This window comes from Heptranchias perlo, chromosome 26, assembly GCF_035084215.1.
Source record: "Heptranchias perlo isolate sHepPer1 chromosome 26, sHepPer1.hap1, whole genome shotgun sequence".
Lineage (NCBI taxonomy): Eukaryota > Metazoa > Chordata > Chondrichthyes > Hexanchiformes > Hexanchidae > Heptranchias > Heptranchias perlo.
In genome coordinates, this window is record NC_090350.1 from 41,106,922 (window position 1) to 41,179,010 (window position 72,089).

The 72,089-nt window shown below is 42.7% G+C and overlaps 2 protein-coding genes across 3 annotated transcripts; both read right to left on the reverse strand.

Moving 5' to 3' along the window:
• Positions 1-11,388: 11,388 nt before the first annotated feature.
• On the reverse strand, positions 11,389-20,744 carry LOC137342730 (stathmin-like). The gene is made up of 5 exons (XM_068006886.1): positions 20,583-20,744; positions 19,312-19,390; positions 15,909-16,072; positions 15,393-15,584; positions 11,389-11,864 (listed from the first exon to the last, which is right to left on the reverse strand). Exons 2-5 carry the CDS (start codon positions 19,322-19,324, stop codon positions 11,802-11,804), a joined length of 432 nt encoding a protein of 143 aa, XP_067862987.1. The 5' UTR covers positions 19,325-19,390; positions 20,583-20,744; the 3' UTR covers positions 11,389-11,801.
• Positions 20,745-25,645: 4,901 nt separating this feature from the next.
• Positions 25,646-39,536, reverse strand: LOC137342731 (stathmin-like). Of its 2 annotated transcripts, none has more exons than XM_068006887.1 (5): positions 39,455-39,536; positions 30,724-30,807; positions 29,797-29,969; positions 26,545-26,736; positions 25,646-26,135 (listed from the first exon to the last, which is right to left on the reverse strand). In XM_068006887.1, exons 2-5 carry the CDS (start codon positions 30,740-30,742, stop codon positions 26,079-26,081), a joined length of 441 nt encoding a protein of 146 aa, XP_067862988.1. In that variant the 5' UTR covers positions 30,743-30,807; positions 39,455-39,536; the 3' UTR covers positions 25,646-26,078. The 2 variants fall into 2 exon arrangements, with proteins under 2 accessions (XP_067862988.1, XP_067862989.1); XM_068006888.1 differs by lacking the exon at positions 39,455-39,536 and adding an exon at positions 37,689-37,796.
• Between the last annotated feature and the right edge of the window lie 32,553 nt (positions 39,537-72,089).

Below are 72,089 nucleotides of genomic sequence, written 5' to 3' on the forward strand. Positions count from 1 at the left end.
ATGTTGCATATATGCAGACGTGAAATATAACTACAATTCAGTTCCTCTTCAACGTGACTGTGTATCTCCAGTGCAAGGGGCAACGTGCTGGAAAGACACTCAATCTGTGCCCAGGTTTCCCCAGCAAGATGTCACTGTGCTGGGGTAAACATTCCTTTATTTTTTACACAGCGAGTTGTTATGATCTGGAATGTGCTTCCTGAAAGGGCGGTGGAAGCAGATTCAATAGTAATTTTGAAAAGGGAATTGGATATGTACTTGAAAAGAAAACATTTGCAGCTCTATAGGAAACAGCGGGGCAGTAGGACTAATTGGATAGCTCTTTCAAAGAGCTGGCACAGGCACAATGGGCTGATTGGTCTCCTTCTGTGATTCTATGAAAAGAAGATGGCTGGGCTTTTTCTTGTTCAAGACGGTTATCACCTGACACTTACGTGGTGCAACTGTTGCCTGCCAACTGTCAGCCCAGGTCTTGATGTTACCCAGGTCCTGTTGTAGGCTGGAATGGGCTGCTTCATTATCAGAGGAGATGCGACTGGAGCTGAACGCTGTGGAATCATCAGCGAACAGCCCCACTCCTGACCTTATGATGAAGAGACAGTTATTAATGAAGCAGCTGAAGGTGGTTGGGCCAAGGACGCTGCCCTGAGGAACTCCTGCACTGATGTCCTGAAGCTGTGAGGACAGTCCACCAACAACCACAACCATCTTCCTTTGAGTTAGGTATAACTACAGCCATGAGAGGGTTTTCCTTTGAACCCCAGCTACTTCTGTTTTGCTTGGGCTCCTTGGTGCCGTACTCGGTCGAGTGCTGCCTTGATGTCAAGGGCAGCCACTCTCAACTCTCCTCTAGCTTTTAGCTCTTGCATCTACGTCTGGATCAAGGTTGTGATAAGGTCTTAAGCCTAGTGGTTCTGGTGGAACCCAAACTGACCATCAATGAGCAGGTTATTGGTGAGTAGATGTTGCTTGATACCACTATTGATGAGTCCTTCCATCATTTTACTGATGATTGGGAGGAGGCTGATAGGGCTGAGTTTGGCTGGGTTAGATTTGTCCTGTTTTTTGTGGGAAGGACACACCTGTGCTATCTTCCACAATCACACAGCAAGATCCCACAAACAGCAATGAGATAAATCTGTTTTCGTAACTAGATGATTTTTTAAACCAAGCTTCTAACACCAGCAGAAATCTTTGTATCATCTGTAAACTTACTGACAGTTCTCCCATCCAGAGGTTGATCCCGAGTGTCGGGGGTCTGAGTTACAAAGACTGGAGAGACTTGGGCTGTTCAGCCTGGAAAGAAGGTATCGAAGAGGTGATCCTATTGAGATAACTAAGAATCATAGAATCATAGAAGGAGGCCATTCGGCCCGTCGAGCCCGTGCCGGCTCTCTGCAAGAGCGATCCAGCTAGTCCCACTCCCTGCCCTTTCCCCGTAGCCCTGCAAATTGTTTTCTTTCAAGTACTTATCCAATTCCCTTTTGAAAGTCACGATTGAATCTGCCTCCAGCACCCTTTCAGGCAGCGCATTCCAGATAGTGAATGTCATGGAAAAAATTAATCTAGACTACTGCTTTAAATTAAACTGTGAGAGTAGGACAAGAGTATAGAAGTTCAAACTAGAAAAAGGTAACTTTAGGGCTGATAGCAGGTAGTCCTTCTTCATACAGAGGGTGATCCAGGCGGCATAGACGAGGCTTGTATTCCCTCGAGTATAGAAGATTAAGGGGTGATCTAATTGAGATGTTTAAGATGATTAAAGGATTTAATAGGGTAGATAGAGAGAAACTATTTCCTCTGGTGGGGGGAGTCCAGCACAAGGGGGCATAACCTTAAAATTAGAGCCAGGCCGTTCAGGGGTGATGTCAGGAAGCGTTTCTTCACACAAAGGGGAGTGGAAATCTGGAACTCTCTCCCCCAAAAAAAGCTGTTGAGGCTGGGGGTCAATTGAAAATTTCAAAACTGAGATTGATAGATTTTTGTTGGGTAAGGGTATTAAGGGTTACGGAACTGAGACGGGTAAATGGAGTTAAGATACAGATCGGCCATGATTTAATTGAATGGCGGAACAGGCTCGAGGGGCGGAATGGCCTCCTCCTGTTCTTAAGTTCAACGCTTAAAATGAACTACCAGGCAGATTGGTGGAGGCTAAAACTCTGGAATAATTGAAGAAACAATTAGATACTGCAATGGGGGAGGAGGCGAATGTCGGGGTTTTTCTGGATGAAATAAAATGATCCAAATGGCCTTCCTCATTTTTCTATTTGTTCATGGGATGTAGGCGTCGCTGGCGAGGCCGGCATTTATTGCCCATCTGCACGTAGCCCGTGGTGTTTCCTGTACTAAGGGCCTTGCTCCACCTAGATTTCTCAATAACTAAAAAATAACCTGAATACTGTATCAGCACCAGATGGCAGTGTGATGCCAGTAATAACATGCTGACAGGTGGGTTTGAAACATGGAATCACTTCACTGGACTTTCCATTCAAGCTGCTTAATTAGAAGTTTCCGCTGTCTAATTCCCAAAAAGTCTCATGCATTTTATTCCTAAGAGCAATATTTCAGGGTGTATTAGTTTGCTGAATTAACACAACAGATTATTTATTCTACCTATTGCATACCACAGCATCTTAAAATTACATTGCATCTATAATGTGGAAAATGCCCCAAAGCACTTAACAGAGGGGTGAGCAAAACAAACACTGACCCAAAGGAGAGAATAAGAAGGGCAACCTGAAGCTTAATCAAAGAAATGAGCTTTAAAGATGATCTTAAAGGAGGAGATGGGTTTAGGGAAGGAATACCAAAGATTGTAACCTAGGCAGCTGAAGGTATTGATACCTATGGTGGGGCAAAGGGAGGGGAGGAACAGAGTTTGGGGGTCGGAATGGGTCGAGGATGTTACCGTACAATAATGGTACATACTGAATTATTCATCTGCCACCCTCCCTATAAAAGCACGTACTGCTATAGTCTGTCCTGTAACTTCAGTGAACCTTCATCACTGTTGTTTTTTTCCTATAATTATCTCTTCTACATTGCCACACTCTCTGTGAGCTTGGTATTTAACAATAAGCAAAGTAGCCCCAATGGCCTAGTACTGAACCACACAGACCAGAAAGACCCCGGTTCGATCCCCAGACTGTGCTGAGTTATCTGATCGTAAAGCGGGGAGAGGATGGGTCTCAGCTGCGATGCCCATGTGGTCGAATAGCCAGCCGACAGTCACGGTTCAGGCTCACATCTGAAGAATGGCCACTTGGGTGAGCTGCTGTTGAGAACCATAACCTGATGAATCAGCGCCATCTGGAAAGGAGGGTTGTTGAATGTGGGGGGAGAGATTGGAAAACTAGTAAAAGTAAAAAGCAACACATGAAGGAAAACTTGTATTTATACGGTGCATTTCACATCCTCACTGCTTCAAAGGCAAATTAATTAATTTTGAAGTGTAGTCACTGTTGTTCCATAGGCAAACACAGCAGCCAATTTGCACACAGCAATGGCCCACAAATAACAGTGAGATGAATGGTCAGTTAATTTTATTTAGGTGATGTTGGTTGAGGGATAAATATTGGCCACGACACCGGGAAAAATTTGTGGGGTACAACCTCACTGCAGCTTGGGTCATGTACTGCACTTGTGATTCTGTTCTGTTCATCTGTTTTCCACAAAATAGTAAGTACTTTTTAACCTAGAAATTGCTGTTGGTGATATTAGTGGATGGAATGGTCGCACCTCTCACCTCTGAGCCAGAAGGTCGTGGGTTCAAGCCCCACTCCAGAGACTTGAGCACAAAATCTAGGTTGACACTCCAGTGCAGTACTGAGGGAGTGCTGCACTGTCGGAGGTGCCGTCTTTCAGATGAGATTTAAAATCAAGGCCCCATTTATTATCAAATCAACGTGGCAGTTTTCTTAAGAGCCCCGGAAAGGTTCACTCACTATCTGGGTTATCACAGGTACAGGGTGAGGGCAATAACATGTTATCTTACAGGTTCTAGCTCCGATATGGTTGCCCAGTTTGGTACCTGTTCTGAGTAGTGAGATACTGAATAAAAACATGTACAGGAAAGAAGAAAGAAAAGAAAGACTTGCATTTATATAGCGCCTTTCACGACCTCAGGACGTCCCAAAGCGTTTTACAGCCAATGACGTACCTTTGAATTAAGATCAGCTGGGAGTAGGACATTTTCCAATTGTAGCAATTCTCATTAGTTCCCAGCCCATCAACTTAAAAAAAGACTGGATTTCACCAACCAACTGGAAATACATCACAAAAAAATAGGTGTAGCACATATTGATTTTTTTCTTTGAAGATATACCTCGAGATTGATGATGTAATTGACGATTTCCATCACTCTGTAATCTGTGCGTGACATTTGCTCCCCGAATGTGGTGTTGAAAATTTGACCCTCACGAGAAGTGAGCTGCTTTCTATTCAGCACTTGATGCCAGCATTCCAGCTGATGATATAGCTTTTGCCCGAAGGACACAATACACTCACTGTATTCGCACAGAACAATGGCTTTCTAAATATGCCTTTCCCAGTTGCTCTTTTCTTTGGGAGTCATATGCTGCACTAAAGGGAACATCTTATTGAAAGATATTGCTCAATTTATGTGTAATCACTTATTCAATTCAATAATTCACCCATGATGCATGCACAGAACCCAAGACCCTGGATATTAAATTATTTAAAGCAGCCTTTTGCTTAATTAGAATCAAACTTTAGTTATTTGATGACTGGACCATGTCAGAATAGTAATTTAAAAGAAAAGTCCTATCGACCAGATCTGTCCCAATAATTGCTGTTGCCATTCTGGAATCAGTGTCCAGGTAAAGCTACACTAAATGCAATAACTACATCAACTCATAGTAATATATAGAGGATATATATAACCAGAGGACACAGATTTAAGATAATTGGCAAAAGAACCAGGGGGAGATGAGGAGAGATATTTTTACGCAGCGAGTTGTTATGATCCGGAATGCACTGCCTGAAAGGATGGTGGAAGCAGATTCAATAATAACTTTCAAAAGCAAACTGGATAAATACTTGAAAAGGGAAAATGTGCAGGGCTATGGGGAAAGAGCAGGGGAGTGGGACTAATTGGATAGCTCTTTGAAAGAACCGGCACAGGCATGATGGGACGAATGGCCTCCTTCTGCGCTGTAAGATTCTATGATTCTAGTATCCTTTAAAAGAAAAAAAAATTATTTACAAAGTTGCTGATTGTCTGGTACAGTCTCCCTTATTGCACATATCACCATACTCACCAAAGACAGCTCAGGCCCTTGCAGTGTATTTGTTGTAGCACACCCAATATCCTGGAGGATTTTGAAGTCAGTTTAATAGAGTAATTTGATAAATTAATGTGACTTAAAACCAACAAAATCCTCTGAGCCAGATGGTACATATTTTATGGTTCTGAAGGAGTTTGGGAGGGGGCATTTGTAGACACTGGCTATTATCATGGAGGCAACATCAGGTACTGGTGAGATTCAGGACAATTACAAGCCTATTAGCTGACCAATAATGAGTCAAATAATGGAACCTGTCCTAAGGATTGGAGTGGAATGCCTGTATGGTAATAACTCAATAAGAAACATTCAGCATGGTTTAAATGGGAACGATCTTGCCTGAAACACTTTCTTGATTAGAGGGCATAAAAGTAGAATTCCTTACGGTAGTTTGTTTGGATTTGCAGAACTGAGGAGGGCAAACAGTAATTGAAATTTAGCACTGATGAATGTAAAGTACTGTGCTTGGTTGAATAAATGTCCATTGTAAGTATATAATGAATGGGACTGGACAGTGAGGGTAGAATCTGCACTTTCAATATCTAGGCAATGTGGCAAAGCGATTAAAAAGGCTGAAAGAATACTGTGATGCAGAACCAGGATAGTAGAGTATAAATCTCCAGATAACATGTACACAAAAAAATGCGCATACACTGGAAAGGCTGCAGAGACGGCAACACGATAGATCCCAAGTGTAAAGGGGATGAGCTATGAGGAAGGATTAAAGAAGCTTAATCTCTACAGGAAAGGTGGTGGTCAAGGAATTGATAAGGAATATTGCTTTAAGTTGAGTTAGGAAAACAGGAATGGCAGACACAAGTTTAAATTGATGAGAAAGTTAAAACTGCTAAGGTAGGAAAAACTTAATTCCTGAAAAAGATAAAGTGTCTCAAATAATTTGTTAGGGAGGGGTTAGGGAGATTAAACAATTAGGGACATTCAAAATGCAGCTGGATGCTATGATGGGAGAGTTCAGGCAGTAGAAGGATAGGTGTCAATGGGCCAAACGATCTTTGCTGGGCTTTTCTTAGGTTCTTATGCTGGTAGAGCGGAGGCAGACTCTACTGGCCAAGCACAACCGCAGACGTTTGTGGCGGATGAACAGAAGTGAATCATCTGGCTGGAGAGTGCGAAACACAAAATGTTACTTTTAGTTAGAAAAGCCAAAAATTAAAGCATAAAACTCCTTTAAAGAGGAGGCTAACACAGTTTGTCAGACTATGAATATCCAGGATGTTCACATGCATCATTTTTGTCACAGTGAAATCACAGTCAAATACAATGACAATAAATCGATTTACTAAAATGTGAATTATAAACCGTAATGACAAAGGGGAAAAAATAAAATAACTTTTGCTGTTGACAATGTCCTTGAGGAGCACGGAAATATCCACCCAGGTTGCTCTAATGTGGCTTAGTAAACTTCAGATATTTGGAACACTGAATTGAAGCAATATTAAGTTCCAAAAATAAAAGATCTTAAGTGTTTTTAAAATAGTTTTTCTTCAGTGAAGTGCCTCCACCTTCTGCTCAAGCAGAGAACTGCACTTTAAAAGAGTCTTTAAACAGGCCCATTTGTTCCCATCCCCTAATTTTCTCCCTCCTCCCTAAAAAAAGGTGCCAAATCTTCCATAGGTGCCCTTCTGTAACTCACCCAAATGGTCATTAATCACATGGGACCCTCAACAGTCTATTTGGCCAGGGAGGGCTTCACACCCAAGCTAGATCCTGTCCTCATGTGATTTCCTGATACAAGCTCCAGACAACCGAGATGCCACACCAGGAGCCCACATTCAGAAAATTGTCTCTTTTACCCATCAGTCATTGGTATCTTTTCTCAAGGTTTATTCACAATCAGAATAAGTCATGGAAGGCACCTGTATATGGGAACTCTCCTGCTCAGGGGAGATGGTAACGAGCCCATCATAAATTACGCCACTAAAAAGCGGGCCTGGAAGAGTTCCGAGCAGGCTCAGTTGGTAAAGTCACTGCTGAATGCAGTCACAGGTTTGATTGCTAGTTTGCGCTGAGGTAGCTGGAGCAACCAGGGATGCTAGTTGGCCCAAATGTCCCTGGGCTATAGGGTGGAGGGGAAAAAAGGCCAGGGCTTATGCTACCACTTGTCATCCATAGAATCGAGAGACTTCTTCAGCGCAGAAGGCAGCCATTCGGCCCATTGTGCTGGTGCCTGTTTTGTATGAAAGAGCTGATCGCTTCACTTCATTCCCCCACCCCTTTAATTTTTTTTCTTTATCCTTTTCCCTTTTAAAAGCTATTATGGATTCTGATTCCACCATAGGATATGTGGAAAATTGCCCAGGTATATCCTGTCCACAAAAAGCAGGACAAATCCAATCCGGCCAATTACCGCCCCATCAGTCTACTCTCAATCATCAGCAAAGTGATGGAAGGTGTCGTCGACAGTGCTATCAAGCGGCACTTACTCACCAATAACCTGCTCACCGATGCTCAGTTTGGGTTCCGCCAGGACCACTCGGCTCCAGACCTCATTACAGCCTTGGTCCAAACATGGACAAAAGAGCTGAATTCCAGAGGTGAGGTGAGAGTGACTGCCCTTGACATCAAGGCAGCATTTGACCGAGTGTGGCACCAAGGAGCCCTAGTAAAATTGAAGTCAATGGGAATCAGGGGGAAAACTCTCCAGTGGCTGGAGTCATACCAAGCACAAAGGAAGATGGTAGTGGTTGTTGGAGGCCAATCATCTCAGCCCCAGGGCATTGCTGCAGGAGTTCCTCAGGGCAGTGTCCTAGGCCCAACCATCTTCAGCTGCTTCATCAATGACCTTCCCTCCATCATAAGGTCAGAAATGGGGATGTTCGCTGATGACTGCACAGTGTTCAGTTCCATTCGCAACCCCTCAGATAATGAAGCAGTCTGTGCCCGCATACAGCAAGACCTGGACAACATCCAGGCTTGGGCTTATCTGGCGCAAGTAACATTCACGCCAGATAAGTGCCAGGCAATGACCATCTCCAACAAGAGAGAGTCTAACCACCTCCCCTTGACATTCAACGGCATTACCATCGCCGAATCCCCCACCATCAACATCCTGGGGGTCACCATTGACCAGAAACTTAACTGGACCAGCCATATAAATACTGTGGCTACGAGAGCAGGTCAGAGGCTGGGTATTCTGCGGCGAGTGACTCACCTCCTGACTCCCCAAAGCCTTTCCACCATCTACAAGGCACAAGTCAGGAGTGTGATGGAATACTCTCCACTTGCCTGGATGAGTGCAGCTCCAACAACACTCAAGAAGCTCGACACCATCCAAGATAAAGCAGCCCGCTTGATTGGCACCCCATCCACCACCCTAAACATTCACTCCCTTCACCATCGGCGCACTGTGGCTGCAGTGTGCACCATCCACAGGATGCACTGCAGCAACTCGCCAAGGCTTCTTCGACAGCACCTCCCAAACCCGCGACCTCTACCACCTAGGAGGACAAGAGCAGCAGGCGCATGGGAACAACACCACCTGCACGTTCCCCTCCAAGTCACACACCATCCCGACTTGGAAATATATCATCGTTCCTTCATTGTCGCTGGGTCAAAATCCTGGAACTCCCTTCCTAACAGCACTGTGGGAGAACCGTCACCACACGGACTGCAGCGGTTCAAGAAGGCGGCTCACCACCACCTTCTCGAGGGCAATTAGGGATGGGCAATAAATGCCGGCCTTGCCAGCGACGCCCACATCCCGTGAACGAATAAAAAAAAAAATGCCCTGCCAGAACCAAACAACTCTCTGCATTTAAAAAGCCTCCCGAGCTTAAATTCATTCCCCCTAGTAACCGGCCAGTGGAAATAGTTTTCCTCCCTTTACTTTATCAGATCTTCCATTTTGACCAATCTTTGTTCTAATGAAGAGGTGTAGTTTTTTTTTTCCTCCTAGTCTGGCCTCATACCTGAAGCCACTCAAGCCTGTTGTATATTAGTGAACCTCTACTACAATCCCTCCCAAGGATTGGCAACCTTTCTAAAATACAGTACCAAAAGATGGACAATATTCTAACTGCAGTCGAACTGATAATTTGTTTAACATTGGTTCTACTTTTGTACTTTATGCTCCTATTTATAAAAATTTGGGATCAATGTTATTTTTAAAATGAATCAGGTTTTAAACCAGCTCACCCTCCCACTTTTAAAGTTTTGAGCAACTGATACTCTGTTACTCCGTTTAAAAATTTACTATTTAGTATATGTTTCATCCCATTCTGCCTCCCAAAATGTATCATCTCACATCCAGTGAGCTGTGCTGTAAATTGTGTGTGCGTTGGAGACTTTGGACAAGGGCAGAATCAAGCTCAGCTGATATCTCCCACAGCAAAATAGCCCAACACATCATCAGAACTCAAACATGAGGAATGGCCATTTTGGTAGGGTACTGCAGGACTGTGTGCAACCATGATCTTGTGGAGAGGCAGGATACTGGGTGAGAGGGCAGAATTTTAAAGAAATCTGGGTCTGCACATCAGGTCATTGACTTGGTTTGCGTGATCTGACCGATAAAAGATCTGCTTGTCAAAATCAGACCACCATTCAAATCAAAGCAACAAGGGTGATTTCTAATGCAGAGCAGTAAGTATATAGTGTTACTGTGGGATATTACCCCAAATGGCCTGGTCCCAAATTGAAAAATGATGCAATGGATAAACAAAGTAACAAGCGGTCAGGAGCTCAATACTGGGTTTGCAAATTTGCCAGGATTCTTGGATACATTACTTGTATGGCGGGGGGGAGAAAGGGGTGCAGTAAGCTTTCCATATTAAGTGTTGCAAGAAAACCAAAGCTCATATCCCTTATACTTTGGTCTTCTTTCTAGAAGGGATGTTATGTCAGGTTGTTAGTAAGCATTTGTAAAGAGAACAGACTTTTCAGATGTGGACCTTTTGATCAAAACTGAAAAACAACATTGTATTAATACAATCAGGAAAAGGAGAGGGTGAAAAATATCCCATTCTGAAGCCTAGCCTTGATCTTGAGCTTCCATGAAGCTCAACTCAAATTCAATACCTCATCTTTCTCCTAGGCACCCTGTAACCCTCTAGTTTGAACAGCTTCAGACTTTAGCTGTATCCTCATTTCTAAACTTGTTACTTCAACACTTGACCCTCACATTTTCCATTTTCACAAATTTTCCCAGGCTTCTCACTTACTTGGCTATTTACACATTTTTTCTCTCTTTAATGTCAACGTTTCTACCCTTTACTTAACTGAAGTTACATAATTCTACTCGTGTATATTTTTCCCTTTATTCTGATTGTATGAACACAACTGTCCACCTCTTATTTTTCAGTTTTGAGGGGTCCACATTGAAAACGTTAGCTTGTCTAATCTCACGCAGATGCTGCCTGACCTGCCGAGTGTTTCCAGTATTTTCTGTTTTTGTTTCAGATTTCCAGCATCTGCAGTATTTTGCTTTTTACTTGTGGTCAGGATTCATCCAAGTCGGTTTAATCTGATTGACGAACGCTGCCTGCATGTTCAATACTATAGCCATGAATGAAACCAGACAACTGTATCCTCTTGATTCATGGAAGCCAGGGGGACGACGCAAAACAAACAAAAAGGGAATTTTAGCAGGCTACCTGGAGATGGTCTTTAGGGTTCAAGGCAGAACAATCTGATATATACAGACTTGGAACTAGCAGCCCATCTTGGGGTTCAGATGTTAAAACTACTCAAGCTGTTGAGTCTTGTGAATCTTTAATCTGTTTGCCTCAGAACATTTCTTTCATACAAATTTTCCCCTTTTAATGTCTATATAACCCAATGTTTCAATTTAAACTCAATTTTTCAGAGCAGAAGGCTTATAGCACAACAAGTTATCATACCTCAATTGCCTCAGGTGCAAGCTTCTGCTCTCCAGGCAAGGACATTTATGGGTTGCTAACAACCAATACCTCATGGCAGTCTAAAGAGCAGCCAGAAGCGTTTAAATAGGTCTTTATTTGCCCATGAATCCAGATGAAATGCCTCTGACTAATATTTCACCAACTCCATCTTAGAATTAAGAAGTGGGGGCACTTGACCAGTTTCAAGACAAAAAGAGTACACAGACTTAGAGACAGCAATTATTCAGTTTTATTGAAAGATAAAATTTAGGCATGCTTGGGCAACTACACATTGAGACAAAAATAATGTAACATTTAGCATGTACAGCTGTTTTTGGAGAAACAGGTTGAAAACTACACATTTTTTTAATTTTAGACTCCATGTAGTACCAGCAATGCAAAAATAGAAAAAGATACAACAGCTGTAAGATCTAGAAAAGAGACAATATGAAATACCTAGTAAAAGTGGAATGCAATATCCTAGTTTTCTTTTTCCCCAATACCCCATTCCCAATTCAAAATGTATTATTCCTGGTTACATGTTTTTATAGCATTGCAAGAGGGTTTCATTAAACAATGACTATAATTTTTCTTTAAAAACTGGATGTTTGAAAACCCTCAATTTCAAAATCGCACAAGGTTAAACCAGTTCTTTGGTTTCTTTGCTCTCTCTGTTCTTTCTCACCTCCTCCAGGTGTTTGTCCTAAATTATACAAAAAAAAAGTTTATTATGGAGAATCGTTTAACACGTGTACTAATGCAGCAGAGAATAGTTTCTATATAACCAATGCTTAAATAAGTTCAAATTAGCTTTGGACTGATTCAACTGAAGCTTTATGGATTAGGCAGTGGCATTAGGTAGTTTAATTGGCTTTAACGTTTGCCGACATAATACCAGTTACTGCAGTTGAAAAGTAACTCATTGTGAAGTGCTTTGAGATGGTTTGTTGATATGCTACATAACACATTATAATTTTCCAGATGATAAACTAGTCATTACAGGATAGTTGAGGGGAGTGCTTTCAGTACAGACACACTCTTCAACCTAAGCAACATTAGAAAAAAAAATTACCCAGAAGATTAAAATTTTAATTTCCTTTTCCTTTACCCACTGGGAGCCAGCAAGATTCAGCATGTGCTATACTGGGCTAGTAATTACTTCTGCTGACTTACAAGCCTCTTTGAATGACCTCAAATACTAATTTACAGGATGCGTCATCATTCATTCACTGATCGTGTTACTGCTGACACCAACAGCGATTCAAGACAGTTATGCAGTATAGGTACTGAAAAATGACAATGTTTGCAGGAAGGGAAATAGAAAAGAAAGGCACGAAGAACCTACATGGTAAGGAAATTCACGATGACATTACCTTGGTTTGGGAGGAGGTGGTAATTTGAGAAATACCTTCTAGGGTTAATACAGTGAAGTCCAGTACACTCAACACAGGTTCACGTTCATAATCCTTACTACACCAAGTTCCCAATCTCAGCCTTGAAGAGACCAGGCACTTCTTTATTTGGGCGAGGGGGCTGGTGGAAAGGGAACCCATATACAAAGATGCAAGGTCGTCAGCTCAGGTCCCTCCTTTACTTTACAAAGCATCTGGTTTCAAAGCAACATGAGCAGATGCCTGTAAGCAGGTCCCCAAGCCTGGGGAGACGCAAGAAACTACCCATCCTCCCTTTTAGAAAATGGCAGATAATCAAAAATACAATTGGCTTGTATTTGCATTTTGTCAACCAATCAAGTAAGCTGGCGAGTAAGCTACTCTGGCAAATTGTAGCAGAGATTTGTCAACCAGTTTGGCTGGTACACTCACAAACTTGGATATTTTTTCTGTTAGTTTATCAACACATTGACAATTCAATAAAATGCAGACCATCAGGGCAGGTGTTGGGAAACCTCAGAATGAACAAGGTTTGATAAGGAATATGGACAAAGATTGAGCTAAACTTGAAAAATTGGCTATTTATATGCTTATGACTAGATTCAATGTTGGACGTTATCAAGTTCGAATACAACCACCATTATACTTGCTCAGATTTCCAGAGCACACTTACTGAGTAACTAGCAACCAACTTGAAAAACATGCAGCTGCTCACATTTTAGATCCGACTTTATATCAATTAAAATCCCTCTACCGAAATGCATATTTACAGTGAGTGTGAATGCTGCCATTTATTCTTGCAAAAACTGAAACTTCTGATTCAACCATCACCAAAAATTGATCGACTTTTCAACAACCACCAAGTTGCTGGGTGTGAGCAGAAGTAACCCTGCAGCACACACCTTTTTAAAAAATATATATTTCTGGTCATCCATTGGCCCAGAATTTGCTGTCAAAATAACGGTGAAGCTAATGGCGCTCACTGTTATTTATGCACAAATCGTACAGCAACTTCAGGCAGATGCGCGAAAATCTAAAAGCTTCTGTCCAAGATGTGGCGCTTCACCGTTAGCTTCACGAAACAGCGTCTTGCTGTCTGCATCATCATTCAAATGCAATGAACGGCCTGAAGTTCCTGTATTTGCGTGGTAGATATGAAATAAACTCGCCACAGAAAGTTAAGTCAAGTTATTTTAAGTACCCTTTTAAAAACATGATAAGTGTTAATTACTGCCAGTCAACCTCTCTGGCATGGAAAATTAACAATTACAAGTGTGGAGTCTCATTCCTTCAGGTTTTAATTGTTGTTGGAGATTTTAAAAGTTCAGTCTTTTTTTCTCTCTCTCAATCCAATCTTTCCTTCCCTCTTTCTGTACCTGATTTGACATTGAATTCACCCACTCTAACTTGCACTTCCTTCTCAGTCCCTGTGCTGTTAATTTCACAATCCTTCAATCTGATTGGTTAAAGAGACACACAGTTACTTGCCCGGATCACTCAGGTCACAGGGGGCGTCATGATGTTTCCATCTCCCACTTCCAGCAACTTGGGGTGCAAAATAAACAGGCAAGGGCAAGTCTAACTAACGGTGGGCACTGTTCGTCGCGCTGCTACAGCAAATTCTGGGCCATTAGTTTTCTTTTTGCAAGAAGTAGGCCAGAATCTGACCATTAACTAGAACCATTAACAGGTGTAAATCAAATGACAAAATTCTACAGATCCTAGGTCAGAAAATTCTGTACGTGGCCCTGAATCTGCAGCTCAAGTTTTTTATTTGGTACCTTAAAAACATTCCCCTGATTGTGGCTGCCCATACCCATGAATTGATATTTGGCCAAACAGATTTCCCTTTGATTGATCTCAAGTCCACCTTTCCAGTACAGCTATCTCACTCCCTTTCTGAAAGAAGCCATTGCTTCAATGGCCTTGATAAGTACTGTATCCCAAATATCCTTTATCTTCGTGAGAAACAGTTCTGTCTGAATTCCATATTTACTTAAGTTAATAAAAATATTCCCTAGCTTTTGAAATCGAATGTAAGTAATTTGTATGATCAATGTGATTAACTTCAGTTTGGTGAACACAATGGTTCCTCTTTTATAAGCAGAGGAAGACCAACTTTTCTCTTGGGTTTCCGAAACCTAGATCATCTTATCTGCCTCATGTTGCACCCTCTCAAACCCCATATTGTTCCTATGGTATTGCTGGCCAACACTGCACACACTACTCCAGATGGGGTGTACAGAATTTTATTGCAATGAAATGTTATTTGTGGGCCTCTTAGCAAGGTACTGTCATATTCCAAAAAACAGTTCGCAGATCTCTAAAATCATCATCTGCTCTAGCAGATAACCGACTGCAAAATGATGAGTAAATGCACTCAAATATGACTTACCTTGTGGCTGCAAGGCAGTAATACATTGAAAAGTTCCAACGGGTTCCCTCAATGGCTCAGTGGGTAAGCGCCCCACATGGTGTGGTCAAAGCCATATAGACCAGCAAGGTCCAAGGTGTGATCCTGTTGACACCCAGAGCCAGGGTCTCACTTGTGCTGAAAATGGCAAATATGGACAGAAACAGACTCAGCTGCAATAACCCTCCATGGTTTAATAAGCTGCCAGCACCCATTGTCTAGACTCACATGAAAACTGGCTACTTGAGCAAGGTACGGGAGGGCTGCCAGCACCCGTGGAACTATGCCCCCGCATAGTCAGAGCCCTAAGGAGATGAGGAAGAGTAACAAATTGGAAAATAAAAGTTCCAATGTTGACCCTGGGAAATATAAGCCATTCTGGCTGGATTCCACCTCTACTGTGTAAAGGGTGTTAAAGTTAACTTGCCTTCTCACGAAGCCGCTCTAGCTTGGCAGCTAACTGCGCCTCACGGTTCTCCTTAATGAGTTCCATCTTGGAGATCAGTCTTTCTTCTGCCATTTTGCTGAATTTTGTATTTTCTTCAATAGCTCTCTGAAGCACTTCCTTTACATGCTCCTGTTTTTCAGCCAACTGCTTCAGCACTTCTGCTTCATGTGACTAGGGGAAGAACAGAGACCAATTGTTCAGCTGAACATTGAGACCACAAGGCTAGTGCTACTAATTCAGAGATGCAAGTCACATCCTGGCTCAAAGTATTTTGCAAAGAATAAAAAGTTTATACTTTTAATTCTAACAAAAACCATTAGAAACAAGTACATTTCTACATGTCCAAGTTTCTTTTAAAAGACAGATGAACATCTCTCCAAAGCAATTAATAGCTGCTATATCACAACTAGAAGCAAATCACTTTTAAAATGATACTAAGCACTGCATTTTTAAGTACCATTTAGTACAGAATCTGCTCATATTCCATTTGAGTACCTTTCGTCTGTTTTCTGCAGCTTCCATTTTTTTTTGAAGGTCTTCAAGTGACCGATCTTTCTTGGGAGAAAGAGGAAATTCTGGAATTGTTTCAGCTGTGGAGCTCAGAATGATCTCAAAAGCCTGGCCTGAAGAACGCTTGTCTAGTTCTTTTACCTTAATATCTGAAATAAGAGGGTTTTAAAAAAAATATGGCTTGGCAGCAGTTGGCCCACGTCTATCTCCATCTACATAGTTATAAATGCATTAATTGTGCAGGTCAAAAAACAAGATTGCTGTCAGGGTTTTCAGATATAACTTACTCAGACTATATTAATGAAACCACAAAACCCCTCATCTAGCTTCTAATAGCCTAGGTAATTGGAAAAGTAAATAAAATGTAAGATGGCATAATGCTATATGAAGTAAGTGTTAAATTTATAACAAAGGGCACCGAACCTCCAGAAAAATATACTGCCCTTGGAAGGGGTACAGATTCACCAGGATGATATCAGACAAGTTGCATAAATTTGGCTCGTATTCCTTCGAGTTTAGATGGTTGAAAGATAATCTTTTTTGAGATGTTTACCCTAATGAATCCCTTTATCATGTTAGATGCAGAGAACTATTTCCTCTGGTGGGGGAATCCAGAACAAGAGAACATAATCTTAAAATTAGAGCTAGGCCTTTTAGAAGTGAAATCAGGAAGCATTTTTTTCCACAAAAAGGGTAGTGGAAATCTGGAACTCTCACCCAAAAGGCTGTGGATGCTGAGTCAATTGAAATGTTCAAGACTGAAATCGCTAGATTTTTGTTGGGTAAGGACATCAAGGGATATGGAACTAAGGCGGGTAAATGGAGTAGAGGTACAGATCAGCCATGATCTGATCAAGGAGCTGAAAGAAACATTGGCCTACTCTGTATCTAAAACTTTCAAAATAGTTGATGGGTATTCCAAATCTAACCTTTGCAAAGGGATGTCACCCCCCAAACTTCGGGAATAGTCAACTGTGCAAGAATGCCAATGAACACAAGTCATTAGCCAAAGCCCCAACCCTGCAGTTCAGTCATTACTGGAAGCTCAAAGTGCAAACTCCTGTAGTAAATATTCGAGGGCAACCACCAGATGACGCCCTGTCCTTATTTAATGGTATGTTACTCTGCAAAGAGGATATTGCCTGACATGAAATACCTACTGTACAAGGGAAACCCGTTTGATTCTAGAAGCCACAAATGTTGCTGTATATGAAACTTCACATGGGTTGGATTTAAGTCCAGCATTCCTCAGTTATATACTAACTGGAGCCTGATATACTGCTTACTAAATGGCTTCTCTTACTCAGTGCACTTTTTTTGCACTCAAATATACCATTGTCAATTTGATTCGCATAAATTTGCAGTGGTATTACAGAAGTGAAAGTAAACTGTCTTAGTGATGAACTGGATATGAGATTGGAAGTTCAGCTCAGGGTTGAACACAACACTGATTCACAAACTGTCAGGTTCAGCCTAAGCGAGCAGCAAATAAGGGACTAGGGTGCAAAGTTTCTAGCAAGAGCCAAAGAGAATGGCTTTGATCTTGTAACATCTTGCTGCAAGGGCTTACTCATTGCTGACTTGATATCATACAAGCAGTAAGACAACTTAGCAAAATCATGGAGTTAAGGGTAATGATGGTGATCCAAGTCTGGGTATCCTCAGTGTACACAGAGAAGCTCTTCCCATGCTTATGAATAATTTTTTAAAAATTTGTTCATGGAATGTGGGCATCGCTGGCAAGGCCAGCATTTATTGCCCATCCCTAATTGCCCTCGAGAAGGTGGTGGTGAGCTGCCTTCTTGAACCACTGCAATCCATGTGGGAAGGTTCTCCCACAGTGCTGTTAGGTAGGGAGTTCCAGGATTTTGACCCAGCGACAATGAAGGAACAGCAATATATTTCCAAGTCAGGATGGTGTGTGACTTGGAGGGGAACGTGCAGGTGGTGTTGTTCCCATGTGCCTGCTGCCCATGTCCTTCTAAGTGGTAAAGGTCGCGGGTTTGGGAGGTGCTGTCGAAGAAGCCTTGGCGAGTTGCTGCAGTGCATCCTGTGGATGGTACACACTGCAGCCACGGTGCACCGGTGGTGAAGGGAGTGAATGTATAGGGTGGCGGATGGGGTGCCAATCAAGCGGGCTGCTTTGTCCTGGATGGTGTCAAGCTCTTGACTGTTGTTGGAGCTGCAATTATCCAGGCAAGTGGAGAGTATTCCATCACACTCCTGACTTGTGCCTTGTAGATGGTGGAAAGGCTTTGGGGACTCAGGAGATGAGTCACTCGCCGCAGAATACCCAGCCTCTGACCTACTCTTGTAGCCACAGTATTTATGTGGCTGATCCAGTTAAGTTTCTGATCAATAGTGACCCCCAGGATGTTGATGGTGGGGGATTCGCGGGATGGTAATGCCGTTGAATGTCAAGGAGAGTTGGTTGGACTCTCTCGTGTTGCAGATGGTCATTGCCTGGCACTTGTCTGGTGCGAATGTTACTTGCCACTTATCAGCCCAAGCCTGGATGTTGCCCAGGTCTTGCTGCATGCGGGCACGGACTGCTTCATTATCTGAGGGGTTGCGAATGGAACTGAACACTGTGCAATCGTCAGCGAACATATCCATTTCTGACCTTATGATGGAGGGAAATTAAAACAATTATTTTTGACCCCCACCCGTCAAAATCTCCACACTCTTGTCATTGACTCTATTCCCTTCTCGTTTGCTTGCTTTGGCTGCATTCAATCTCACAGCTTCAAACCACGTATCTTATCCATCACCAAGACCACTTCTGCAACATTGCCTGCCTCCATCTCTACTTTACCTCCACTGATGCTAAACTCATAATCTCTAGACTATTTATCAAAGGCTTTCCTTGTTCACTTCTTGATCTCCACAAAATCCAAACCATCCAAACAGATCATCTTCCACATTCATCATATTAGCATATGTATTAAGTATTCTCTTCAGTTAGTTCTGTTCAAGATTGACTTATTTTCCCAACTTGCAAAAACAGCCTCAAAGAACTTCCACTATAAACTATGGGGGGAAATAAAAATAATTTAATCAAGTCAAATGTATGACTATATAGAGACACAGCGAGTAGCTTTTAAGCGATAACAAACTAACATCCCCCCTTAGTGATGAAATCATATAAAGTATCACCTATGTTTACAAGTGGATCAGATCAAAAGTTGTCAGAAAGATAGGCAAATACATGTTACCATTCCCTGTGCATAACTGGGAAATTAAATAAATCTCTCCATTTCTTTCTGCTCTTGCCCTTCTACTCTCCTTCTCCCCGTCCCCCACAATCCTTTCAAACAAAATATCAAGTAGTCACATTTAGGCATCCTAGTGTCCAGAATTCTGTACATCAAATCAAAGTCACACTTACCAGTATAAGCCATGTTCAACAAGATGGCACAGAAACTAAAAACTTAATGACACCTCAGGACAAATGTAAAGAGCAGAACCTGTAAGATGAGCATATAATGGCAAATTTTTAAAAATAGGTGGTTATTCCAAAACACTGACATTTTAGAAACCAACAAGTTACAGTTTTAAAAAACAAATCCTAAATTCTTATCCCAAAGCTCTGGGACAACAAACTAAGTAATGAAAACTAAATTGATCTGGTTGTTGCATTGCACCAAATTCATTCAGCAAATAATATGACAATAGTTAATCAATTAAACTATTCCAATAGGGAATTCAGGAGAAACTTCTTTACCCAGAGTGGTAAGAATGTGGGACATACTACCACAAGGAGCAGTTGAGGCAAATAGCGTAAATGCATTTAAGAGGAAGCTAGGTAAGCACATGAAGGAGAAAGGAATAGAAGGATATGCTGATGGATTAAATGAAGAGGGGTGGGAGGAGGTTCATGTGGAGCATAAACGCCGGCATAGACCTGTTGGACCAAATGGCCAGTTACTGTGCTGTACACTCTGTGTAATTGTATGTAAGAATGCATAGTCACAATGGAAGGCAAGTTTTAGTATTAAACATTCTCCTTACTAGCATCTGTAATAGGGAGAAAAAGAAAATTGTGGATAAAATTAAGAGGAAAGTTTATGAATATTCTTCCATTCCTTTCTCCCTCATGTACGTATCTAGCTTCCCCTCAAAAGCATCAATGCTATTCGCCTCAACTACTTCATGTGGTAGCGAGTCGCATATTCTAACCACTCTCTGGGTAAAGAAGTTTCTCTTGAATTGCTTATAGGATTTATTAGTGACTATCTTATATTTGTTACCTCTAGTTTTGGACTCTTTAATATATATATAAAAATGTATAATCCTTAAATATTCAAGCAGTCACTTATATGCAGAATTAGGTGGTTACTGGACAAGTAGTATGTAACCCATTCAACTTGTATAGTTTTAAAAATTTCACTTTAAAACATAACAAGAGTAGTGAGATGATAACTATTTCCATTTGCGAAGCAGACCACAATCCATTGGTACTTTGTCACTCGCACATTATTCAACTAATCTCAAGACATACAATGCTGCAACGACATTTCCTTCAAGCTATTTCCAAAATTACATTGTCCATTATCAAAAAACAACCAGGTTTCTTTTGGGGGAGGGGTGGTGGTGATGAAAGGTAGTGAATGAATAGAATCTCAGTAAAAAAACAATAATTATTTCTGAAGCACTCACAAGGTACCAAGCCAAGAAGTCTTGCTTATGAGTGAGACAGCCATCTCTGAGTGTAGCAGAACAAACAACTCACAAGTTGTACCAAGGTTCATAAGCACACAGTTGCACCACTGGCTATGGCACATTGTCAATTTAGTCATGTTGCTAGCAAAATTTCAACTGGAAAAAGACAAAAAAAAGTATGAAATTGAGGTGAAATTGCTTCGTGACATCACTTCTTACTGAAATACTTGCACGCATAATGCTTTATCATGTTGACATGTTTCAAAGTACTGGTAATAACATATGGATAAAAAATATAGAAAAGAGAGACAAAAAGTCTTTGTTCAAAATAATCTGTTCCTTCTCAACAAAACAGAAAATGCTGGAAACACACAGCAGTTCTGAAATGTTAATTTGTCTTTTTTTTAAATCTCTATAAATGCTACATGAGCTGGAACATGAACTTGTCGTCTTCCCTCCACAGGTGTTGTCTGATATGCTGCATGTTTCCAGCATTTTCTGATTTTGTTTCAGATTTACAGCATCTGCAATTTTTTTTTGCCGTTAATCTGTCTTTTCTCTTTCAGATGTTGACAGACCTGTTTTTTCTTTCAGATGCTGATGGACTTGTTGGAAGTGGTAGCATAGGATCATTGAATGTTTCAATTTATGGACACCCAAGTCTCCCTTTTTAAAAAAAAATCCCACATGGCGCACCAGAGGAAGTGGATGGTGGGTTAAATTAACTTTTTTTTTGGATGGGTTGCCTTAGCAAACAGTAGTGGGGCATCTCCATCCACTCGTTTGCCAAGCCTCATTTCTCAAACAACCTGCAACGTAGTGATATAGGCCGTTAGCTATCATTCCAGTGGATGGAGTGACAAGGCAACACGGCCACGTGCTAGAGGAACTCTTAATATTTTAAAGACACTTTCTTGATCAATGGGAAGAGAGAACAATTAAAGTTCACTGCTACCATGATTATATTCAGCAATGATCATAAATTCAGATTAGTTAATCTTTTCAAACTAAAGTACATTTTCTGGCAGATAAACTGTAGAGATATAACTGAGTATCTTTAGTGAGGTCCCTCGCAATAGGAAACACAAGTTCATTCAAGTTTGATCCACACTTACCAAGGTGGAATTATGATCAAGTCAAATTTTACAATGAAGAGATTAACTTTAAAAAAAACAAGTTTCTATTTTTCAATCGGACCAACTACTAACAGTAGCTTTAAAATAAAATATGAATATATCAACCCATTAGAAATGGTTTTGGACTAGTTCAGACCATTTGTTTGCCAGTATTCTCCATTCCTGGAGGTGCTGACTTGTTTAGGGTCACAAGTACCAGCTGCCCTTCCCTAAGTAGCCGTCAACCCCCTAGAGTTGCCGAGATATTCGACTGCACGAGGCATCACAGCAGCCCCCCATTCCAGCCAACTCTTTTCCAAACAGAGAAGGGGGTGGTGGGGGGGTGGTTAAACTGAACAGTAACCAGCAATGGGAAACCATCGTGAGCCCAGGCCATTGAAATGGATCCAACCGAGAGATCAGAGGGACGGAGCTTGGCACAGCCACGTGCCTGGACCGCCATTTTGTTGCCCCCTTTAAAAAACCGCCAGGCGACTCCCAGCCAAAGAAAGGGGGCAAAGTGAATATAAATACACTCATTTTCCCCACCACTACCCATAAACATGCCCTTCACACCAACACCCATCTATCTATAAAGCCATTACTGCTAGAGCCACCTCCGCCTCACCAGCTTCCTTTACCTACACCCAACAGCCACTGCCTCCCCTGCGAGCGCGCGCCGCTCGCCCCGCCCCCTTTACATTCAAAACCACCTCGTGGCTAACGGCTAACGGTCGCTGACGTGCAGGTGGTTATTTTTTTTTAAAAACCTTACTGTTTTTGAAGTGAAATGCCTTTTTAATATACACATATATATTTTTTTTTAAATTACGTTTATTCACTATATAAAAAATCATTTTTTTAAATGTACCACGCGTGGCCGCCGCTTTATTCTGATTTTCATTGGCTCCCAATGGTTGAGGATCACGTGGCTTTCGAGGGGCGCCCGCCGGAGGGAAATCGTATTTATATATATATATATATATATATTTTAAAAGCATCAATGAGGTGGCGAAACAACAATTAAAAAACACAGGTTTGGTTTGAAAGCAGGGAGCTGCATTGAATGACATGGGCCAAAAGAGGTGTTAAAAATCTCATCTTTTATCCTTTGGATGTCCGTGGCGTTGCTCATGGTAAGTGGGGGTGGTGCCCTATTTTAGAATGGCTAAGAGTTATACCATGTAATACACTATGTATATTATTCTACTGCTGAGCTGCAGTCGTGTTTAACTGGCCTGTCCGCATTTTAAGACCACTGTAAATAGGCACTTTCAAGGGTCAGTTAGAGGATAATTGCTTTAGATGGGGAGTGGCGATTCACAATGTGGTCCACCTGCATTGACGACGCCGGTTTAGGGGCTAGGACTGGGGTGGGGGTAAGGGTTAGTCATTAGGGTGTTGAGTTATAGCAGGAACCATTACTGACAACACAGTTGTCACCAGATGTGTCCTTATTGATATTGGTTTTAGGATTTTAAAGGTACGAGATAATGTCGACCAAGACAAGCTATTCGCCTTGTCCAGAACAGAAGAACCAGAGGACATGGTCTGCGTTTAAATTCAAAACTAATCTGCGGAAACAATATTTCAGTGCGCGAGTGGTCAATCTATGGAACAGGCTCCCTAGGGAGACAGTGGAAGCAGTATCAATTCATTCAAATGCAAAGTAGATACCTTATTTTCAGAAAATATCATTTTGGGATATAGTAGGAGTAATTTCAGACATGACGCGATGAGTTTAACAGGAGGAACAGGTAAATTTGGATCTATGTCTCCCAAAGCTCTCCATCGTGTCTGGGTCTCTTGTAGACTAATTGATAGAGATTGATTGCTACAATTGGTCAGCAATTCCATTACTGTTGTATCCTGTGACTAACCAGAACAGCAGAAGATAAATTTGATGGACCTTTTGTCTTTTTCCGTCTAGAAAGTCCTATGGTGAGGAACGTTTGCTGGTTGGCAGATATTTGTAATTTGATGGCTCTAGGTTAGACGAAATGCACATGAAATAGCTGTGTTCCTTTTTATATATAAACAGTTTGAAATATAATGCCTGACATTTAACCAGACCAAAACTTTTTTTTACTATACTAGCAGATTACCTATGCCATTGCCTAGTGAGTCAGAGGATGTGCAGTTTTATAATAGGGTTATCAAGAAAAGGCGATAGTGTTACAGGAAATGTGTGAAAGCAGAAGTGCAAAATTTAATATATTATGGTTAGACTAATTGCACTCAGGAAAGGAACTTATTGCTTGTTAAAGTGGTGTTGTGATAGAATAATTATGCATGAATTCCATATGAAGGAGGCTTGATTGACAATGTCCTTTTTTTGTTCTAGACCTGGTTTAGATAGCACTTAACAGCCAATGAGGTACTTGTGAAGTGTAGTTACTGTTGTAATGTTAGGAGAAATTGTGCAAAGGTCCCACAAACACCAATGAAATAATCACCAATTTGTTTGTGATGTTGATTGAGTGATAAATGTTAGCTAGGACACCAGAACTCTCCCATTCTTATTTGAATAGTGCTAGGGGATCTTTTATGTTCACCTGCAATTAATTGCAGATCAGGCCTCAGTTTAACATCTCATCTTAAAGACAGCACCTCTAATAGTAGAGGACTCCTTCCATACTACACTAAAGTGTCAGTCTTGATTATGTGCTCAAGTCTCTGGAGTGGGGCTTTAACCCACAATCCTCTGTCAGAGGGGAGAGTACCTCTGAGCCAAGGCTGACATTTGAAGGTATCCGCTGTTTCAAAAGGGAGTTAGATAAATACTTAAAGGAAAGATTTTGTCGGGGTATGGGAAAAGAGGAGCTAATTGGATAGCTCCTCCATTCCTCTACCCTCAGATCTCTGTACTTAGGCCGAGTGGTAATGTAAAGCTTAGGGTTAGTACTTTCCTTCTTTGTTTATTCCTCACTACCACAAGAGCAAACACTTTAGCATAATACCATGTGATTCAAAAGGAGTGTTAGCATGGCACTGTTGTTCCTTGCCTTTTTCTAGGGAACTGTAGCAACCAGTCTCACATCACACTGGACTAAACATACCAGCATCTTACAGGAGCCAGTGTCACTTTTACCCATCCAAACAAGCTCAGGTCTATACAAACAGTGGTAGAGAAGCATACAGTAGCAGTGAAAGGTGTGGGAACCTGCTGCCTAAAGGGCCACCTACCTCATGGTTAAGCTTTACCAGCCAAACTACAACATTGAATCAGTGGTGTGTAGTAGCTCCACATCTGCACAATATTGGATGACAAGGATAGGGAAATTCAACACTGGGTGTTAACGCCAGCTTTCAAGATCGCAATTATCACTTATCAATAGGCACACTGCAGGACTGCTGCATTGCAGGGTACGACTAGAACCAGTGTGAACAAAGGCTAGCATATAAATGTGTTACAGATCCTTTGTACTAAAAGATGCATCACTTACACTCCAATCTATTTCAGTTGATTTAATTAATATTGCTGTAATTTTATTTCTACTAGCTTGGATAAGGAAATAGAACCATTGTGCAGAGGTAAAGCAGGGGAACTTTAAAAACTAGAGTAATATGGAATTTCTCTCAAGAATAACTTTCAAACAATGCCAAAAATCTTGTACTGGCTGGTGTATGTGGTTCTACATCCAGCCAGCTACACAAGTTTCATAGTCAGTTAGGGCTGAACCTCATTGTCAAACTCAGTTAAATGACCCTGTTGCCATTTAATAAATTTAGATTTTTTTTTAAAAAGGAAAAACTGGACCAAGATTTTCATTAAACTAGTATGTTTATATAGCATTCATTGCCTAGCAGTTAATACTGCAAAACATAATAATCCTGCAACTTGCTACAGTGACAACTGCAGTAGCTTGGAGTACAATCAAGACAACGTGAACCTTTAAAAGATGGAGGTGCTATTCCTCCCTTTGGAAAAAGAAGAAACCAACAGCAATTGTGCAGTTTTATTGAAGTCAAGACAGGTGCAACAGGTTAGGCAGGTTTACACAGTTACACACTTATAGACTAGACATGTAACACATTAGCATGTAACAGCAGTATTACTGAAGCATGCTGCAAATTACACATTTTACAAAGGACTAACCTGAACCAGCAATCCCATTCAATTCACTACTAGTAGAAAAAAGATGCAGCAACTCCAAGTATCTACATCAGAAAAAAACCCACAAGAATGCTTTAAAAAGGTGGAAAACATACAAAATACAAGCCTTCCCTCCTTGTCCTCTGGTCAGCTTTTTGGCTCAGTTGCACACTTAATAGCATTATTACAAATGTGAGTTTTTGTTAACACACTGGCCATTAAAAAAAAATCTTTGGATGTTTGAAAACACTCAAATTCCAAACCAAAAAAGGGGACAAGGAGTTAGTCTTCAGTTTCTTTGATCTCTTTACTCTTCCTCACTTCTTCCATCCGTTTTTCCTAAAATGAAAAAAATTCTAAAAATTACAACAACCCATGGATCAATAAACTACTACAGTCTTTACAATTCTTCTAGTCAAGCATTAGCTTCCTTCAGTTGGTAACTTTCTGACTTGAGCAAGTATGCCAAGTGTTCGAGCCCCAGTGTGCAAGGACAGGATAGTGTCTAGTTGAGCTTGGTGGGAATAGTTTGATCCTTCACTTAAGCTCACTCAATTAAAAAATGGCTCAGGGACCACCATCATGGAGCCAAGCAACAATTTGGTTTCAGAAGGGGGAAAAGGAACAAAAAACATGACATTGTATTGGTACATTTTAGTGCTGCCCTATGTTAATTAGCACTTATTTCAATCTACTAGGGAAGCAGCAACTACCACAGGACAACATGCATCATCAGCTTCAAAATTACCTTCTCTCGTAGGCGGTCCAGTTTGGCCGCCAGTTGGGCTTCACGGTTCTCTTTGTTGGCTTCCATCTTGGTGGTCAATTTCTCTTCTGCCATTTTGCTGAAGTTGTTGTTTTCTTGAATAGCTTTCTGAAGCACTTCCTTTTCATGCTCTCGTTTTTCAGCCAACTGCTTCAGCACTTCTGCTTCATGTGACTAAAAATTTAAAAAATTCAACCACAAGGCCACATTGTCAGTCACACCTCGATGCATAAGAGATTTAAGTTTTTAGGCATTACCAATACATTTATTGTAAATTGTATACAATATCCAAATTGCTACTTATGATTGACCAATAACTAGCAGGAATTCCCCATTGTATATCTTAAGTGGTCTTTGCAGACAACTCAGTTATAAATGAAGTAGGCCCAATATGTACAGCACATGGGCCATTAGATGAAAAAATCTGATCAATACAAAGATTACTACATCTGCAAGATCTGTTCAGTTGTCCAAACATTAGGATTTTAATATGAATACTGTACACACTGGAAAAACTCATGTACAGTTATAGAATCATAGAAGTTTACAACATGGAAACAGGTCCTTCGGCCCAACATGTCCATGTCGCCCAGTTTATACCACTACGCTAGTCCCAATTGCCTGCACTTGGCCCATATCCCTCTATACCCATCTTACCCATGTAACTGTCCAAATGCTTTTTAAAAGACAAAATTGTACCCGTCTCTACTACTGCCTCTGGTAGCTCGTTCCAGACACTCACCACCCTTTGAGTGAAAAAATTGCCCCTCTGGACCCTTTTGTATCTCTCCCCTCTCACCTTAAATCTATGTCCCCTCGTTATAGACTCCCCTACCTTTGGGAAAAGATTTTGACCATCTACCTTATCTATGCCCCTCATTATTTTATAGACTTCTATAAGATCACCCCTAAACCTCCTACTCGCCAGGGAAAAAAGTCCCAGTCTATCTAACCTCTCCCTATAAGTCAAACCATCAAGTCCCGGTAGCATCCAAGTAAACTCTTTCTAGTTTAATAATATCCTTTCTATAATAGGGTGACCAGAACTGTACACAGTATTCCAAGTGTGGCCTTACTAATGTCTTGTACAACTTCAACAAGACATCCCAACTCCTGTATTCAATGTTCTGACCAATGAAGCCAAGCATGCTGAATGCCTTCTTCACCACCCTATCCACCTGTGACTCCACTTTCAAGGAGCTATGAACCTGTACTCCTAGATCTCTTTGTTCTATAACTCTCCCCAACGCCCTACCATTAACAGAGTAGGTCCTGGTCTGATTCGATCTACCAAAATGCATCACCTCACATTTATCTAAATTAAACTCCATCTGCCATTCATCAGCCCACTGGCCCAATTTATCAAGATCCCATTGCAATCCTAGATAACCTTCTTCACTGTCCACAATGCCACCAATCTTGGTGTCATCTGCAAACTTACTAACCATTCCTACTAAATTCTCATCCAAATCATTAATATAAATAACAAATAACAGCAGACCCAGCACCGATCCGAGGCACACCGCTGATCACAGGCCTCCAATTTGAAAAACAACCCTCTACAACCACCCTCTGTCTTCAATCCAATTTTGTATCCAATTGGCTACCTCACCTTGGATCCAGTGAGATTTAACCTTATGTAACTACCTACCATGCAGTACCTTGTCAAAGGCTTTGCTAAAGTCCATGTAGGCCACGTCTACTGCACAGCCCTCATCTATCTTCTTGGTTACCCCTTCAAAAAACTCAATCAAATTCGAGAGACATGATTTTCCTCTCAAAACCATGCTGACTGTTCCTAATCAGTCCCTGCTTCTCCAAATGCCTGTAGACCCTGTCTCTCAGAATACCCTCTAACAACTTACCCACTACAGATGTCAGGCTCACTGGTCTGTAGTTCCCAGGCTTTTCCCTGCCACCCTTCTTAAACAAAGGCACAACATCTGCTACCCTCCAATCTTCAGGCACCTCACTTGTAGCTGTCGATGATTCAAATCTCTGCTAGGGGACCTGCAATTTCCTCCCTAACCTCCCATAACGTCCTGGGACACATCTGTTAAAACTCCAGTTGTTTGGAGACCCCATAAGTAACTATATCATCAGTACTGGGAACATAAGATGTATCAGCCCTTTTACAGAATTGATGAAAGGAAAGTGTGAGAATAGTTAAAGCCCTCATGAAGCATCAGTATGAAGAAAAAATGCAGCTGATTGAACAATAGCCCTGGAATTTTTTTGAATCTGGAAAGATGCAAAAAAGTGCTGGTTGATATACATTGTCACCTTATATGATTTTGTTTAATGATGTGGAGATGCCAGTGATGGACTGGGGTGGACAAATGTAAGGAATCTTACAACACCAGGTTATAGTCCAACAAATTTATTTTAAAATCACAAGCTTTCAGAGATTATCTCCTTCGTCAGATGATTCAATCATCTGACGAAGGAGATAATCTCCGAAAGCTTGTGATTTTAAAATAAATTTGTTGGACTATAACCTGGTGTTGTAAGATTCCTTTGATTTTGTTTAAGACAAAGGGGAAATGGAATCTATAAAAACATTATCCCATCTCACTTACAAACCCTAATTGAGATATCCTTTGTACATCATCCAGCACTCTTCCAGTTTGTTTTGAACAAATTCTACCCCCAGGCTATTAAATCCTTCAGCCACTCATTTCTGGTTTTATTTAGCACATCTGCAACCATAATCTGTTACTCTTATTATCTCTCTGGTTTTGATCAGTGCAAAAGGGCTGGCTTTCCTTCCCTATCCAGTTTTAGAGTCTCTACCAAAGATGTCAACTTGTCTTTTCAGTTGCTGACTGACCAGTTGTATTTCCAGCATTGATTTTGAAGTTCTATACCTGGCATTTAGCAACAGGTGGATGCCAAACAGTTAATGGTTGAAGGTGGAAGTTCACTTAAAACATTTATATAGATGGTGTTAGCAGCAAAAAGGTAAACTAGAGTACAACACTGAAAGCTTAAGAGGAGGCATTTAAAACTGCTACAAGATAGAAAGTAGTGTGGAAAATTACTGAAGTACTTCCTGGAGAGTCTCTTGACAGTTCAGTGGGTAAATGCAGTGTATAGCCAATTGCAAGGTTGTGCTTGAATCAAGCTCAGCAGCATCTGTAGCTTAGGAGATTGAAAAATAGGTTTGCCAGACCCAGTGTGTAATCATGCAATTTTAGCTTAATTACAGGAACAACTTCATTAAGTGTGGTGTACCTTTCGTCTGCTCTCTGCAGCTTCAAGTTTTCTCTGGATTTCTTCCAATGACAGTTCCTTTTTCTTAGGGGGAGAGAGGGGAAACTCTGGAATGGCTTCAGCTGCAGGTGGGCTCAGGATCAATTCGAAAGCCTGGCCTGAAGACCGCTTGTCCAATTCTTTCACCTGGATATCTGAGACATTTATTCAGTAATGTTCAACACTCCAACCAGTTTGATGCATTTGATGCAATTTCAAAGAATGACTGGTCAAGCAAAATGCCATCATGACACAATCCATTCAAATATTGTCACAGGTGACAAGAAAAACAGGCATATCATTTTAATGTGTTCCAAACTGAATCCATAAAACCATTTAAACTTTCAATCTGCCAACTGACTAACTATTGTATCATGACATTCTGTTTATTGTGGTTGACAAAACACTGTGCAAGTGACAGTTCACCATTGTTCTGCAGTTGTGGGAATAGTAGCACGTGGAAGTGTTGGATTCAGTAAGATTAACCTCACCATCTGTCAGGTCATTTAGTCCTGCATTTCCATCTTGGTGGTAATGCTGTATCTTTTTAAATTCAATCAAGATTAGATTACCACCAAGGCTATAAACCACACATCATAGTACAGCAACTGGTGGAATAAAGTTCAATTTATTCTACATGTAAAGAAAAGTTTATGACTGAGCCTCAAACAAATGTGTTCTTTTCTAAGAATATAGTTTTATAAAATGCAAAAATGAACTACACTTGTGTACAGACAAGAACCAATCAGTCCAATTTTTCCCCAGAAGTGCTCATCTGTATGAATTTTTTTCCTGATCAATTGCCAAGGAATATTTTAATCTTTTGAAGGCTAACCTTTCTCCCACTTAGCTGTTGGGCTACAAGTTCAGAGTTCATGGAGACTCAAATTCTACATTTGTTCTACTTACCAGCTGATGCTGATGCCATGATGGAACAAGACAAGACGAGCTGGAAATGTCAAGTGTTGAAAGTTGTCCTATGAGCAGCAGATCCTGTGGTCAGAACATTAGGGCAATAGGTTAATTATTGATGTTTCAGAATACCATTTATATTCCAAGTGTAAAACATGATAAATGGACCTGCTGTGCATTTCAGATGCAAAGCACCTGCAGTTTTTTTAAATTGCTAAATTAGGAAGTAGTGATGCAAGCTTGAGCTTAAAAAGACTGAAGTTTGTAGGAGGGAGTAATGAGGTCCATAGTTGCAGTCTTAAACACATTCCAACAATATAGTATAAGGAGCCTTAAAATGAGAGCAGTGCACTTCTGGAAGCATTACCATATTTTCAACATAAAGCCCAAGCACATTCAACTACAATTTTTTATTATTAGTTCATGGCAATCGCTGGTGAGGCCAGCATTTATTGCTCATCCCTAATTACCCTTGAGAGGGTGGTGGTGAGCCGCCTTCTTGAACCGCTGCAGTCAGTGTGGTGACGGTTCTCTCAGTGCTGTTAGGAAGGGAGTTCCAGGATTTTGACCCAGCGACGATGAAAGAATGGAGATATATTTCCAAGTCGGGATGGTGTGTGACTTGGAGGTGGAACGTGCAGGTGGTGTTGGTCCCATGTGCCTGCTGCTCTTGTCCTTGTAGGTGGTGGAGGTCACGGGTTTGGGAGGTGCTGTCGAAGAAGCCTTGGAGTTGCTGCAGTGCATCCTGTGGATGGTACACTGCAGCCACTGTGCACCGGTTGTGAATGTTTAGGGTGGTGAATGGGGTGCCAATCAAGCAGGCTGCTTAATCTTGGATGGTGTCGTGCTTCTTGACTGTTGTTGGAGCTGCACTCATCCAAACAAGTGGAGAGTATTCCATCACACTTCTGACCTCGTAGGAGGTGAGTCACTCGCTGCAGAATACCCAGCCTCTGACCTGCTCTCAGCCACAGTATTTATATGGCTGGTCCAGTTAAGTTTCTGGTCAATGGTGACCCCCAGGATGTTGATGGTAATGTTGTTGAATGTCAAGGGGAGGTGGTTAGACTCTCTTGTTGGAGATGGTCATTGCCTGGCACGAATGTTACTTGCCACTTATCAGCCCAAGCCTGGATGTTGTCCAGGTCTTGCTGCATGCAGGCTCAGACTGCTTTATTATTTGAGGGGGTTGCGAATGGAACTGAACACTGCAATCAGCGAACATCCCCATTTCTGACCTTATGATGGAGGGAAGGTCATTGATGAAGCAGCTGAAGATGGTTGGGCCTAGGACACTGCCCTGACGAACTCCTGCAGCAATGCCCTGGGGCTGAGATGATTGGCCTTCAGCAACCACTACCATCTTCCTTTGTGCTAGGTATGACTCCAGCCACTGGAGAGTTTTCCCCCTGATTCCCATTGACTTCAATTTTACTAGGGCTCCTTGATGCCACACTCGGTCAAATGCTGCCTTGATGTCAAGGGCAGTCACTCTCACTTCACCAAATATTGCATGTTTATGACTGTCTGTAGTTAAGGAGATGACTTATCTGACCTCCCACATATCTATTTTAGCTGGTCCTACAAACTAAAATCAATCTAAAAGTAAATTTAAAAAGTGACCTTGGGGTGGTTATTTCTAGTTTGTCCACAGACTAAAGCCAGCCACAAACAGACCAACACTTGACAAGACTATGGGGGGAGGGGGGCAGAAAAAGGGATTTATGTTTTCCTAACTAGACACTTAACACATCCAGTGTTACCTCTAAAATTCACTGCAAAGTCAAAATGGGACTAGAAAATACTGGGGCCGATTTTCTTCTGCCAAACATCCCAGGAGCACCAGGCTCAGGAAATTGGAGCAGAGATTCATTGTCCTTGCACTTCACACATTGAATGAGGCACCCAATGGGACAGGCAGGAAGTTCCCATCTAAAACAAGTGGCAGCATATAAATGCATATTAACAGGAGTGAGTGAAAGTCATTTTCCCCAGGAGTTCTACCCAACAAACAAAAATCACCCAGAGTGGGTTGAGGCCAGCCCCTTCGGAGTGGAGAATCAGTACAAGAGTTGCCAAACTTTTTTGGACCTACAGCAAGACAGGTTTTAACTTGATTTAGGCCAGCAAGGAAAATATCAAGGCAAGCAGCAACATGGCTGCTGTTTGTCAGACACCAGCAGGACTTTGCAATGCTGTGGAAAGGAGGGAGCACCTCAATCAGGTGTCAGTAGAGTCTTTACTGCTCAAGTCATAGGCCAGAGGTGCAGCAAGGTATTACAGCTAAAGGACCAGCAACTTCAGGTTTACATTTGTAGTCACAAAATTAGGACACTGGAACCAGAAATCAGCAAGAACATAGGAGTGGTGCCAGAGGGTGTATTCAACTGTATTGTTAGTAAGGGCTTACTTGGGTAAGCAAGACAAATTTCAACTTAATTCAGGCTGATACTCCAATGCTGTGGTTAGAGGAAATACTGCTGCAGAACCACCTGATTGTTATTTGGTGGAAGTGCTTGCACACTTCAATAGCCAGTACAGAGGAGCACCTAACCTGCTGAGTGTTTCTAGAAGAGCTGCTAAGATGAAAAGTTACATACATTTTCCAATTGGAAATACCCATCAGCACCACCCACAGGCACTATATGGAGTTTGGTGACCCACCAACAGATTTTAATATGATATGCCTGATCTTGATTTTCATGGCGTATGTCCCATCAATAGCTGTGGGACTCTGATTTTAAAAAAGTCCATCTGGTATTTTTTGGTAACCTGCTGGATAGCTGTTAACACAGCTCCATCAAAAATCCAGTTGAGTGTCTACTTTTCTAGCCTTTGACATTTGGTGTCACATCAGGATTTCCAAGAGAAGTTTTGCATCAAGAATCTGTTCCACATTGGGAGAGCTTAAAGTTGCCACTCCCATCTTTAGAATTATTTTGGTCTGAAAACCAACATGCACCATTTAAATCTACTAGAGCCCCAACTAGTTGTAAAAACATATACAGCAACCCACAAAAAGGTAATACCTTCTTTTTGGTCCAGTTGGATTTTTAAACAGCATTTGAAGTTGTAAGGGCATAAATAGCTCTACCTTCAAATGGCAGGAAAACTTTCCTATGCTCAGAGAAGCCACCACTCCATCCAATGTAGGGACATTTAATTAAAACACTGCAAGGGGGAAAGATACATCTGGATTTGCACATAGGGGCATATTTAAAGGAAAGCCTTTCCAGTTATGCTGGTTTTAAAAAAAGTGAAAGCCAAATGTGCAGAAGATTAGAGGTCATGTATAGTATTGTATGATTAGTGTTCAGCTCCTGCTTAAGGCAGTCCAGGAGGTAGGTTAAATAATTCACTTTCCAATCCTGCACTGGATTCTGCATTTGCCACTGCATCACAAGTACATAAAACAACCAACCTAGAGCAGGAGCCAGAATCCCAGTCACAGTGCAAGTTATCAGCAAGCATACAGCTAAAAGATAAATGTTTGTTACAAGGCTACTGGAGTATCCTCACCTGGAATCCTTAGTTTTATGCTTGTACCAACCCCCACTTTAACCCTCAAATATAGGCACAACATGAACTGTCTCCTCATTGCAATAGAAAAACTGCAGCCAAGCTTGGGAAAGCTTGTCATTTTCAGACCAGATAAGTTGCAACAGTAATAGTTCACATCTGCTTGGCTTATAATAACTTGTAGTTAGGAAGGAGTCAGAAGCAACAGCCAGAGCTGTGGGATACATGATCCAGAAGAACTACAGGAGACAATTGGAGGTAGTGAGGTCTAGGGAAATAAAATGTTGGTTTGTCAGCCTAATGGCCTTTTCTGGTTCTAAAGTGTTCAGCAAAAATAGAATCTCAAAACAGCACATATTTCTTGACACTGTCAAGGAAGAAAAGCTTAAAAATGTGCAGTTAATTTTCTTTCATAATAGCTGCTTTGCAGCATCAAATACTCAGCAAAAGTTAATTGCTACTACCCAAATTACAGAGTGATACAGCAAAGGACAATCATTTCTACCAGTTAGTTAGTGTAAAGAGGAGATAAATAGGACCAGCACCAGGATACTAGTGGTGCTGTACTTCAGGTATAAGCAGCTGAAAGGGCCATAGACATAGCTACTGGAATAACTTTGGAACAAAAAACTTGTAGAACATACAACTGTTACCTGTGGGACTCAGGGCATGTGTCACCTGGGAAATGGAGTCACACTGACTAACCTTTGGAGTTCACACCCATGGTCTTTTGAATTTCCCCATTTCACCTCTTAATACAATTGGGCTTGTGAAGCAGAGAAGTTGGCATGTGGTTGGATCCCCAAAATAGTGTCCCATGTGCAGCAATATCCTTATAATACAATCTTTTTAGTCAAATAATAGGATTGATGCATCTAGTAGTTTTCACTTGTAACTCATTGTATACATGAGATACAAGCTTCAATTACACATACAAATCAGGCAAGATTCTTGTTCTGGAACCAAGTTTTCGATTGAACAGTACCTCATGTGGGTGGACAAGACATTGATACTAGTTTAAGACTCTTGCTTCATGTTACTTTTTAAAAAAGTTATAATGGCTTGATCCCAAGATGTGATTTATAAACCATTTAAGAGTAGAAACAGTATTTCCTATTGTGGTTATCCACAGAAAAAGCTGGTTGCAACTTAGCAAATAGGACTTGAACATAGCCAAGTTGTGTTTTCTTTGCCAAAAATTCTAAGCTTCCTAATCAATCAGAACATGCAATTACTTGAAAGAATAAAATGCCATTGTTGTTGACAAGGAGCCAGTCTGTGAGCAAGGGAAGATTTACAAAAAAAAAGTCCAGATGCAGCCTGGAGGAAGCCAAACAAGATAGTCAACAGAAAGATTGAATGTTACTTGCAAGCTGTTTTGTTTTTCAGCTTCACAAAACTGAAAACCAACTCCCTTGGCCATGCAATTTTCCAGCACCTGGTGGTGTTTAATCACTTGAGTGTGATTACAGACTGAAATGATTTGCACATTGATGGTGTTGATTAGAGAACAGGCAGCACCATTTACTGTGGCTACTGAAATAGTGGAAATTCAAGTCTGGTATCACACTGACTGCATTCATCTTCAGATTACTGCACCCATAGCAGGTTAAGCTTAATAGTAATTGGCTGTTAAGACATGACTACATAAATTCCTTTAAACACAATAAAGCCAAGTTTGTGTTATAGAACTGTACACTGCCATTAAAAGTCAAGATGTGGAGATGCCGGTGATGGACTGGTGAAGGAGAAAATCTCCGAAAGCTTGTGAATTTAAAATAAAATTGCTGGACTATAACTTGGTGTTGTAAAATTGTTTACAATTAAAAGTCAATGCATTGTCTCTACTGTAAATTACACTAGACTACTGAGTATTCTGAAAACAAATGAGTGGTATGATTACATAAAATTCAAAATTATGCTTTTATATTTTCTTAAAGTTCAGATTCTAGTAGCCAACTCCTGGCATTTACCCTCCCTGCTTTTATATCTTAATTGCAATTTTTCCACAGAAGAGAACAGTCACAAAGACTGTCGCCATTTTAGAAACAGGCCTCCAAGAGAAGCAAATGGCAATTTAAACCCAGCAAAGCAGGCAGTTGGGCCACACAACCAAATTTCTGGAATCCGAAAAGGACAAAGCAAGTGTGTGATTACATAAACATAGTAATTGGAGATGTCATCACAAAACTCATTTGCCCTACAAGATGTGTCCATTTATTCATCATGCAGATCTAATCAAATGTACAAGTGCATCAGTATTGGATCCACTCACCAGATCAAATTCCTTTTTATTCCCTGGCTCAGTTTCAGGAACAACAGAGCTGTTCTCCAATGAGAAGTGATTTTGGGACTGTTGGACAATCCACACACTTAAGGCATCAAGACATGCTCAAAAACTGGTATAGAGCCAACTGTTAAACATCTGCTGGCCTGGGAACCCAAGGTACTGTATATTTACTGATTGTAAAACACAAGGGAAATTCACTGATGCCAATAGACCAATACTGTTTCATGGTGAAAGTAGTATATTGCAAGGGGCTTATAGTTGGTATTGAATTGTCATACCATAATACTAACTGTAATCTTCAAATGCCACTGTTGTATTAATGATCAATCGCGTATACACGAAAATGTTCTTTCAATCAATAGCCACTATTGCAAGGGTATGTGAAGTACAGCTTGTGTAAACTTTCGCAATTCGAACTAGGGTGCAGGCAACTCAATTTGCATTTCATGTGCATGGGAGGTATTGGAGGGCCATATTAGCAAAATAGTGGGAAAATCCTAAATTAGAACACCGCATCCTTTCGCTACAGCTGAATAAACGTGCAAGTTAGTGGGAGAAACAGTTAACGGTTCAGGTCGAAGACCTTGCGTCAGAACGGGTTTTCGACTTGAAACGTTAATTCTGCTTCTTTCTCCACAGATGCTGCCTCACTTGCTGAACTTCTCCAGCATTCTGTTTTTACTTCAGATTTCCAGCATCCGCAGTATTTTTGCTTTTGAAGTTAATGGGAGTGTTGATTTAGGTAAGGCTGCATGTGTGTATACCCAAGCAACCCAGGACAGCTTGGACACTGCTGCACTCAATGTATTCAGAGCCATATGGTCCATCTTGTCCACCCACCGACCCCCCCCCCCCCCACCCTCGTGCATTCAAAAGCGGCCCGGGGCTAACGGCCGCCCGCCGGCACCAGCTATTTTTAAACCAACCGACCGCCGCTGTACAAACGCGAGCCCGCGCGGCTCCGTCATCCGACAGCATTCAAATGGTTTAAAAACACTTTCGGTATGGGAGGAAAAAGTGCAGCTGCTTCTAAAGGCAACCGCATAACCCATCAGTTTTGCAAAAAACTGAAAATCAAACCGCGCCCCCCGCCATCACTTTGCCTAGTTGCTCCTGAAATATTGCTTTAATATGTATCTAGACTACAGCTTACCACTTTAATTTCCAACCTGATTCATTCCATCTGGCGTATAAGCCCTTCTGGGGCAAAATAGGATTTTAACCCACGATAAACAATCGCCACTGTACATGGAGACAGGATATCCCGACATCTGTGTTGATAGGTTTTAATACAGACAGCAATAGGACTCGAGCGCCACCTGAAGCCAAAAGTCTTAAGAAAATGGTGGCAATACATTTAGCCTGGCAGATATGTGAAAATATGTTCCTTCTATTCAGCTGAATGCGGAGGGACAGAAAATCCAGTTGTTCTGGTACTAGGTTACGGTGTCAGTGTATAAATCAATACCCAATAACAGAAATACCCCTCTTTGGTGTGTTATCCATATCGTCAAACGCTTTTTCTAGGTTAAAATCAATATTGTACAGTGTGTCAGATACGCTGTGAAACTAGATAACCCTAATGCTTCAAAACCAGCAAGATGACTAGCAGTAAGCAACAACCAGCCTAAAAATCAGACTATGAATCCATCCAAGTAACTAGATTTGAAAACTGCTTTTGCAAAAAAACTCGATTTTAAGCAGCAGTCCAAGCATTTGCAAATAATGCAAGCAAATGGATTGAATCCCACCCAAAAACGGCACAAAAGCAGCATTGCACTCACAGCAACTGCTTAAATGGGGGCTTTTGCTCAAACTCAATTTCCCCACATTAAAACTGCAGGTATGCAACAGTCATTGTCCTTGGATGGAGGGGTCCGTTATTTTAAAAAGCCGTTGGAAAAATTGAGCCAGAATCCTATTTTTATATAAATTCTATAAAGCGCTTGGCTTGCATTTGAGAGCGTTTCATAAAAGCCCCCTTTGTGCAAAGGCAGGAAAAGCAATCTAGAAACGTTATTTCAGGACAAAGAGCCACTGTATTTCTTGATGGACAAAAGCACATTGGAATTGAAGATCACACGGAAAAAACAACCAATAATGCAAGGACGAGTGCCAGAAAAATAACTGCAAAACAAAATTTGCCAAGCTGCCTGCAACAATTCAAACAGGTGTAAAGGATGTTGCAATATACAGCTTTTTAAAAAATATACACATTAGATGTAATAAGGTTGCAATTCACACCTAGAAATAGTCATTTTAATTACCCTCCCCTCAATGTCTGGTTAGAAAGTGCCACTCCCTTGTTGTTCCTTCGATTAGCTCCCCCCGTTCATTTACGTGAAAAAAATATTGTATAGCTCTGCATCAATTTCTAGTTTGAAAGAATAGTTTTACTAGTCCCCCACAGGTCAGAACAAACCCTAAAATTTATTAAACCGTTTCATTTCACTTCGATCCGACATACTGTTCAAACAAACACGCAGCCCCCCCCCCCGCCTTTGCATTTCCTTTCTTTGTGTCTGTTTCAATTAACAATAAGCGCCCCTGGATAATTAAGAATTCTAACAAAAGAAAAGCAGCCCCTTCGGTTACATGCATCAATTGTCTACAATTACATCCATTTCGATAAAATAAGTGCTAATTTTCTTTCGCGCCGTAACCTTACAACAAAGAACTTGTCTCCCAAACATTGCATTATTCCCCTGCATGCAGCAGATATGCATTAACCCCAATTAGCCCGCTCACTCCCAGACTGATCTGTTGCATTGGCGCCAAATTATAATGAACACTTTAACAAAAAAATGTAAAACTTTTTTTAAAAGCTAAATCTGAATTCTCCTGCAGCTGAAATTGATTTAATTCCATCTATTCGGGGTGTGTGCACATTTCCACAGCGCGCTTGCCCGCTGCCCTTACCCTCACTCTTTGGCTCTTGTTCCCTTTGTCTCCCGCGCTCCGCACAAACCAGCTCTCGAAACCGCCCCCCCTCCACCGAATAAAAACCGCCAAAAACACGCCACGTGACATCGCCGGCGCTCTTCCATTGGCTACAACCCGGGAGAGACCGCCCCCTCTCGTGGCTCAATCCGTCGATTTTACTGGTCCTTGGCAACGGCCGCTGACCAATCAGCTTGGAGATAGCCTGCCATTGGCTTGTGACCGGAGACGCTCGGCCGCGGTTGGCTGAGGCCGCGTCCTGGCTGCGGGTGATTGGCCGCGTCGCGCACCGGCCCGTGCGGCGCTGCTATTGGTCTGCCGGCCGATGACGCGTTTGGATTGATCATCATATTTTCGATGATGTGGAGATGCCGGTGATGGACTGGGGTTGACAATTGTAAACAATTTTACAACACCAAGTTATAGTCCAGCAATTTTATTTTAATAATTGTTACATGGTGCGCAGGCGCAGAGGACATGCTGGTCAGCTTCCATCCAGGCTGGAGTGAGGCCATTCAGATAAAGAAGGGAGGAGCAGCTCTAAGCAAAAAGTGGCTGCCAAACCTCGCTCCATTTGTTGATTACTGCGGCTGTGATGCCTTTCACAGTGAAATAGCCCACCTCCACTCATTGTTTAGGCTCACACATGAAGAATAGCCACAAGGGCGAGAGATACAGGAGGGCACATGGTTCCCTGTACCCCAGCAAAGAGTCTGAGAGGAGGGGGGAAATTGGGAACAAAAACACTATATACAATGCTGTAAATTGTGTTTTAATACATCATCAAGCCACTGCCTTTTTCAAATAATTGCAGGGGAGTTATCCCCAGTGTCCTGGCCAATGTTTATCCCTCAACCAACATCACTAAAATAGATTATCTGGTCATTATCAAATTGCTGTTATGGGAGCTTGCTGTGCACAAATTGGCTGCCGTGTTTCCTATATTCAAAAATACTTAATTGGCCATAAAGCGCTCTAGGACGTCCCAAGGTCGCGAAAAGTGCTACATAAATGCAAGTCTTTCATTAAAAGTAAAGAAACTCCAAATGCTGGAAATCTGGCCAGGACACTGGGGAGAACTCCCCAGCTCTTTGAAATAGTGCCAGGGGATCTTTTATGTCCTCCTGAGAAGGCAGACAGGCCTCGGTTTAATGTCTCATCTGAAAGACAGCACCTCTGACTGTGCAGCGCTCCCTCAGTACTGGTACTGGAATGTCAGCCTAGATTTTGTGCTCAAGTCTCTGGAGTGGGCCTTTTTTGATGGAAACGTTCGATGACCTTTTGTCAGAACTTTCCCAGTCATTGACCTGAAACGTTAACTCTTTCTTTCTCCACAGATGCTGCTTGACTTGCTGAGTATTTCCAGCATTTTCTGATTCTGTTTTTATTTCAGATTTCCAGCATCTTCAGTATTTTGCTTTTGAATGGAGAGAGAGAAGTATGTGAGTAACTCAATGGAAAATTTATCATAATTTTAATTTAAAAGAATAGATCAGTGCTGTGCTGATGTAAGGTACATAATGTGACATAATCACCACAAGACTGAAGAGACAATCTTACAGGTACTTTCTGCTCCGAAAGAGTATGGGAAGATAAGGAGTGTGAGAAAAACCCAAATCACACGAGTTACACATCCTCATGGGGTGAGACAATCGCCAGATGACTACCCATCAACACATCTGGAACAGTATTCCAGGAAGGAGAGCTAATATCTTTGGGGATTTCTCCTAGTTAAGGCAATATGAAGATGTAATTTATTCATTCACTCCATAAGTGCGATCTGTCAGAGCCTTTATATCCAGCAAACTTGTCAACTTAGAAAGCTGGCAAAAGCTGACCCAGCCCCATTAAAAACATACAGCTACCCCTAAATATAAGCCTCTTTAAAAAAAGAAGCCAGTAATGCAATACTTGATGCCCATAGCGACTCTCAGTGGAGCCGACAATTAAATTCCAGCTGATTGTGACTTACGAGCAGAGATGTTCGGAATGCTGACTGTGCACAATCTGCATGGATGGTTGATGTATATTATCAGCTAAACATGTTGGCAGGGCTGCCTGTCACAAGAAAGTCATGATATCCCTTCAGGGCCGATACAGAGGAAGCTCGATGAATTGTCCCAAACATTGATGCAGGGGAATTTTGACTGGCAACTGCACAGATTCTGGGTCAAGCGTAAACTCCTAGTTTTACTTCCTCTGAAGTAACATGAGCCAATATATACCACTTTTTCCACGACCTCCCCAACAGGCGTGATGTATGTTTGGGTTCTAGTGGCGGAGGTGAGCTGGCATGAAGTAGGATCAGTGTAAAATGCCCCTTTAAGTCTATTATTTATAGATAGATAATATGCCCCTGTCCAAATTCCTTGCCACTCTTCCCCATCCAAGTTATGCCCAGTGTTTTTTTCTCCATCAGTCAAACTAAATTGTATCCCCCTGGATTCACGTACAACCAGCCACTTCCTAACTTTAAAAAAAATACACATTACTATCTTTTTCTTTCAAAATTTAGTAGTAGGAGTAAATTAGCCAGCTGAACATTTAAGTATAAGGCTGCTGTGGGGCTTTAACATACAAACATGGGGATTAGTTTAACATGGATCAGCGGTTACATTAGCATGTGAATAGTCTTGACATTTAAATGATTATGTTAATCCACTCACCCTTTCGTGTCATAAAATATCAAGAAATGTAGCTGTCAGATTGACTTGATAACAATAAGATGCCCTCCCATCTCGTACTGAGTTGTAACACCACACACAGGTCCTGCCCTGCATGCTGATGTGTTCTTGTCTCTTGTGTCTTGTCGCTCCTCTTTTCCTGAAGAGGTTGATTGCTTGTTGGGAATTACATTTCCACGGGGCCCAGTCATATTTGTAGCAAGTGGTATTTTTTTTGGGTGGGAGGGGGCGCGGGGAAGAGGGCTGGGTCATTCAAACTGAACCCAAACAGCCACAGACGCACACTTTCTAGAATGGGATAACTGGACATTGATCAGAAGTGGGAACACTGGCCAGTGTTCCACTCCCCAGTTCAGGGCTCCATTAGCACCCAGATGCTCTCATTTTAAGAGTATGATCTGTGCCGCCCTGATTTGCAGAACGGAAGGATGGCTCCAAGGAAACCACCACTATCATGCTCATAGCTTGTAGCGACCATAGACTGAAAATGATGCTCGAGCCAAAATCAGAACTGTTATCGACAGACCATTGTGTTCGTGAGGCAGGGCTCCAGATACCTGAACTGATCATAGGTCCCTTACAGTGCAGTCCCCCCAACATGTGGATAGTAACCTTCCCCCATACACCTTTCCCTACTCTTTCCTGCACGTGTCCTCAAATACCATCGATTCCCATCCTTTATTCTAACCAATGACACATAAAGACCCAGCACAATGCAGAATTTAAGTGCAATGCATTTACTATAAATGTTGTGGGGTGGATCTTGACGATTGGGCGATCGATCGGGAGGAGCGTACTGGTTGACTGCCCATTCCGGCGGCGAAAAGGCTCTCCCCAGGAGGTCCCAGCCTCATTTAAATCGTGCTGTAGGGTGCCAAACAGGCCTCAAGATCGGGCTGGAGCTGCCGTCAGCAAGGTAAGTTATGGTGGTGGGGGGGTTGTGGAGAGGGGGGAATGGAGGGGGAAAAGGGAGAGGTGGGGTTGGATGGAGGGGGAAAGGGGGAGGGAGAAGGGGGGTGTCGTAGGGCGGCAGTGACCTGGATTATTTTCATGGGTCCCACAGCAGTGCTCCTGCTCCTCTGGGGCCCACAAAAGTAATTTGACACATATCTTTAGAGGGCCTCTTCTCTTCCATTGCCTGTCGAACTGATTGAAACCTGCGATGTGCAGGCTTTGACCAGTTGCTACCTAAAATGGCATTTGGGGTCCTATATGCATCATGGGACGCTGATTTCCCATTTTAAAAGGGGCCTATAGCCTGAAACAGGCGGGAGCTTTGGACACCCGGCAGCAGGCCCCATTCAAAATGGCGCTGGATGCATCGCCGGCTATAATGGGAGCGGTGAGGCTACCGACCCCGTTTTGAGGCTGTTACCGTCCCATTATTGCCAGGCGAGGGGCAGTGAAAATCACCCCCTGTATGTTCTGTGTATGCTGCAGCTTAATTTGCCATGATGCTTGTTGTGTGGCACCCACCCGACTGCTTCTGCTCAATGATGCTCGATTAGAAGGGGTAAGTGTGCTTCGGTTAAATATCTCATCGAATAAAGGCTACATCTCCTGGAGTGGGGCTGGTTGCAGTGTTTCACTGCCGTCCCTCTGGCGGCACAGGATGCCCATGTGGTGCGCACTCCGATGACACTCCATCTGAGTCAGCCACGTCTGGCTCTGTGTACATCCTGACACATCTACTGTCATGGAAGCTCGATGGCCCAAATGCGATGTTGTCTTCACAGCCATTTGCCTGCTCCGAGACTGCTACATTCAGGGCTCTGCTGCTGGGTATTCCCTCAACCTGTCCACTGATCTGTCAGAGAGCAGAACGTTGGTCAGTTATGAGGCTTCTGAATTCCTGGCTCAAGGTTTCCTGTGTCCATTCTCCAACCATTTTGACGCCGGCAAAGAGGGCATTTACATGCCACTGTGCAGCAGTGCAAGCATTCATGAGAAATGTTCCTGCTGTCAACTTAGCTCAGTGCTTGCACCCTCGCCTGTCTGTCAGAAGGTCATGGGTTCAAGCCCCACTCCAGGAATTGAGCACATAATCTAGGTTGACACTTCAGTGCAGTACTGAGGAAGTGCTGTACTATCTAAAAAGTGCCGTCTTTCGGATGAGATTTAAAATCAAGGCCCCATTTATTATCAAATCAATGTAACGTTTTCTTAGAGCCCCAGAAAGGTTCACTCACTATCCGGGTTATCACAGGTACAGAGTGAGGGCAATAACACGTTATCTTACAGGTTCTAGCTCCGATGTGGTTGCCCAGTTTGGTACCAGTGCTGAGTCTTGAGATACTGAATAACACATGTACAGGAAAGAAGAAAGAAAAGAAAAACTTGCATTTATATAGCGCCTTTCACAACCCAAAGCATTTTACAGCCAATGATGAACCTTTGAATTAAGATCAGCTGGGAGTAGGACATTTTCCAATTGTAGCAATTCTCATTAGTTCCCAGCCCATCAACTTAAAAAAAGACTGGATTTCACCAACCAACTGGAAATACATCACTAAAAAATAGGTATAGCTTTAACATACAAACATGGGGATTAGTTTAACATGGATCAGAGAATATATTAACTAGGTTGATACTTCAGTGATGGAGTGCTGCATTGTCAGAGATGCCATCTTTTTTCAATGAGATATTTAACTGAGGCCCCATCTGCCTGGACATAAAATACCCTGTGGCACTGTTCAAAAATGAGCAAAGAGTTCTCACAGTTTCTTGGCCAATATTTATCCCTCAATCAACACCACTAAAACAAGGCCAATTAGGGATGGGCAGTAAATGCTGGCCTCGCCAGCGACGCCCACATCCCATGGAAGAATTTAAAAAAAGATTATCTGGTCATTTATCTCATTGCTGTTTGTGGGAGCTTGCTGTGCACAAATTGGCTGCTGCATTGTCTACATTACAACAGTGACTACACTGCAAAAGTACTTCATTGGCTGTAAAGCGCTTTGGGACGTCCTGAGATTGAGAAAGGCGCTAAATAAATGCAAGTTCTTTCATTTCTTTTAATCTCTGCATGAGTTTAAGGCACATTGATTGGGCAGTGTAAGAGGAAATTTAAATTGCATCTAATGCCTGTGTTAAAGGAACTGGAGTGAACAATGGATAGTAGAGTATTCTGATTGGCATGTCCAAGACAGTTTCATAATGGGGTATCAGTACTATGGCATCATGTCCGTGCACCATGGTCCTTTAAGGTACCAGCAGATATGGCTGGCATTGGAGAATATTGCAAAGTTCTTCTTCCTAGTGACAGCTTAAAACCACTTTGTGCAGCAGTGAGATGCCACAGCAGAGTAAAACTGATGTCAGGACATAAATAGGTTGGACAGGTACTAGGAAGTGCTGCTTAGGGGCCATGAGGAAAGGGAGGTCAACCAACAATGGAAAATCAAAACCTACTGCCCAAACCGCTGGACAGTGCTGACTCTGAACCAACTTAGGGCAGAATGTAATTATTAGTGGAAAAGGAATGTCCAAGAGAACACTTCACATTGGGGCCCAAAGGGCGGTATAACTGGCTTCTGCTAGTACCGGTTCAGAGTTGAACTATGGTTTAACCCACCAGTTGAGGTTTTTTTTCATTAATAATGTATACTATATATACTAATAATATCAGTATTATTATTGTTAAGCCCTGTCAACCATTATCCTTTGCTTCCTGCCACTGAGCCCATGGGATCCAAGGGCAAGTTGGATCCAAAATTGGCCCAGCGGCAGGAAGCAAAGCGTAATGGTCGACGGGTGTTTTTGTGACTGGAAGGATGTTTCCAGTGGGGTTCCGCAGGGCTCAGGACTAGGTCCCTTGCTTTTTGTGGTATATATTTATGATTTGGATTTAAATGTAGGGGGCATGATTAAGAAGTTTGCAGATGATACAAAAATTGGCCGTGTGGTTGATAGTGAGGAGGAAAGCTGTAGGCTGCAGGAAGATATCAGTGGACTGGTCAGGTGGGCAGAAAAGTGGCAAATGGAATTCAATCCAGAGAAATGTGAAGTAATGCATTTGGGGAGGGCAAACAAGGCAAGGGAATACACAATAAATGGGAGGATACTGAGAGGTATAGAGGAACAGAGGGACCTTGGAGTGCATGTTCACAGATTCCTGAAAGTAGCAGGACAGGTAGATAAGGTGGTTAAGAAGGCATATGGAATACTTTCCTTTATTAACTGAGGCATAGAATATAAGAGCAGTGAGGTTATGTTAGAACTGTATAAAACACTAGTTAGGCCACAGCTTGAGTAGTGCATACAGTTCTGGTCACCACATTACAGGAAAGGTGCGATTGCACTAGAGAGGATACAGAGGAGATTAATGAGGGTGTTGCCAGGACTGGAGAATTTTAGCTATGAGGAAAGATTGGATAGGCTGGGGTTGTTTTCTTTGGAACAGAGGACACTGAGGGATGATTTAATTGAGGTGTACAAAATTATGAGAGGCCTGGATAGAGTGGATAGGAAGGACCTATTTCCCTTAGCAGAAGGGTCAATAACCAGAGGGCGTAAATTTAAAGTCATTGGTAGAAGGATTAGAGGGGAGCTGAGGAAATGTTTTTCACCCAGAGGGTGGTGGGGGTCTGGAACTCACTGCCTGAAAGGGTGGTAGAGGCAGAAACCCTCAACTCATTTAAAAAGTACCTGGATGTGCACCTGAAGAGCCTGGATTTAAAAAGTACCTGGCTACAGACCAAGTGCTGGAAAGGGGGATTAGGTTGGGTGGCTCATTTTCGGCCGGCGCGGACACGATGGGCCGAATGGCCTCCATCCGTGCTGTAAATTTTCTATGATTCTATGATGAGAAATTTAGGTGCAAGGTTCAGAAGACAATACTTGGAAACTCGGAAAGTAGTGATAAAGTGACGGCAAATTAGGATTTTAAAAGCTTGCAGATTGTAGAAGGGAGGAGAGAGATTCCACAGTTTTGAAGTGTTGAGAAAGAATGAGTTAGAATCGGAGATGGTGCAATGAGTCTTGATTTCAACACGCTGAGGGTGCAGGGAGTGTTCAGGGTGATGAATTTGGAGCTCATATGGAACTAGGAAGGATAGCACAAAATTATTGAGAAAAGGCATAAAACGTCTACAGATTTTGGAACATCTCAAGATGTTGCACGTAGAGATGCATCCTTTCGATGTCACACACAGCACCATAAGCCTCATTGGGTACACACAAAGAGGCTGGAGCTCTGTGATGATCCCAAGCTCAGACTAATTTTCCAGAAGAATATGAAAGGAGATTAAAGATGAGGAGACGTTAACTAGGTTCACCTTCCGGGATAAAGAGCAATGCCTAAACAGAGCCGCAGTGACAGATGGTTGAAGAGGGAGCATTTGTCTTCATTAAATAGAGGGGTTGTGGTAACAGTGGCTGCAACAAACGGCTGGGTATTTGCCTATCCAGCTACGACAGTCTGTATAATCCAACGCTTGTATCAATCAATTTTAACAGCTCAGTGGGAGATGTGACCAGAGTGAAGTCTATGTGTCCATCATGGTTTATCAAATTGAGTGTGAGGAAATTTAATTACCAATCCTTGTAAAAACAAGACTATTATATGAGTAAAGGAGCCCGAGCTCAATAAATCTGCTTTTAATTAAAATCTGTATCTCATAAATAACCATCTGAAATTAAGACTTAGCGTAATAAAATTAAAGACTTTTGCTGTTTAAACAAAGTTTGTTATATTACAGTAAGGAGCTTCTGATATTTTGGATGTTTGATTCCAAGTTTCTTTTACGGCTCATCTATATTAGAGTCCTGGCTTCAGAATCATTACTGTAATTTAAATGTGGCGGAGATCATCCCATCGAGGGCGGGGAAGATCACCCTAGGGGTGAAAGCTCAGCACCGGCAAATGTAAGTGGATATTGTTGGCAGCAGTTGCTGTCAGGGCCTCTCATTTTGCTCTGCCTCCCCCCCCCACCCCCCCACTCCTCCCTTACATTGGGTAGGCTCATGACCAAAGGGATAAAATCACAAGTGCAACTTCACTGCAACTGCACAGGGGCAGATCTTATACATGTACAGCTCACAAGGTAATTGTGCCCACATAGACACCGTTGTCAGCCTTGGCTCAGTTGGTAACACGCTCGCCTCTGAGTCACAAGGTCATGAGGTCAAGTCACACTCCAGAGAATTGAGTACAAAATCCAGGCTGACACTCCAGTACTGAGGGAGTGCTGCATTGTTGGAGGTGCCGTCTTTTTGATGTGACGTTAAACCGAGGCCCCATCTGCCCTCTCAAGCGGATGTAAAAGATCCCATGGCACTATTTGAAGACGAGCAGGGGACTTCTCCCCGGTGTCCTGGCCAACATCTATCCCTCAACCGACACCTTAAAAAAAAAACAGATGATCTGGTCATTACCACGTTGCTGTTTGTGAGATCTTGCTGTGCGCTAATTGGCTGCCACGTTTCCTACAATGCAACAATGACTACACTTCAAAAAGTACTTTATTGGCTGTAAACGCTTTGAGATGTCCAGAGGTCGTAAAAGGCGCTATATAAATGCAAGTCCTTTTTTCCTATTGCAGCATGCAGTTTTTAAAAACATTATCCCTGGGTTTTTGCCTTCATTCTATCCAGGAGTCTGTTCCAGGTGTTGATCACTCTGTGTGTGCAGAAAAATATCCTGACATCAGCCCTAAATTTTCCTTTTACTGCTTTGAACCTGCGTTCCCTTGTCCTACTCTCACAATTTAAAGTAATGATCCAGATTTACCTTTTCCATTACCGTAACTAATTTATCCACTTTTGAAAGATCCCCTCTCAAAGGTCTCTCTTCCAGGTTGAAAAGCCCCAAACTGTCCAGTCTTTCCTCATAACTCATACCTCGAAGTCTGCGGATCGGCGTTGTGTTTTTATTCTGCACTGCCACCAATATTTGAATGTCTACCTTGTATCTCATGACCAGAACTGGACACATTATTCAAGGTGCAGTCTGAACAGAGCCCTATAAAACTTGATCACATCTTCCTATGCCTTGTATTCTGCTTCTTTGTCTATGGCGTCCAATATTCTATTGGCTTTTCTGATTGCGGCACTGCATTGGTTGGACATATTGAACATCGAGTCTACTAAGATATCTTGGTCTTTTTCAACTTTAAAAAAAAATTCATTCTCAGGATGTGGGCATCATTGGCAAGGCCGGCATTTATTACTTATCCTTAGTTGCCCTTGCGAAAGTGGTGGTGGGCCTTCTTTTTGAACCGCTGCAGTCCATGTGGTGAAGTTGCTTCCACAGTGCTGTCAGGGAGTTCCAGGATTTTGACCCGGTGATGATGAAGGCACGGTGATATATGTTCAAGTTGGGATGGTGTGTGACTTGGCAGGGAGCTTGGAGGTGATGGTGTCTCCATGCAACTGGTGCCCTTGTCCTTCTAGGTGGCGGATTTGGGAGGTGCTGTCGAAGAAGCCTTGGCGAGTTGCTGCAGTGCATCCTGTAGATAGAACACACTGCAGCCTTAACTATTCCAACACCATTTATGGAGTACTTGTGATGCCGATATAACCTTCCTAGTTGTTGTACTGTTGTAACTGGTCTCTGAATTCACCAACAGTTTCAATGGGGCAAACTCTGAACATTGGGTTATATTATCTATGGTATAAAGGGGAAATCAGTGAGAAGCAGTTATACAATATAAGGGGGAGGGGGGGAATCAGTGAGAATGGAAAAGGCTGACTGCTAAACTACCCCTGGCCGTCTTGCCTCATTATGATAGGGGTAGATTTTCACCTTCTCTGCCTGGGCGGTAATCTGGCAGAGTGGATCGCCCACTCGTCCACCATAGAACCCGCCTGATTTTCATTCTGTTGATTTCAATTAATTACTTCTCCGAGTAAAAAAACAAGACTGAGTAATGGAGCCAGAGCTCAGAAATAGGCATCTGCGCAGAGATTTAACCCAAGGTCAATTGACAGAAACAGAGCTGGAGATTGAAGTTGGATAGGGAGAGCCCCTTTTGAAAAGAAAGAATGCAAGAGTGATTGAGAGAGTGGGAGAGTGATGGAAAAAAAAGAGAAAGGAAGAGTGAGTGAGGCACTTTTATTTCCTAGTTGCTCTGAGAAGGTGGTGATGGTCCTTCTTGAACCACTGCACTCCTTATGGTGATTGTGCTCCCATCATGATGTTATTTAGGGAATTCCAGTGAAACGGAGAGCAAGAATGAGTGAGAGAATGAGGGTGAAAGAAGAGAGAGAGAGAGAGAGAGAAGAGGGATAGAAGAGATGTGTCTGGCCAATTCACCAGTCTGTCTATATCCTCCTGAAGTCTGCTACTATCCTCTTCGCTGTTTGCTACATTTCCAAGTTTTGTGTCATCTGCAAACTTTGAAATTGTGCCCCCTAGTCTAGGTCATTAATATTTTTAAAAAGAGTGTGATCCTAACACCAACTCCTGGGGGACACCACAATATTTCACTCCAGTCTGAAAAACAACCGTTCATCACCACCTTCTCAGGGGCAATTAGGGATGGGCAATAAATGCCGGCCTCGCCAGCGACGCCCACATCCCATGAACGAATAAAAAAAAACTCTCTTCTTTCTGTCTCCTAGCCAATTTCATATCCACGCTGCCATTGCCCCTTTAATCCCATGGGCTTCAATTTTGCTAACAAGTCTGTAATGTGGCACTTTATCAAACACCTTTTGAAAGTCAACATCAACCCCACTACTTTCATCAACCCTCTCCATTAGGAATTACTTTTACAGTGTAGTCACTGTTGTTATGTAGGCAAACACAGCAGCCAATTTGCTTCAATGTGTAAAATCTGACTTATGTCCAATATTTTCAAATTGAAACACAATTTTTAGGTTAATAAATAAAGTCAAAGTTTAAATTTTTTGGTGGTGTAGCATGGGACTAAATTTAATCCTGTGAATAGATTACAGCAAATATGGCACTTGTTAGTCCAAAACATTGCCAAAAAAAAATCATCTGTCCTACTCGTCAGCTGTTCAAACATTTCAAAGTAACACTTCGCTGATGAAGATTTCCACCAAACTGGAACGAGAACTGCAACAAAACATCAAAACCCATGGAAGATTTTGCCAAATTACAGTGCGTTTATTGTTTATTGATGGATGAAGACCCCTGATTCACAGGTAGCGTTTTTAAAAATGTGTGACAATATGATGGGTAATATCATAGAATTACATAGAATTTTACAGCATATAAACAGGCCATTTGGCCCAACTGGTCTATCCCAGTGTTTATGCTCCACATGAGCCTCCTCCCACCTTACCTCATCTAACCCTATCAGCATATCCTTCTGTTCATTTCTCCCTCATGTACTTATGTAGTTTCCCTTTAAATGTATCTATGCTAATCCCTGGGGCTTTGTCTAATAGTAGTGGGGCGCTCTAGAATCCACAAACCTGTAATGGGGCTAAAGAGAAAGAAAACACTGTCTTTCCAGATGTTAAAACCAATCAGCTGTTCAGTGCATAGCACAGTAAGAAGAAAAATCCCAGAGAGAGGCACACGGAACCTGCAGCTGAGAAACAGTATACAGCAGCGATATGTATTAGTTCTAGAATCTTCTGGATGAGCTGGGGCTTCATTTTTGGTCCAAGTCTTAACTGTTTATCGAAACTCAATATGGTCCAGATCTTGCTGGAAAAATAACGGTATATTAACGACACACGCTGTTATTAATGCGCAAACCAGGATTAAGAGCTACGCCGTGAGTTGCAAATCTCCAAAACTTGCTGGTTTGCTTCGCACAAATGGCATCTCACCCTCAACCGCCCCGTTATTTTTAAGAACTTGCTGGATTTGCACATTAAATGCCCATTAAACTCGTCACAGAAATTTAAATTTTCTTTCTTTTCCTTTCTGTCTCTTTTTTCTCTCTCTCTTAACCTAATCTTTCTTCCCCTCTCTTTATTTCTCTTTCCGCACCTTATTCGACTCTAATTCACCCTATTTCCTTCTCTGTCGTGGCGCTGTTTCTTTCTCAATCCTTAAATCTCATTGTTTGTTGGTCCCGCTGTTCACTAAGTCCCAGAAGCCCCGTTGCCCTCGCCGCGTTATCAGCTCACAACTTGCGGCACAAAAATATTTCTAGCTAAAAGGTGCAGGAGAAAGTCTAACTCATGGCGTATGTTGCGAGATGCCTCACTCCAGCAAGATCTGGCCCTTTATCTCCCTTTTCACCAAAGAATTTCTGACCATGCGTTTTTCCTTTGGAATTGATCGCTGCTAATCACACTAATATCCTGAGGTGATGCCTGAGCAAATTTCTTCCCTTTCTGCTGAGTAAGATCTCCTGAGTTTTCCACTGTTATGTGGATTAAACCAGCAGAGTGGAATAAAATGAATTCTGTTCATTTATAAACTAATGATGTATACAACAGCTCCCCCCTCCCCTAGGTCTGGCCAATAATAAACAACGGGGAGGAGGGGTTTGAACAAGTCAATTTGAGTGTGCGCTGACCTCAGTTTCTTTGTGGGATCCGTAAAAGAATAGCCCAGGGAGCACTTTGGAAAAGCACACACATATTTATGACCCTAAGCACAGTCAGTGCAGATTGCTTACTCCAATTTTAGCATTTCCATTTCTCTGTCACATAAATTAGAGCAACAACCCTAAATGTAACCATGTGAAATCATTTCAACTGACAGTCCAGGTCCAATTTCAGCCTCTTCATAACCTAATCTGTTGTTCGATATATAAAGCATCCAATCCCCTTGATTAGATTCCAGCCTGTAACTCACTCACAAGTATCTGTTATTTTATATATAAAGCCCCCCGAACCCCTCGATTAGATTCCACCCTGTAACTCACTCCCAGGTATATGTGATTCTATATATATACCAGTGAACCTCTTTTTTTAATTCATTCATGTGATGTGGGTGTCGCTGGCAAGACCAGCATTTATTGCCCATCCCTAATTGCCCTTGAGAAAGTGGTGGTGAGCCGCCTTCTTGAACCGCTGCAGTCTGTGTGGTGATGGTTCTCCCACAGTGCCGTTAGATAGGGAGTTCCAGGATTTTGACCCAGCGACGATGAAGGAACGGCGATAATTCCAAGCCAGGATGGTGTGTGACTTGGAGGGGAACGTGCAGGTGGTGTTGTTCCCATGTGCCTGCTGCCCTTGTCCTTCTAGGTGGTAGAAGGTTTGGGAGGTGCTGTTGAACAAGCCTTGGTGAGTTGCTGCAATGCATCCTGTAGATAGTTCACACTGCAGTCACGGTGCGCCGGTGGTGAAGGGAGTGAATATTTAAGGTGGCGGATTGGGTGCCGATCAAGCGGGCTGCTTTGTCCTGGATGGTGTCGAGCTTCTTGAATGTTGTAAGTGGAGAGTATTCCATCACACTCCTGACTTGTGCCTTGTAGATGGTGGAAAGGCTTTGGGGAGTCTGGAGGTGAGTCACTCGCCGCAGATTACCCAGCCTCTGACCTGCTCGTGCAGCCGCAGTATTTATGTGGTTGGTCCAGTTTAGTTTTTGGTCAATGGTGACCCCCAGGATGTTGATGGTGGGGGATTCAGTGATGGTAATGCCGTTGAATATCAAGGGGAGGTGGTTAGATTCTCTCTTGTTGGAGATGGTCATTGCCTGGCACTTGTGTGGCACGAATGTTACTTGCCACTTATCAGCCCAAGCCTGGATGTTGTCCAGGTCTTGCTGCATGCGGGCACGGACTGCTTCATTATCTGAGGGGTTGCGAATGGAACTGAACACTGTGCAATCATCAGCGAACATCCCCAATTCTGACCTTATGATGGAGGGAAGGTCATTGATGAAGCAGCTGAAGATGGTTGGGCTTAGGACACTGCCCCGAGGAACGTGATTGGCCTCCAGCAACCATTACCATCTTTGTTTGTGCTAAGTATGACTTCAGCCACTGGAGAGTTTTCCCCCTGATTCCCATTGACTTCAATTTTACTAGGGCTCCTTGGTGCCACACTCGGTCAAATGCTGCCTTGATGTCAAGGGCAGTCTCTCTCACCTCACCTCTGGAATTCAGCTCTTTTGTCCATGTTTGGACCAAGGCTGTAATGAGGTCTGGAGCCGAGTGATCCTGGCAGAACCCAAACTGAGCATCGGCGAGCAGGTTATTGGTGAGTAAGTGCCGCTTGATAGCACTGTCGACGACACCTTCCATCACTTTGCTGATGATTGAGAGTAGACTGATGGGGCGATAATTGGCCGGATTGGATTTGTCCTGCTTTTTGTGGAAAGGACATACCTGGGCAATTTTCCACATTGTTGGTTAGATGTCAGTGTTGTAGCTGTACTGGAACAGCTTGGCTAGAGGCACAGCTAGTTCTGGAGCACAAATCTTCAGCACTACAGCCGGGATGTTGTCAGGGCCTTTGCTGTATCCAGTGCACTCAGCCGTTTCTTGATATCACGTGGAGTGAATCGAATTGGTTGAAGACTGGCTTCAGTGATGGTGGGGATATCAGGAGGAGGCCGAGATGGATCATCCACTCGGCACTTCTGGCTGAAAATGGTTGCAAACGCTTCAGCCTTGTCTTTTGCACTCACGTGCTGGGCTTTGCCATCATTGAGGATGGGGATGTTTACAGAGCCTCCTCCTCCCGTTAGTTGTTTAATTGTCCACCACCATTCACGACTGCATGTGGCAGGACTGCAGAGCTTTGATCTGATCCGTTGGGATCGCTTAGCTCTGTCTATAGCATGCTGCTTCTGCTGTTTAGCATGCATGTAGTCCTGAGTTGTATCTTCACCTGGTTGGCATCTCATTTTTAGGTATGCCTGGTGCTGCTCTTGGCATGCTCTTCTACACTCCTCATCAGGGTTGATCCCCTGTCTTGATGGTAATGGTAGAGTGAAGAATATGCTGGGCCATGAGGTTACAGATTGTGGTGGAATACAATTCTGCTGATGGCCAGTTTTGAGCTGCTAGATCTGTTCTGAATCTATCCCATCTAGCACGGTGGTCGTGCCACACAACAGGTTGGACGGTGTCCTCAGAGTGAAGATGGGACTTTGTCTCCATAAGGACTGTGTGGTGGTCACTCCTTCCAATACTGTCATGGATAGATATAGCAGCGATAGGTAGATTGGTGAGGACGAGGTCAAGTAGATGTGTCCCTCGTGTTGGTTCTCTCACCACCTGCCGCAGGCCCAGTCTGGCAGCTATGTCCTTCAGGACTCGGTCAGCTCAGTCACTAGAGGTGCTACCGAGCCACTCTTGGTGATGGATATTGAAGTCCCCCACCCAGAGTACATTCTGTGCCCTTGCTACCCTCAGTGCTTCCTCCAAGTGGTGCTCAACACGGAGGAGTACTGATTCATCAGCTGAGGCATGGCGATAGGTGGTAATCAACTGATGCCATAAGATTTCATGGGGTCCGGAGTCAATGTTGAGGACTCAATTGATAGTGAAATTGATAGCCAAGTTCCGCACCCATGAGGTCGGCCTCAACCGGGATCTTGGGTTCATGTCACGCTACACGTAACCCCACCAGCGAACAAATGTTATCTGTTTTTAATATAACGGGTCATTTGCTGTCTTTTCTATGTTTGTTTCTGCCTCTTTTTTTTGGTGGTTTGTATATTCGGTGGCCTTTTAGGTAACACCTCTCTGTCTGCACACTGTGATTGCCGTGGCAACGGGCAGTTGGAAAGACTATCTGTAATCACCAGGTATTGTTCTGTGATTTATAAATGCGAAGGATTCGAGGATTTAATTTCCACAACATTCACCTGAGGAAGGAGGAAGCCTCCGAAAGCTTGTGAATTTCAAATAAAATTGTTGGACTATAACTTGGTGTTGTAAAATTGTTTACAATTGTCAACCCCAGTCCATCACCGGCATCTCCACATCACATATAGGCCAGACCAGGTAAGGACGGCAGGTTTCCTTCTCTAAAGGGCATTAGTGAACCAGATGGGTTTTTACGACAATCCAGTAGTTTCATGGTCACTATTATTGATACCAGCTTTTAATTCCAGATTTTATTTAATTAACTGAACTGAAATTTCCTAGCTGCCCGTGGCGGGATTTGAACACATGTCTCTGGATTATAAGTCTGGTAACATAACCACTATGCTACTGTACCCATTACACTCCAGCCTGTAACTCACTCCCAGGTATCTGATTTTCTATATGTAATTTTCTATATATAAACCACCTCTTGATTATATTCCAGCCTGTAACTCTCTTCTAAGTGTCCATTATTCTATATGTAATTCTCCCTTTTTTGCTTAATATATAAATCATCTGAACCCTCGATCAGATGCCAGCCCGTAACTCACTCTTGACTATCCATTGATTATAAGTAATACGGACTTTGCTAAATACTTCTGTAAAGTTTTCATCTCAACAACAGAATTGTGCCTGGATTTTACCATTACTCACTGCTTCCAGAATTTTGAACATTCCTACATTTTTGCAGGAAAAGTGACTTGACAGGAGGGTAAAAAAAGAAAGACTTGCGTTCATTTCACGACCTCAGGACGTCCCAAAGTGCCGTAGAGCCAATGAAGTACTTTTCAAAGTGTAGCCATTGTTGTAATGTAGGAAACGCAGCAGCCAATTTGCACACAGCAAGATCCCACAAACAACAATGTGATAATGACCAGATAATCGTTTTTTAGATATTGGCTGAGGGATAAATATTGACCAGCACAACCTTCTCACTCAAAGGCGAGAGTGCTACTCACTGAGTCACGGCTGGAAACTCAACTAGTGCTGGCTGTTGAAGCTATGAATTTTGGGTGCAATAGGCTTGAAGCCTCTAGGATATCACAGATTACCCCCTCCTTACGGGTTACAAGGCCCAGTGAGCCAGGAGCCCTCGCCACTGGCTTGCATAATCATATTCAAATGATATGAGACACTTCCCTATTTAATCATCCCTCACTTGAGGCTGTTGCATTACTTTAATTTCAGGAAGCTCTGGTGCCAGCACAGGGCAGAGGTTGGTGTAAGGGCAGCTGAGCTTCAGGCAATTACCCCAAATGGCATAATTAGATAGAATTACATTGAATCTACAGTACAGAAACAGGCCATTCAGCCCAACAGGTCTATGCCAGTGTTTATGCTCCACATGAGCCTCCTCCTATCCCTCTTCATCTAACCCTATCAGCATATCCTTCTATTCCTTTGTCCCTCGTGTGTTTATCTAGCTTCCCCTTAAATGCATCTGTGCTATTTGCCTCAACAACTCCATGTGGTAGCGAGTTCCACATGGGGAATCAAGGAATACGGGGATTGGGCGGGAAAGTGGAGTTGAGGTCGAAGATCAGGCATGATCTTATTGGCAGGCTTGAGGGGCTGTACGGCCTACTCCTGCTCCTATTTCTTATGTTCTTACGTTCCACATTCTCACCACTCTCTGGGTAAAGAAGTTTCTCCTGAATTCTCAATTGGATTTATTTGTAACTATCTTATATTTATGGCCCTTAGTTTTAGTCTCCCCCACAAGTGGAAACATAAGATTTAAATTGCTGTTATTTTCACGCGTTTCTTGGCTATATATCTGCTTTTCTGAGCTATCAGGGAAAGAAATGCAGGGACGCACATCAAAGGAGCGGAGAGAAGCTGTGCGGGTTCCAGCAAACGTCCAAACTGGATCTTGCGACTCTTAAATGTATAATTTACACCCTCTGGTGCTTCATGAGAGCTCTGATCTCTGCTGATGGTGCAGGCAGTCTCATAGTTTCCAGTCAGTGCTGTTTAAGCACCACTACAGCCACAGACACTCTTTGATTTATTTATGAACACGGTGTACCTGCTATATATAAAAACAAATCACTGATAATAAAGATAAGGAGACCTTCGAAATAACCAGAAGCTTCAATTGCCTCCATAAATGCTTTTGATTTGAACGCTTAATATATCAAGGATTCGATGCTCCTTCATTAAAGGGGCACAGTTCCGTGAAATATTGCTTGATCCCAGTAGGTACATACACTGCCCACAGTGGTACTGAGGTATACAGACCAGGAGCGTTCCATCTTCCATCCCCAACTCTGCTGGGTCAGCTGGGAGGAGTAGGGTGCTACAAACAGTCTCACACAAAATATACAATTGACAACATAGAATGATAGGATCTTACAGCAAAGAGGAGACCATTCTCCAGTCTCTCCATATAACTGAAGTCCCTCATCCCTGGCACCATTCTAGTAAATCTCCTCTGCACCCTCTCCATGGCCTTGACATCCTTCCTAAAGTGTGGTGCCCAGCTGAAGCTTAACCAGTGTTTTATAAAGGTTTAGCATAACTTCCTTGCTTTTGTACTCCATGCCTCTATTAATAAAGCCCAGGATTCTGCTTGCTTTTTTAACAGCCTTATCGACTTGTCCTGCCACCTTCAAAGATTTGTGTATGTGCACCCCCAGGTCTCTCTGTTCCTGCACCCCCTTTAAAATTGTACCATTTAGTTTATATTGCCTTCCTACCTCATTCTTCCTACCAAAATGTATCACTTCGCACTTCTTTTGTCAAACATCAGTTGTGTCAAAGTGCATCAACATGTCGGTTGCGTGTGACATAAGGGTAGGCGTTCCCGTCGGTTCTGTCCGATTTTCTGAGCCAACCTGGAAAACAAATACAGGGAACCACATCAAAGAAAGAAAGAGAACCACAGCTTTCAGGAAACATCCAAACTGTATCGTGGAACTCTGAAATGTATAATTTACACCTTGCGGTGCTTAATCACAGCTCTGTCTGCCTTTTATCCTGTCAGATTTTGCGATCGTATTTTGAATGGGTTCAGGAAGTGCCCACTAGTTTGTGGCTGGATGAATGCAAAAGAGGCCAAAACGACCTCATTACATTGGAAAATTTATAGGGGGTTAAATTGGTTAACTCCCGAATCTGGGCGCGGGTGTCGCGGTGTGTGATTAACCCACACCCAGTGGTTCTGATGCAGGCAGCACATGAGATTTGTGCGGCCTCTTCACTTACCTGATTGTAGCGCAGCTGTCAGCCCTAGCTGCGATGTTCTCACCAGCTTCACACTTCTCACCCGCAAGTGGGCCCAGATATTGCGAGTTGCTCACACCCCTTAAAGGCGGCCTACACCTCTTATGTACAAAATATAAGATACGGGTCCGCACGGAGTCTGAACAGAGATCAGACATCGCACACGTAAAACAAAGATGCAGGTCCCATCCCTATGTTTATAAACTGTTGGGTTATGTTAAAACATTGAATAAAGGTTGCGCACTACTAAATCCCATACCCTCCAATCTGCATGCCAGACCCCACCAATCTGCCGATCTGAGTTTATACCAGGCCTGCGAGAGTGGGTGCACCAAGGTTCTCTGCTGATGCACTAGAAGCCTTGGTGCATGAGGTGGATAGAAAGAGGAGCATCCTATATCCGCAGCGGGGCAAGAGGCTGTCCAGATATATGCTCAAGAGGCTGTGGGAGGCAGTAGGGGACGAAGTCAGTGCCAGGCGCATAGCACCACGAACATGGATGCAATGCAGGAAGAAGTTCAATGCTTTGTCACAAGTGGTCAAAGTGAGTGAGGTCAACTGTCAAGTGGCATCTCCTACTAACTGCACCACTAGCCGCATCCACTGCTCCACGCACTACACCCCCCCATCACCCACATACCAACAAACTCCATCAGTACTCAACTCTTCCAATCAGATGCTTCTTCTCACCCTCACACATTACCACTGTTGCAAGCTGCACACCCACAACTCACAGGTCACACTCACTGACAGCTATTCAACCATGCCAGGCACATCACCCAGCCATACTTCTTGCTTTCTTGCAGGAGAAGGTGGCGCATATCAGGAGGCAGCAAATGGCAGTGGCATTTAGCCCCTCAAGCCTGTTCTGCCATTCAATTAGATCATGGTTGATCTGTGACCTATACTCCATATACCCACCTTAACCCCATATCCCTTAATATCCTTGGTTAACAAAAATCTATCAATCTTGGATTTAAAATTAACAATTGAGCTAGCATCAACTGCCGTTTGCAGAAGAGGTTCCAAACTTCTACCACCATTTGCATGTAGGAGCATTCCCTAGCCTCACTCCTGCAAGTCCTGGCTCTAAATGTTAGGCTATGTCCCCATGTCCTAGTATTCAAATATAGGAGACCTCCAAAAACAGGTACAAGTGCATCAGCAGCCAGAAGTAATAATTCAGCAACTAATCTGTAAATCCTGTATGGTCCCTTTAAATAACGCTGGTGGGGGGGTCCTCCAGGCTTTCTAAGACACGTTCAGCTGGTCGTGGTTAAGACAGTGCGTTGGCTGGAGCATTGAGTGCCAAAATGGTATCTATCCTTTTAAATCCACATTGCACACTGATCTAACGCATATTCTCCCTACTTTACGTGCTGCTGGCGTTTGTTATCTGTGCCTGCACGAACCCCTTTACCAAGATGGCATCCGGCGCACATGCGCGCATTCTGGATGCCATTTTGGGACCTCAGGTGGCAGCGTAGCACCTGAATTTTTAGTCCATAGAGTCATAAGTGTCAATTTAAACCCAGCCCGCCCGTCGGAAACCGAGCCAGTGGGCAGTTAAAATGGCAGCAATGACTTACCCCCTGCGAGGTTAAATCGGGGCAATAGAAACTTCTGTGCAGAAGGAGCCTCTCTGACCCATCTTGCCCATGGTGCTAGGTCCCCCACTAGATCTCTTTACTCTAATCCTCCTTCCCTTCTCTTCTCCCCCTCACTCCTATACTCTTTAACATTTTTCTTTTCATAGTTAATCTCATTCCCCTTCAGGGCTGTGATTGACGTGACTTTAGTAGCCCCCTGTGTTAAAACGTTCCATATTCTAATAACCTTTTGCTTGGAAAAGTCATGGCCAAAATGATGCATGATTTTCCCTGTCCTCACACATGCAATGATCCTCCAAATGTTTTCACACCCCCCACATGGCAGCCTAGACCATCTGCCTGTATTGCTAGCAATGAATGGGTCACAATCGGAAAACCTTGGCCTGACTCTTCAAATTATATCCCACTAGATATCCCAGTGACTTATTGGTTGCCTGGTGTGATGCTGAGCTATATGGACTAGGAACATTCCGGTCTGTGTTCGGTTAGCTGGTCTTCACCAGGGCACTGATCGGGTGCAGCAGACGGGCTCAGCCCTCCTGGGCTAGGAAGGAGTAAAGTCAGCCACACTTCCCACTCCAGGTCACTATCCACTGACCTCTGCTGCAAAGTGCACATGTGGTCACCGAATGTGACACTTTTGGGAATTTGGGCATCGTTGGCAAGCCCGGCATTTATTGCCCATCCCTAGTTGCCCCCAAGAAGATGGTGGTGGGTCTTCTTCTTGAACCGCTGTGGTGAAGGTGCTCCCACAGTTCTGTTAGGTTGGGAGTTCCTATGATTTTGACCCAGCGACGATGAAGGAACGGCCGATATATTTCCAAGTCAGGATGGTGTGTGACTCGGAAGGGATCTTGGAGGTGATGGTGTTCCCATGCACCTGCTGCCCTTGTCCTTCTAGATGGTGGACGTCATGGGTTTGAGAAGTGCTGTCGATCAGGCTGCGTGGTGATGCCCCCATGTGGAATAGCCTGTTGACTGACTAGATTCATACATGAGGAATAGCCAATTGAGCATGGCAACTGAGGGCAGCTGATTCCCATGGAACCATATCCCAAGATGAGTGAGTGTCTGCAGGAGGGGAGAACATTGGGCACTCTATTACTCCCTCCAAGAATTCAGAATATTATTATGGTGAAATCTTGCTGTGGAACATTAACATTAACATGCCGCATGAAATTAATTACTCTGTTACTTTAAGAGAGCCGTTAACCCGTTTATTTTAGAGGGACTAAAACCTTCATTAAAATAGCAGACAGGGATTTTACGTTGAGATTTTAACGTATTCACATGCTAACATCGCAAACAATAATTTCTAGACTGATGTCTATTTATTGCTCTCTTGCTGTTATTTTCTTTTAAATTCTTTTTACTTAATTTTATGCATTGACGTAAGCCAAGACTTCATCCTGTCAGTCTGTGCTAATGAACACTTTCATTTAACTGTGACACACTCAGTTATACTCACTCGGTACATTGTAAATATATAATAATGTGGGGGGAAGGGTTCAGACTTCAGTCAGTCTCTTGAAGACCGAATTTTCATGTTGTCCAACCTCAGGCATGAATAATTATAGCCATCAATAAATTACATTGATTTCATCAGAACCAGTTTCCTCACTACTTAGCCCACAACCGTGTTCCCACTAATTCTGTCCCAGCATAAGGGCGTAACCTTTAAATTAGAGCTAGGTTGTTCAGGGGTGATGTCAGGAAGCATTTCTTTACAGAGAGGTTAGTAAAAATCTGGAACTCTCTCCCCCAGTAAGATGTTGATGCTGGGGGTCAATTGAAAATTTCAGAACTGAGATTGATCGATTTTTGTTTGGCGAGGATATGTGTCCCTGAGCTGAGCTGACGCCGTATCCTTCCCATCACCAAGACCACCTACTTACACCTCTGTAACATCGCCCCTCTCTGACCCTGCCTCAGCTGCTGAAACCCTCATCCATGCCTTTGTTACCTCTAGACTTGACTATTCTAATGCTCTCCTGACCAGCCTCCCACCTTGCGCCGTCCTTATATTAAAATTGGATAGTCATGTGGTGAAGGATAAAATACTCGAGCCTGGTATTTAGTTGCTTCCAAGCCTTTATTTGCAGAGATTCCCCTTACACTCACATCACTCCCTAGCTAAATTCTATAAAAAGCATACAAGAGAGTCCCCAATTGATAGCCCCCATGTGAATACAATAGACACTAATTGATATAAATCACACAATTAAGACCTTAAAGGTGGAAGTGTATTGCATTGAACTGTCCTATCAGCAGTGCCACATGTATAATAAAGGGAGATTTCTGTACACTTAACCGAGGTGTCTTGCTCACCCTAGGCTTTGTTTGTTTCAAAATAACTTCACATGGACACTTACACCACTTATCCTAACTCACACCAAGTCCCGTTCACCCATCACCCCTGTGCTCACTGACCTACATTGGCTCCTGGTCCAACCACGCCTCGATTTTAAAATTCTCACCTTGTTTTCAAATCCCTCCATGGCCTCACCCCTCCCTATCTCTGTAACCTCCTCCAGCCCTACAACCCTCCGAGATCTCTGCGCTCCTCCAATTCTGGCCTCTTGCCTATTCCAATTTTCATCGCTCCACCATTGGCAGCCGTGCCTTCAGCTGCCCAGGCCCTAAGCTCTGGAATTCCCTCCCTAAATCTCTCCACCTCTCTCTCCTCCTTTAAGACGCTCCTTAAAACCTACCTCTTTGACCAAACTTTTGGTCACCTGTCCTAATATCTCCTTATGTATCCCGGTGTCAAATCATGTTTGATAATCACTCCTGTGAAGCACCTTGGCACGTTTTACTACGTCAAAGGTGCTGTATAAATGCAAGTTGTGGTTGTTGTACTTCTGTGGGCCTATCTCCTAGACGCAAATCAAGCACATACTATTCGTTCACCCTTTCGTGCAGTATCCAGAAACTTCTAGATGAGTGACTGTTGGATGTGGAGGGTGGATTGAAAGGAAAAAGACAGGCTGAATAAAAAAAACAAAGATTCTCGCCTGAGTTGAAAATGAACCAAAATTTTCAGGTTGCAGGCCTTAGGATCCTGTCCAGAAGGAAAGGAAATCCATTCAAACCCTCAGGCTAGGGTGATCAAAAATACAAGCTATAATATCACATTTTAACTATGGATGGATGAAGTAGCCTTTGTCCCCAGAATCATACAAGAGTTTCTCAAATGTTGTGAATTACCAGTAACAGCCCAGAAATACCACAGGAAGTATTGCTGAGTGTAACATGTCTGGGAGGCCTTGTTAATTCCAGCTTTGGTGCACATTGTGCAGGGACTGACCTGCCCTGGGGAGGGATAACTGCTTGCAAACTGTCACCGTAATTATCTAGAATCGCAGCACCCCCCCACGCCTTCCTTTGCACCTGCTGCTCTCTGCTCAGGCCTTCTCTCAGGGAGACAATGGAGCCTGGCTGCTTAATACAGTCAGGATGTGGAGATGCCGGTGATGGACTGGGGTTGACAATTATAAACAATTTTACAACACCAAGTTATAGTCCAACAATTTTTATTTGAAATCTACAAGCTTTCGGAGGCTTCCTCCTTCGTCAGGTAAATGTTTACCTGACGAAGGAGGAAGCCTCCGAAAGCTTGTAGATTTCAAATAAAAATTGTTGGACTATAACTTAATACAGTCAGAACAGCTCCAACTTTCTGAACAAAGACCCAAAGGTAAATGTACAGAGACTAAACCAGCAGACTGAACTCCCTTAACTTGCAACAAAATGCCCCTTTAAATCACGATGGGTGTGCGGTGCACAGATACTGAGGCCTACTGGAAGAAAATTTAATCAGGCACAGACTCAGTCATGTGGGTGTAGGCAAATAGGGCAGGGACTCAGGGGCTGGTTTAGGCTCCGCAGTCTTTGGGCTGTCACAAACCCTTCATTTATCCTGTTTAATACTTGAGCGGCTGTTATATTGCGCTAAGATCTGTGCCAGTGCCCTGGCCTTTGATGTGCGAGGTTTTCGCAGCTGACTTGCTGTCGGAAAAGTAAACCAGCCAGGATTCGCTTAGGCCAGAGGCGAGTCTGGGTCATCCTGGCCGTGCAGCAGAAGTCGGCACAACGAGAACACGCCTCCCACAATGTAGAAGCAGCTTAGGTTATGAGGTAAGTGTGTGATTATTAATAAAAGGCAGGAGGTCAGGTACGAGGGTGAGTTGGGAGACCTGGTGTTATGTTCCTTCCCTGCCCCGGCTAAGACCTGACACTAAGACCGGAGCTAAGGCGGGAAAGTGGAGTTGAGGTACAGATCAGTCATGATCTGATTGAATAGCGGAGCAGGCTCGAGGGGTTGAATGGCCTACTCCTCTTCCTATTTTCCTGTGACACAGTGTTTTACACTTCAAAACTCTCTTAAACAGATTACCTGGTCATTAGCTCATTGCTGTTTGTGTGACCTTGCTGTGTACAAATTGGCTGCTGTGTTTCCTACATTACAACGGTGACTAACTGCACTTCAAAAATACTTCAAATAAAGTGTTTTGGGACGCCCTGAGGGCATAAAAGACGCAATATAAATGCATGCTCTCTTTTTTTCTTTCTTTCCATGGGGGGAGGGAGTTAGATGTGTGTCAGAATGTTTTAAAAACCAAAGTATTTCAGGTTAGTTCAGCTACTGCCTCTGTGCAAGAGAGAAACAAAACAAGGACATCTATCCATGGGAGGCAATGCTGGCAACGAGATAAAGCAGGCTGGCTCCCAGCTCCTCTCGTCTTTCTGAATCATGTAGGCGAAGCTGTTACACACATATTACTACAGGCTAAAAATCAAATAGAGCAGTTCTAATTCAGCTGCTGCAATGTGTCACAAAACAAGCACATAAATCCATGGTCACAACTCCCTGTGTGGTTAGTTCCCTATCTTAGTTGTGCCATCAGGATGCTGAATAGGTCAGGTGTTCCCAAAGAGAAAGAAAGAGAGAGAAACAGACAGACACACAGATGGAGAGCCACAGAAAGAGAGAGAGACTGACAGGGAGAGTGATAAAAGTACAAGGAACTGTGAGTGCTGGAATTACACAGGAGGTCAGTCAGCATCTGCTAAAAGAAAAGACAAGCTCATGTTTTGGGTATAACCTTTTGCCCAGCCCCTTAATACAGTTGGAGAAGAAAGAAGGGGAGAGAAACAATGGGTGCACCAACCACAGAGAATAACCGATGCCACTGAACCCAGGAAGGTGTCTGGAGCAGACATGAATTCGTAACAACAATTTGGATTTATATAGCGCCATTAACGTAGTAAAATGTGCCAGTATCACTCCTTGAGAAACATGGTACTTGTGGCAAAAATGGAAGGCACAGCGAGAAGCCATTCAAAATGGAGCTTTTTTTGGAAAATCTATGGATACCCAGGAATCATAGAATCATACAGCACAGAAGGAGGCCATTTGGCCCATCATACCTGTGCTGGCTTTTGTAATAAATTGGATAGCCAGGTGGTGAAGGATAGAATACGAGAGCCTAGTCTTCAGTTGCATCCAAACCTTTATTCTCAGAGATCCCCATTATACACCCAGTCCCTCCAGATAAGCTCCCTCCTATAAATGGATACGAGAATCCCCAATTGATACCCACCACCTGAATATAATTAACATTAATTGCTGTAAATCACATGGATACAATTAACAGCTTTTTGAAAGAGCTATGCAATTAGTCCCACTCCCCTGCCCCTTCCCCATAGCCCTGAAAAATGTTTCCCTTTGAGTATTTATCCAGTTCTCTTTTGAAAGTTACTATTGAATGTTTCCACCGCCCTTTCAGGCAGTGCATTCCAGATCATAACAACTCACTGTGTAAAAACAAATTCTCACCATCTCCCCTCTGGCTCTTTTGCCAAGTACCTGAACTCTGTGTCCTCTGGTTACTGACCCTCCTGCTAGTGGGGAATAAGTGGGGAACCCATGATGCCCCTAAGATATGGGCATATGGGCATCCTCTGGAGAACGTTCATTGAAGTGTAGAATTCTTTGGCAGTGGCGGCAGACCAGTGGGTGTTCACCAGATGTTAACCTTTCCAATGGTCAGAAAATCTTGGCGAGTTCACACCAAAATTTCTGATTTGCATTACTGGCGGGCAAGACTCCTCAAGTGACCTCTAATGTATTGATACTGAAACACTTTGCGCAATCATAGAATTTAAAGAAAGGACTTGCATTTATACAGCATCTTTCACAACCTCAGGACGTCCCAAAGTGCTTCACAGCCAATGAAGTACTTTTTGAAATGCAGCAGCCAATTTGCATACGGCAAGATCCCACAAACAACAATGAGATAATGACCAGATAATCTGTTTTAGTGATGTTGGTTGTGGGATAAATATTGGCCCAGGACACCGAAGAGAACTCCCCTGCTCTTCTTCGAAATAGTGCCGTGGGATCTTTTACGTCCGCCTGAGAGGGCAGACTGATCCTCGGATTAACGCCTCATCCGAAAGATGGCACCTCCGACAGTGCAGCACTTCCTCAATACTGGCACTGGGAGTGTCAGCCTAGATTAGTTGCTCAAGTCTATTTTAAGTAGGGTTAAAAAAAAAGCAAAGAAAAGCTTTCCCAGCATGGCTCCAGAATGATCATAAATGATTGAAAGCAGGAGCTGTCGCCTCATTACTCTGAGCCAGTGAACTGAGTAGGAACCCTGCACTAATGATTACCTGACTACATCCTCTAAGGCACTGTCTGCCCGCCTTGCTTTAACAGTGTGGTGACTTTACAAACTGAATGTTTCTCACTGGGCAATTACAAGGTAATTAGACATCAGCTCCACTCAATAGCCTCTGATCAATACTTCCAATCTGATATAGGATGAGATTATTGTGTCCTGGGCCTGCTCAGTCAGTCTGTCTATTACGAATCCTGGCCTGCAAGGAATTCTATGTCAACATTTTGAAGTGGGGAATCAGATAATAACTCAACTAACCAACTGATTCCCTCCTTGTCCAACCCCCCAACCCCCCCCCCCTGCCAAAGACAACCTTAGGGGAACGATTTATTCTGGTTACTGTGTGTAACCAGATATCATAAACATAGCAGGAGGATTTCCCCTGCTTGCTGTTTCTACCAAAATCATAAATATGTCCTCTTAAACCAAGTTATGATGTGGAGATGCCGGTGATGGACTGGGGCTGACAATTGTAAACAATTTTACAACACCAAGTTATAGTCCAACAATTTTTATTTGAAATCTACAAGCTTTCGGAGGCTTCCTCCTTCGTCAGGTAAATGTCATGAACCCAAGATCCCGGTTGAGGCCGTCCTCATGGGTGCGGAACTTGGCTATCAATTTCTGCTCGACGATTTTGCGTTGTCGTGTGTCTCGAAGGCCGCCTTGGAGAACGCTTACCCGAAGATCGGTGACTGAATGTCCCTGACTGCTGAAGTGTTCCCCGACTGGGAGGGAACCCTCCTGTCTGGCGATTGTTGCGCGGTGTCCGTTCATCCGTTGTCGCAGTGTCTGCATGGTCTCGCCAATGTACCATGCTCCGGGGCATCCTTTCCTGCATGTCATCATGCGGTTCATGTCACGCTACACGTTACCCCACCAGCGAACAAAAGCTATCTGTTTTTAATATAATGGGTCATTTGCTGGCTTTCTCTGCCTTCCGGATGTTTCTACCTCTCTCTGTTTTTTTTTCCTGATGTGGAGATGCCGGTGATGGACTGGGGTTGACAATTGTAAACAATTTTACAACACCAAGTTATAGTCCAGCAATTTTATTTTAAATTCACAAGCTTTCGGAGGCTTCCTCCTTCGTCAGGTGAACGATGTGAAAATGAAATCCTCGAAATGAAATCGCATTTATAATTCACAGAACAATGCTTGGTGATTACGGACAGTTTTTTCAACTGCCCGTTGCCAAGGCAATCAGTGTGCAGACAGCATAGACAACCGGGATCTTGGGTTCATGACATTTACCTGACGAAGGAGGAAGCCTCCGAAAGCTTGTAGATTTCAAATAAAAATTGTTGGACTATAACTTGGTGTTGTAAAATTGTTTACAATTGTCAACCCCAGTCCATCACCGGCATCTCCACATCATAACTTGGTTTAAGAGGACATATTTATGATTTTGGTAGAAACAGCAAGCAGGGGAAATCCTCCTGCTATTTTTTCCTGTTTGTTTTTTTGTTGAATGTGTATTCGGGGGTTCTGTAGGTGACACCTCTCTGTCTGAACACGGTGATTGCCTTGGCAACGGGCAGTTGCAGGGGCAGTCTGTAAACACCATGTATTGTTCTATATGTATAAATGCGTAGGCTTCGAGGAGCTCCTGAACATTTACCTGACGAAGGAGGAAGCCGCCGAAAGCTTGTAGATTTCAAATAAAAATTGTTGGACTATAACTTGGTGTTGTAAAATTGTTTACAATTGTAAACCAAGTTAGTTCACTTTTCTAATAGACATCACCGTACTAAGATCATCATAGGATCTGTGTTTTGTTTGTGGGGGGGAGGCAAAAGATGGTGGGGTGAATCCTCCTTAAATACCATCTCATTCTTCTTTCATCCATCCCCTTATGGCCCTTCCCTCTCTCCATTATAATGGCACACAAACATATGCAATTAGGGAATGCCATACCTGCCCCTGAGAAGCCTTCATTGCGGGATGGAGTGGGGCGGGGGAGTTGCAAAATTTCCTAGTGGTCTTACACTCCCCCAGGAGATCAGAAGCAAGTCTAAGGAAGTCTAGGATGAATGCCAAAAGAAAAAGCTCCAATAAGGTGTTGCCAGCTGCAGTAACCGCTGCTCAAACTTTCAGCAGTGGTCAGGCTCAACACCCCCCACCCACTCCATCTCCACCTGTCTCAGTTGAACCTTGCTATGTTGGGTTGCCAACTTTGGTTGGACATATTCCTGGAGGTGTTCTCCTCACCTCCCGCTTCTAACCGCCCCACCCAGCCAAACAGTCTTTTTTCCCATCTCCAATACTTTTATAACTAATAAAAGAAAGTGCCCAAAGAAAATGTAAAGAACACATAATTTTTTTAATAGCTCTATGATTTTTCTCCTGGGTTGCTCACTGCAGTGTCCAGGAGATTACTGGAGAGACTATGGCACCCCCGTTGCTACGGCTGTGCCTTTTATTTCCAATTCAAGCTCACCCCTAGTGCACTGTGATCATAAAACTAGGAATTGTGGGGCTGCAGTGCCCCCGGCTCCCATTTGAATACATTTATATTAGGCAGCAGGGGACCCAGCAGATGGATCACAGGAAGGGCCAAATTGCATTTGGAAATTCAGGGGATTCTGGGGTGGAAGAAACTTCTGCCCCAAATTTGCTGGGTGGGGAAAAAATGCCCCAATTTAAGGCTCAAAAAACGCTGAAAATGCCTTGGAATTTCGTGTATTTGTTATTGATTACCTTTACCATTAAAAATATTTATCATTTTTATCGTTTACTACTGACAATACACAACACCAATCCCATTTACAATTGGTAATACTTCTCATTGATAGCATTTGCCATTAAGAATACTTATCGATAGCATTTACCATTGAGCTACTTGGCTTAATCTCTCATTGATAGCATTTGCTGGTGTAAATACTTACCATTGATAACACTTACCAGCAACAGTTCTCATCGTTGATAGCATTTACTATTGCTAGTACTTATCACTGATTTTGTTTGCAGTTGGTGCTACTTATTTACCATTGACAGTATTTAACATTGGCTGCATTTACCCTGGACAGTACTTATCAGTAACTGCATTTACCCTGGACAGTACTTATCAGTAACTGCATTTACCATTGACAGTACTTATCAGTAACTGCATTTACCATTGACAGTACTTATCAGTAACTGCATTTACCATTGACAGTACTTATGGCTGATAGCATTTACTATTAGCAATAGATTATCATTGATAGCATTTACTGCTGCAAGTACCCAGTGATAGCATTTACTATTGACAATACTTATCATTAACAGCATTTATTGTTGATAGCTCGTACCATTGACAGTACTCATAATTAGTAGCATTTACATTGAAAGCATTTACCATTGCCAGTATTTACCACAGACAGAACTTGCCCTTGATAGTATTTAACGGCGGAGTTACCTTTCAGCTTTCTTGCCTGGGCCATGGGATTTGTGCTGACTGCTTTATTACACATATCACGTGGCAAGTGTAGGTAGAACAATAAGCATTCTATACTGAATGTAAAAGGCTGCTTTGATCCCCTAGCATACGAGCAGTCTGCAGTAGAGCCTTAAATTAGGGTTGATGTATCCAACATGAAAACAGTATAGTCGATATACTTAATAAGTGGGTATTAAGTGTACAGATTTATTTTAAAACATAATTTTTTTATTGTGCAATCAGAGTCTTCTGTTAAGTGCACAATAATAAGGATTATTTTCTTTCAACTGTATGATTTTCAACACAGAAACTATTGACCTGGTTGATGTTCAACAAATTAGGTATAATTGACTTTTCACTTTCATATATTCTAGTCTCTACTCAGTGTAAATATAAGAAATTGAACATTTTCAGAATTAAATCCTATTCGCTGTGACAATACTGTAGCAAGAGCTTTCTGAGCTGCGTATGAAGACTTTCTAATGGCAAGGAAGCACCTGCATTCTCTGCTTTGCAGGTTGAGTGTGTCCAGCTGTAAACTGACTGCTTCCTGCACCTGAACTGGAATGAAGGCTTTTAAAATTGAAGTTAATGAAGACCCAACAAAAATCGATCAATCTCAGTTTTGAAATTTTCAATTGACCTCCAGCCTCAACAGCTTTTTGGGGGAAAGAGTTCCAGATTTCCACTCCCCTTTGTGTGAAGAAGTGCTTCCTGACATCACCCCTGAACAGCCTGGCTCTAATTTTAAAGTTATGCCCCCTTGTTCTGGACCCCTCCACCAGAGGAAATAGTTTCTCTCTTTCTACACTATCAATTTGTTTAATCATTTTAAACATCTCAATCAGATCACCCCTTAATCTTTTACACTCAAGGGAATACAAGCCTAGTCTATGCAACCGTCCTCATAATTTAACCCTTTTAGCCCTGGTGTCATTTTGATGAATCTGCGCTGCACCCCCTCCAAGGCCAGTATATCCCTCCTGAGGTGTGGTGGCCAGAATTGAACGCAGTCTCCAGATGCGGTTTAACCAGAGATCAATACAACTGTAACATAAGTTTCACCTTCAAATTCTTTAAACTTAGGATTCATATTTTTTGAGTTAATGGAATCTGATTTCATAAATATTTGAATATGAATTAATGAAACATTATTAATTTATATGTTATTTTTAGCATGATGATTCTCCGGGTTCCTTAAGGATGGGAGCAGCTTTTTAAGTTCTACAGGGTAATGGACTGTGTGGAACTAAGCCATACAGGCCAGGAGGATCCCAGGTTCAATCCCTGGTTTGGG

Coding starts and splice junctions, on each gene's coding strand:
- LOC137342730 (XM_068006886.1), bottom strand. Junction 15,585..15,908: donor CTGCAGAAAACAGACGAAAG/GTACTCAAATGG, acceptor TTCTTCCCCTAG/TCACATGAAGCAGAAGTGCT. Junction 11,865..15,392: donor TAGAGCGGCTTCGTGAGAAG/GCAAGTTAACTT, acceptor TGTATAATTTAG/GACAAACACCTGGAGGAGGT.
- LOC137342731 (XM_068006887.1), bottom strand. Junction 26,737..29,796: donor CTGCAGAGAGCAGACGAAAG/GTACACCACACT, acceptor TTAAATTTTTAG/TCACATGAAGCAGAAGTGCT. Junction 26,136..26,544: donor TGGACCGCCTACGAGAGAAG/GTAATTTTGAAG, acceptor TTTTCATTTTAG/GAAAAACGGATGGAAGAAGT.